Source organism: Octopus bimaculoides, chromosome 5 (genome assembly GCF_046866305.1).
Source record: "Octopus bimaculoides isolate indiv1 chromosome 5, ASM4686630v1, whole genome shotgun sequence".
In the NCBI taxonomy this organism is placed as follows: Eukaryota; Metazoa; Mollusca; class Cephalopoda; order Octopoda; family Octopodidae; genus Octopus; species Octopus bimaculoides.
Window position 1 is genome coordinate 99399180 of NC_142932.1, and position 72089 is coordinate 99471268.

A 72089-nucleotide genomic window follows, 5' to 3' on the forward strand; every position below is an offset into this window, starting at 1 on the left:
CTGGGGGCTGTGGTTGAAGCCAATTGCGATTTTACTGAATAAATTTATTCTTTAGTATTACAAGATATTTTTATGTAATTTTGGTAAATATATCTGTTAAGATGAGATGTCAGTGTTAATTTTGTTTTTGCGTAGTTTAGACGACAGTTTATTCACTGCACCCTGTATAAAACATACATGTATACATAAAATGTACAATAGTTTAGTAGGGAGTTTTACACAGCAGTTTCGCGGTCAGGCTTTTAACCTTCAGTATCTCTATCGATTAAAGCTTATCTCACCAATCTTATTATTCACCGATGTAGTTAATCATCCTAAGATCAATTGGTCAGATTATTTTGTTCATTTCACTAGACATTATTGCTAACATACCTCCAAAGTTACTTTGGACAGACATGCGTGCGCGCGCCCGTAAGGTTAGAGAAACGTGCGCGCGCGCATAACACACACATGCCCCCCCCACACACACACAAATATGCGTGCGCATCCTTTCCTATTGGTATTTCTGTGAAGTTCATTAATAATAGATTAAATGTATTTATATCTACTTATAGTCTTCCCAACTGACCAACCAACCAACCAACCAACCAACCAACCAACCAGCCAGCCAGCCAACTAGCCACCCAACCGATCAGCTAACCAGCCGACCAGCCGACCAACCAACATAATAGAGAAAGACCGTCTATGTGGTCTCATTATCTGCTACAAATAACAGCTAAATTTCCATTAAATTGCATCTTCTTGAAGAAGGGCAGATTAAATAATGTAGCCGCACACGCGCGCGCACACGCACACACCACACACACACCACACACACACCACACACACACACATTCTTTTATTCTTTTGTTTGTTTCAGTCATTTGACTGTGTCCATGCTGGGGCACTGCCTTGAAGGGTTTTAGTCAAACAAATCGATCCCAGAACTTACTTCTTTTTTAAAGCCTGGTACTTATTCTATTGGTCTTACTTTGTCGAATCGTTAAGTTACGAGGACGTAAATACATCAACACCAGTTCTCAAGCGGTGGTGTGTGACAAACGCAGACATAAAAACACACACATACACACGCACGCACGTACGCGCGCGCGCGCACACACACACACACATACACACACACACGACGGACTTCTTTCAGTTTCCGTCAACCAAATCCATTCACAAGGCTTTGGTCGGCCCGAGGCTATAGTAGAAGACGTTTGCCTAAGGTGTCACTCAGTAGGACTGAACCGAAAGCATGTGGTTGGGAAGCAAGCTTCTTACTACCCAGCCACGCCTAATGGATTCGAAGAACTTTCGTCAGGGTGACTCCAACTAATAGGTATGCGCTGTGAGTGCTCAAATAGGTATGCCACTAAAATTCCGGCTCACAAGGACCATATCTGTAACACTTACATCGCATTAATTCAATTTTCTGTTTGTCATATTTAATTAAAATTGATTCTGCTTATATTCTGACTCAAATTAACCGAACATTTTATTCATAAACTGAACATTTATCCATGAACTGAACTTTTATTCATGAACTCAGCATTTATTCATAACCTAAATTTTTGTTTGCATGCTTCTCAATTTTATTCATATTTTGCACTCCCACTTTCTTTCAGTCGCATTGTCGCACGTTGCATTTTGCATGTATATATATTTTTTCTCCTTCACTTTGAAAAGGTATTGTTGCATATACACATGCATGCACCTTTCCTCAGCGCCTGGCCTTGCGCACGCATCTGCACACATGGTTCATACACACATGCATGCTAATTCTGTCACATTCATGCACCGCACATGCCTTTCTCGCTCTTTTTTCATGCTCAATGCGTCCTTGTAGACACAACTCATCTCTGTAAGAACCTAGGTCGATCACGCATACATTGAGAAAGTTGTTTGTTCCTTACAATGCGCCAGTATGCCACACTTTTGTTCCTGCACGATCGAGGTATATAATTACTCATGTACCGGCTGCCATATTCAATACTGCCTTAATCATTGGCATATTCAGTACTGTACACTGTATTTGTAATCAATGCACTAGCATTAGCCTCAGCCTTGCAAGTTCTGTTGCACATATGCACTTGCACCTCTATTATACACATCTACTATTTTGTTTTGTAACACGTCTGCGTAAGCTCAATTCTTCTCCCGACTTGATGCACGTCGGATGTTCACATGCTCTACGCTCATGTTTAGACATGATTTCCCCTGTTAGACCCCTGTTTGGTCACGTAATTAACAGAGAAAAATTATCTGTCTCGCGCATCAGTCCAGCATGCTTCCACTGTCGTCCTTGCTAACTCAGCAATTAACCACAGCAGCACCAGACGCATTTCACTTTGTAAAAACCTTCAAGGCATTTCACACACTACAATCCTGCAGGAAGATCTTTCATATCACGGATTGAGAATACACTCACTCGTTCATCTGAGCTTATTTTTCAGTGAATATTGATACGAGCACCTGCACTCCTGTATATGCCCTCACGCATAAATATCAGATATATAAAGATGAGAATGTGTGTCTGTGTCTGTTATATGGACTGTTAGATATGTAATTCGTCTGACGTTCCGTGTGTCATGTGGTTCGTCTGAGTTCATTGTTTCATTGTTGTTGTCTTGTGGGACTGTCGTAGTAAAATGTCATTGATATATATATGGCGGACATGACTTTTGTTTATTCATAACGAACATTGGGTGAGTGCGTTCTTTGTATGTAATTGAACAATAAATGTAATAATTAAATTGTATAACTCGTTGTGTTATCTCTGCGAGTCACCCGAGGGAAACATAACAGAGTTTATTGGCGTCGCCGGTAGGATACATGCTTACTTTACCGTAAAATTATTCATCGTAATAACAATGGCTGAAAAACAGACAGTAGAACTTATTAAATTGTTTAGGGAACAAATGGACAAGCAAATGCAACAACATCAGAGAGATATGGACGCTCTGTTAAAACTGTTTGGTGCTCGACAAGTTGAAGGCGATTCTAGTGGCTATTTTTCAGCTGCTTCAACAACAGTGTCGATTCCACCATTTACTGCATTTGATTCAGCGACAGAACTATGGCCTGATTACTGGTCAAGATTCCGTACGTTTGTGGCTGCTAATGCTGTACCTGAAAAACGCATGGCACAAGTGTTCCTGACCAATCAGACTGCTACTGTTTACAAACAACTTGCTAATCTGGCTACCCAACAAAATCCGCCTAAAGATATCAACAACTTGATAATGGACGAAATCGTTGACTTCATGAAGGAACAGTTCGACCCTAAACTTTTCATTGTGAGAGAGCGTTTCAAGTTTTGGAGTGATATGCAGCGGAAGCCAGGCGAAACTCTCCAGGAGCTGGCAGCACGTATACGCCAGGATGCAGCTACCTGTGATTTTCCAGCGATCACCAACCCACAGGATGAAGCTCTGAGACAGAGATTCATATGTTCGGTTAACAATGAAGCGGTTCTGAAGGCGCTTTTTAAGATAAAATACTCAGAACTACAGAAAAGCCGTGGAGCCGCTTACATCTGGACCATGCAATAAATTTTATGGGTAGAGATTGGCTGGTGATCACAGATGCTTATTCCAAGTACCCATGCATTCATCCTACTTCCTCCACGTCCTCCAAAGCCACTTTAAATCTGCTTGAGGAAGACTTTGCGCACTTCGGATTTCCTCACACACTGGTCACCGATAATGCACCAACTTTTACGTCTGAGGAGTTCCAGAGCTGGTGCAAAGAACGCGGGATCACACACCTGACAGGGGCACCTTACCACCCAGCTACCAACGGAGCAGCGGAACGTTTGGTGCAGACCTTCAAACAAGCTCTGAGGAAGTCTTCTCTTCCGCCAACATGAGCACTTCAAGAATTCTTGATGCAGTACCGGAGAACACCAACATCCTGTGGATTCTCTCCAAGTGAACTTTTGAATAACCGGCAGATACGAACAAGGATTGATTCTCTGCTGCCATCGCCAACACACATTGCTCAAGGCAAACAGTCTAAGGAAGCACATAAGTCTCAGGTGACTCCAAGCTCGGCTGATGTTGCTAAAGTTACCAGGCAGTACAAGGCCGGAGATCCTGTGTATGCACTATACTATGGACCTCGCCGAGACAAAGATCCCCGATGGGTACCAGCAATCATTAAGAAGTCATTGGGTACTCGCTGCTTTAACGTGAAGGTCATACCTCATGGCCCGATGTGGAGACGACACTGGGAACAGCTGCGACCGCGGTACACAACTGAGGAAGACAATGAACCTGGTGATGCAGAAAACACTGTATTTGAATTTGCAACAGATCACCCGATGGAGATCTCGGAAACTGTGCCACTAACACAAAGACAAACCAGACCCGAGACCATGTTACCCGTTCCAGAGTATGGACCAGACAACCCAAGACGGTCCAAGAGAACCCGTAAAACCCAAGAGAGACTTTGCTGTTGATACTTCTTGTGTAGCATCAATTTCAGTGGGGAGGTGTAATTCGTCTGACGTTCCGTGTGTCATGTGGTTCGTCTGAGTTCATTGTTTCATTGTTGTCTTGTGGGACTGTCGTAGTAAAATGTCATTGATATATATATGGCGGACATGACTTTTGTTTATTCATAACGAACATTGGGTGAGTGCGTTCTTTGTATGTAATTGAACAATAAATGTAATAATTAAATTGTATAACTCGTTGTGTTATCTCTGCGAGTCACCCGAGGGAAACATAACAGTGTCAATCCCTAAAACTTGACAACTACACAACCAATTTCATTCCAAATTAACACATACTTTACTTAGGGTCCTATGTAGTGTCTTAGGCCCCCAAAATGTTTAACTTCTTGCATAGTTCGAGCGCACAGCAATATCATATCTCCTCCACTATTTCAGTATTACGTGTCAAAAGTGAAACAATAACATCACTCCATTGTAGTGTCAGATACTTTCACTTTAACACTGAAACTATTCCACTATTTCACTATTACGTGTCAAAAGTGAAACAATAACATGTCGCTACTGTAATTTCAAATACTTTCACTTTAACACTTTCAATTTCATACTGAAACTATTAAAGTGAACCTATACTCTCACATATGTACAGGCATACTATAAGACCCTGAAATTTTGGAATATGCGCATAAAGATCAATAGTATGGGATACATGTCTCATGATTAGAATTTTTTTAGGGTGTGTAAAGAGGGAAAGAACCCTCATGTGCAATTTTGATGAAATTCGGATCATATGTATTCCAGTTCCTCACAGAAAATATAACAGAAAAGTCTCATTCTTCAATTGCATGTAACACGGGCAACGGCGGGTATCTCTGCTACTATTTAATAATTGGTGTATGCTCTTTAATAATTTTCTGCTTATTTCAGATAGAAAATATTCTTAAAGCATAGGGGCCCTTAATTATGAACATGACAAAAAAAGGTCTTCGCTTACTTTTCTTGCACGAGTTCAAGCTTGGGAACAATGCCTCCTAAACTTCTGCCAATACCAACAGAGTATGGGGAGAGGGGTCCATGAGTGATCACACAGCACGAAGGTGGTTTCAGAAATTCTGTAGTGGTGATGAGAGCCTTAACGATGAAGAAGGTAGAGGACGGTCATGCAGTCTTGATAATGAACAATTGAAAGCAATAGTTGAAGAAAACCCGCGTCAAAATGTTAGAGAAATGTCTCGGCACTTAGTGTTGGTATTGTGATGGTCTCATGCAATCTGCAGAAGATTGGTAAGGTGAAAAAGCTCGATAAATGGGTACCGCATGAACTCAATGAAAATCGAAATGTTCGGCGTTTTGAAATGTACTCGATGCTCTTTCTACGAAACACCAATGATCTTTTCTTGACCGAATAGTCACTTGTGACGAAAAGTGGTTCCTTTATGATAACCGTAAACGCTCAGGTCAACGGCTTGATCGTGATGAGTACCCCAAACATTTCCCAAATCCAAAGTTACATCAGCAAAAGATTATGGTGACTGTCTGGTGGTCTGCAATTGGTGTTGTCCATTACAGCTTTCTGGAAGCCAATCAGAGCATTACAGCAGTGGTTTACAGCAATCAACTCGCTGAAATGCATGCTCACTTGCAAAAAATGAAACCTTCATTGGTGAATCGGCGTGGCCCATTCTGCCCCACGATAATGCAAAGCTACATGTTGCAAGAATGACGCTGCAAAAACTCACAGACTTGGGATGCGAGATTTTACCACAACCTCTATATTTTCCTGATCTTCCACCCACTGACTGCCATTTTTTAAACACTATGAGATAAAACTTTCAGGTTCAAACCAGAGGTGGAATCAGCTTCCAAAGATTTCTTAGCATCAAAGTCAATAAGTTTTTATCAGCGAGGCATAAATAATCTCGTTGATCGATGTTCACAGCTCATACTCTGACTAATCAAAACATTTTTATTGTTATTTTTTTCCAGAATAAAATTGTTTCTGAAATCGGCCATTATTTTCAGAACAATCTGAATGGTGGCAGCTGATGAAGGATATGTTCTCTATGTGGCCTGCTTGTTTGTTGTACTTTGTTTATCATTTTGTCCATGTTCTTTTGCAACGTCATGTACCCAGATATGTATCTATATGTACATGTAGATGAAGGTATGTACATACATGTACACACATATATATATATGCATATACTCATATATTGTTTGTATATATATATATATATATATATATATATGTATGTATGTGTGTGTGTGTGTGTGTGTGTGTGTGTGTGTGTGTGTGTGTGTGTGTGTGTGTGTGTGTGTGTGTAGCCTTCGCATGTGTGGGACTTTCGGTTAGGCGACGGCAATACTCGAACACAAGTTTGCAATCATCGTACACACACACACACACACACACACACACACACACACACACACAGCACTCTGTGTGGATGTAAATGTTCCGATATGTTTTTGTGATGTACTCGTATAAATTTATATTAGTTCACAAAATGGTACGTATTTAGCACATGTCAAAAAAAAAAAAAAACCTTAACATTGCATTGCTCTGTAACAATTAAGCGTTTTGCTGTATTTCTCCCTTCCTATCGAAATATAGTTTATATGTATGTGTGAGTAATATGGATGTGTGTTTATGGAAGGGAAGAAAAAGAGAAAGAGAAAGAAACCGACAAGGAAAGAGAAAGAGAGAGTTAGTGAGTGCGTGCGAGAGAGAATATCATCAGTGTCCTGAGGACAAATATCGAATATAGACACGTGATTCGAGTTAACAGAAATCTTAATAATGTATGTACATGGGTGTGTATGCGTGCGCGGCGCGCGTTTGTATATGTGGGTGTTTGTGTATGTGTGGAGGGGTGTGTGTATGTGTGCGTGCGCGCGGGTATATGCGTGCGTGCAGCGTTGTTGATGTTTCACGTTCACTAACTAGGCAAGATAAAAGGCATTCTAGTCGTGACCGTCTCGTCTTTCGTCTGATATAAGATATCATCCTTGCCTCTCTTTTTAATGATATAATTTGAGAGAAATCTGTCTGTTATTTCTGGCAGTGAGCGGGTGACTACGAAGACCCTATTTCATACAATTGTTGTTGTTTAGTCCCCGGTCAGTTCTGATCGAGCAGATCTATGTTCAAAGGCATTCTAGCCGTGGCCATCACGTCTTTTTAGGTGTATGTAAGATTATGGGGTCTGAAGTTCTTTGCTTATTTGAAATAGAAGGGTATGGCTTACAAACTTTTTTCACAACAAATAAAACTGTTTTGGGGAACACTGCACATAAAGCATACAAATGTATTCTTAACAAAAGATATCTATAGGTAGTGAGTAAGTCTAGGTAGAGCTTGGACAGTAGAAGTCTGCAAACAAGAAGCCCATCTCATGCAGGTGTTTCGAATTTGTACTCCTTACACTCTAAAGTGGCCGGATCGCATCAAAGTCATAATTCTTGGATACTCCTCTACTTCCACATTTTGTGCTATTATTTGTATTGTAACCTGCACCTTCCTTGCTGTTTAAGGTACTCCAGATCCTAAGTACCATGTGTGATGTAAACATTTTGGTCTAAGGCAGCAGTTGAACGTAACGTAAATTATACCGTCCATATCTAGTTGGGGCGCTTTGCGGCTGCTTCTGGCATTGCCTTTAAAGCTCTAGTTATCTTTTCCCCCAAAATTGAGAACCGTTTCATGAAGTCGTAGGTAGATTCACCCACAAACCTCTCGCTTTCACCTCTATGATAAGAACTTTGGTTTGGCAGTCAGATACTCTCAATTTGATGGCGTCACTGCCATAATTTCCAGTGTTGTAGATATGGGCTTTCTCTATTTTGCTTTCATATGGCACGTTGACTTGAACCAGAATTATTTGTTAAATGACAGTGAGTGGAGTACAATATCCAGTCTTATATCACTCTTGTTCATGATTTCCGAATAAGATTTTCGGGAAGGCTATGTGAGCACTTCCAGTCATCTGTTCCATCCACTAGACTCTGCTTCTATCGTTCAATTCTACGGACAATCTTTTGTCCTCTGCCATATGGAACATTGGTCGATCTTCTGGTGGTACCACCTTTCCCCTTGCAGTACAAATAGCATGTAAGATTTTTTACGCATTTGATTGTCCTCCATGCAAACTTCTTTAGGCAGGCTCACTTTGCATGAGCTCTGGACATGATCTAGTTTGTCTGCCTTGGTGGAGTAGGCATGTAGGGTTTTCTAATTTCGTCCACCTCACCAAGTTTGTGTTTTGTATGTATTCCAATGTTTCCCTAAACTCGAGGCTCTTCTTTGCTGCATCCACCGCTTTCTGAACGTTTCATTTTCTGCCAGTCCTCGGCTTGGGTTTGATTGATCTCATAACCTTATCCCCTGCATTTTCAAGCATACACAAAATCTTTGCTTTTCCAGTCTTGTATTCTTCCGCGATTGATTTTAGGGGTAGCTTCAATATGAATAAGGCCAGGTGGGACATTAAGCTATTTCCTTATGTATTTATTAATCTTAGCTCATCATTCCCACTAGTGCTGTTATCACATATCAGGAAAGACTAGACGAGCTTTGGTATTAGCATGAGATGTAGGCACCAAACTTTGTATTTACCAGAAGTCACACTGGTCTATTTCCTGCAAGCTCTCTCCTGTCATTTGTTTAGCTTCATTTCCCTTTTTATGTCATTCAAGTAACCGTCAGTCACACGAATATCCAAGGCTCTTGACTAGCTTTTTACTACTGCTGAAATTGGCTGGTTGGCTACAGTAAACGAGATCTAAGCAGCTACTCAAAATCCTCTTCTGTAGTAGGAGGCTCCGTGACTTCTTAGGTTTGAATCGCATTCTGAATGAGGTGACAACCTCATCTAACTGCCTCAGTATCCTATGTGCTTTTTCCTCCCTTGTGGAAGGTACTATCGTGTCAGCCATAAAGGTTATTAGAGGTGGTTTTCAGTTTCCATTTCCAAGGTCTAAACAATAATACTCATCACTGTCTTCAAGACGACCTTCATTACCAACAATATTGGAGATATGGCACAGCGCGTGACTGTGTTAACATCCAGATTGATAAACCCATCACTCGTCACCAGGGAGAAGAGGAGCTTATTTTCTCTCCCCAAACTTTTCAGTCTGAATTCTCCACCTCAATTTTTCTAACATTTATATATATAAAAAACATTCGAGCGTGGTCGTTGCTAGTACTGCTTGACTGGCTCCTGTGCAGGTAGCAAGTAAAAAACACTTATTGAGCGGGGTCGTTGCTAGAACTGCCTGACTGGCCCTCATGCCAGTGTCACGTAAGCACCCACTACACTCTCAGAGTGGTTGACGTTAGGAAGGGCATCCAGCTGTAGAAACTCTGCCAAATCAGATTGGAGCCTCGTGCAGCCTCTGGCTCACCAGTCCTCAATCAAGCCGTCCATCCCATGCCAGCATGGAAAGTGAACATTAAACGATGATGATGATGATGATATGTGTGTGTATATATTTGTATATGTGTGTATATATGTATATGTATATATATATATATATATATATATATATATATATATATATATATATATATATATATATATATATATATATATATATATATATGTATATATATATATATATATATATATATATATATATATATATATATATATATATATATATATATATATATATATATATATAATCATCATCGTTTAACGTCCGCTTTCCATGTTGGCATGGGTTGGACGATTTGACTGAGGACTGGTGAAACTAGATGGCTACACCAGGCTCCAATCTGATTTGGCAGAGTTTATACAGCTGGATGCCCTTCCTAACGTCAACCACTCCGAGAGTGTAGTGGGTGCTTTTACGTGCCACCGGCACAAAGGCCAGTCAGGCAGTACTGGCAATGGCCACGCTCAAAATGGTGTATTTTATGTGCCACCCGCACAAGAGCCAGTCCAGGGGCACTGGCAACGATCTCGCTCGAAAGTCCTTACACATGCCACGAACACAAGTGCCAGAAAGGCAACGCTGGGCACAGGTGCCATCCCGATTTCGCTTTCGCTTGCCCCAATAAGTCTTCGCAAGCTGAGTTTCGTGTCCAATGAAGGAGACGACGTTGGCACGGGTGCCAGTCGTCAAATTTAGTTCGGTTTCGATTTCACTTGCCTCAACAGGTCTTCGCAAGCGGAGTTTAGTGTTCAATGAAGGAAAGGTACGCATAAGTGGGCTGGCTACACCCCTGGCAGAGGCCTTGGATTTAGGTCTCACTTGGCTTGTCGGGTCTTCTCACGCACAGCATATTTTCAAAGGTATCGGTCAGAAGTCATCGCCTCGGTGAGGTCCAATGTTCGAAGGTCTTGCCTCACGACCTCATCCCAGGTCTTCTTGGGCCTACCTCTTCCACGGGTTCCCTCAACTGTTAAGGTGTGGCACTTTTTCACGCAGCTATCCTCGTCCATTCTCGCCACATGTCCATACCAGCGTAATCATCTCTCTTGCACACCACAACTGATGCTTCTTATGTTTAACTTTTCTCTCAAGATACTTACACTCTGTCGGGTATGCACACTGACATTACTCATCCATCGGAGCATACTGGCTTCATTCCTTGCGAGCTTACGCATGTCCTCAGCAGTCACGGCCCATGTTTCACTGCCATGTAGCATGGTTGTTCGTACACATGCATCATACAGTCTGCCTTTTACTCTGAGTGAGAGTCCCTTTGTCGCCAGCAGAGGTAAGAGCTCTCTGAACTTTGTCCAGGCTATTCTTATTCTAGCAGCTACACTTTCAGCGTACCCGCCCCCACTACTAACTTGGTCACCTAGATAGCGGAAGCTATCAACTACCTCTAGTTTTTCTCCCTGGAATGAGACAGAAGTTGTTTCCTGTTTGTTTACAGTGTTTATTGCACCTGAACATCTGCCACATACAAAAACTAACTTCCTAGTTAACCTGCCTTTGATATTGCTGCACCTCTTATGTGTCCATAGCTTGCACTGGGTACATCTTATAGAGTTACTACCTACACCTTTTCTACATATTGAGCAGGGCCATTTACCTGAAGGGGTTTGTGTTTTATCTACCTTCCTACTTATTAGGACTTTGGTTTTAGCTAGGTTGACTCTAAGGCCCTTCAATTCTAGTCCCTGCTTCCACACCTGAAATTTCTCCTCTAGTACTGCTAGTGACTCAGCAATTAGTGCAAGGTCATCAGCATAGAGGAGCTTCCAGGGGCATCCTGTCTTGAATTCCTCTGTGATCACCTGGAGGACTATGATAAATAGGAGGGGGCTGAGGACAGAACCTTGGTGGACCCCTACCTCCACCCGGAATTCATTACTGTACTCATTTCCAACCCTCACCTATATATATATATATATATTTATTTATATATGTGTGTGTGTAAGTATGTGTGTATATGTGTATGTATCTGTATATATATATATATATATATATATATTATATATGTATGTATATGCATGCATATATATGTCTATATATGCATGTATATATATATATATATATATATATATATATATATATATATATATATATATATATATATATATATATGTATATATGTGTGTATATATATATGTATGTATATATGTGTGAATATATATATATATGTATGTATATATGTATATATATATGTATGTAGGCAGCCCACTTATGTGTACATTTCCTTCATTGGACACTAAACTCTGCTTGTGAAGACCTGTTGAGGCAAGTGAAATCAAAATCAAATTTGATGACATCACTGCATGACTGGCATCCATGCTAGTGAATCACTAAGAGCACCATCTGAGTGTGATCGTGGCCAGGGCAGCTGACTGGCTCCCATGCCAGTGGCATGTAAAAAGCACCATTTGAGCTTGATCGTTACCAGCGTTGCCCTAATCACACTTGTGCCAGTGGCATGTGAAAAAATATTCGAGCAAGGTCGTTGCCAGTGCTGCTGGACTGGCTCCTGTGCAGGTCGCATGTAAAAAACACCATTTGAGTGTGGCCATTGCCAGTACTGCTTGACTGGCCCTCATGCCGGTGGCACATAAAAGTACCCACTACACTCTCGGAGTGGTTGGCTTTAGGAAGGGCATCAAGCTGTAGAAACTCTGCCAGATCAGGTTGGAGCCTGGTGCAGCCATCTGGCTCGCCAGTCCTCAGTCAAACCATCCAACCCATGCCAGCATGGAAAGCGGACGTTAAATGATGATGATGATGATGATGATATATATATATATATATATATATATATATATATATATACTAGCTGAATTACCCAGTAATACCTGGAAAAGTGGGGATTATTTCCAGCTCCCGTTCCCATTACACTGTTTCATGTCCTATCCCGTTCCCTGTTCAGTTCCTATTTTAGTTCCGCTCCCATTCCTATCCCCAATCCTATGTCAATATATAAATTTTGGAATCAGTTAGATGTAATTAAGCCATTAAATATTTTATTAACCTTTATAGTAATAGTTTATTGCTAAGAATAGGCATTACAAACTATTAATACAATTAGTGGGTGAATAAGGAATGTCCCTGTATTATTTTAACAAACGAATATGCATCTGAGTAAAATAAATGAGTTGACTGGTAATACCGGGAAAGTGGGGGTTATTCCCAGTTCCCATTTACCATTACACTGCTCCATGTCCTATCCCGTTTCCTGTTCAGTTCCTGTCTTTATGTCCAACCCGTCATTTATGGTAATAGCTTAATGCTAAAAATAGGCATTACAAACTATTAATTCGATTAGTGGATGAATAAGGGATCTCTCTATATTATTTTAACAAACCAATATGCATCTGAGTAAAATAAATTAAATAAATAGATTTACAAATACATTGACAAATATGCGTCGTAGCATGGCCCTATCTCGCGTTGCACGATAAAAATGATTAAGATGTTATGGTGATTTGAATTTAATTCATCAAATTAATCTCACGGTGAACCAACTTTCAGGTCATTAGTCATTACATTGTTCTATGTCCTATCCACGAATCCTGCAGTTGAACGTGTCCTTAATGTGACCTCAGTGTGACGTATGGGTGTTGCATGCAGAATTGTTTTCCTTTTGGAAAGCTGAGTAGTTCTCACAAAAGTCACACACTGTTTACATGAAGGAGTGCATGGCTGAACCTTACAGAAGCCTTACTTAATTCATATCAGTAGATGTGTTATTGATTTGTAAATATGTGCTACAACACCCACTTAATAGACCCATTATAGATTTTTATTGAAATCTAATTAGCCTATAATTCAACTGGATGTTAGTTTAACATGTATGCAAAAGATTCGTCAAGATTGGTTCACTAGTGTAGGCAGCAAGATGGTAACAGACAGACAGACAGAAATTGCCATTTGTGTATAAGATATATGTGTATGTATATATATATATATATATATATATATATATATATATATATATATATATATATGTGTGTGTGTGTGTGTGTGTGTGTGTGTATATATATAAAGCACTTGCACTAGTTAATCACCATATACAAAGCCCAATGTTACTGCTAAATACATTACCTTTAATATAACTTATTTGCACTTGTATAAAATATATTATGTGTAGACTAATCTGTGGTTGAATCTGGAATTGTCTTTGACATTTAATTTCAATGTGAAAAATCAAACTGCAGTTCTGATAGGGAATTGATACTTTACTACATTAACCATTATGCTTTTTGCAAAATATTCTATATAATGTAATACTGTATAATATTTTTAATAATAATCTTTATAATAACATTCTAAATATAAGCTGTATTGGATTCAGAATTTGAAAAATCTTTACCTATATGTATTGGGGTCAGAAGAAGAAAGTACTTTCAGATCTAGTTGTAGTTTTGTTAAGCAGCTTTATTAGTAGTGGATTTTAAGATTATAATCTATAATGTTAATCACCAGACTTAGATAAGATTTTAGGTTGAAATGCATTTTAGATTACATTTTAGGATGAGTTTGTTTTTATTGTCCTTTGAATAGCTTGTGCAACCTCCAGCAGAAATTTCATCAGATTTTGAATGAAATCCGTTTGGTTGAAAGATTCTCCTGGATAAGAATGTACTTTCTAATGAGTTTATTTATAGAATGTTGGTTTCATTTTCATATTGTTTGAAGAGGTCTTCCATTGCATAAGAACAATGCATTAGCCATGTCTCAGATGTAGATTCGTAGTTCAAGCTTATTAGATGTCACGAAGTGCAACTGAATTGGCTCCACCACCCAACTACCTCCACCTTAACTTATGCAATTATAATAATTGGACCATACTCTAGATATAGTTGATAATCCTTTATCTGATATATTTGACACTGGAAATGCCTTGGATTTCGGATTTTTTTCAAATCTCGGAATATTTGGATATTTGCACCTTTAAAATACACCTTGGGCATAAGAAGACCCTCCTGTTCCTACTCAAGTGTCTTCTACTATAGCCTCAGGCCGACCAAAGCCTTGTGAGTGGATTTGGTAGATGGAAACTGAAAGAAGCCCATCGTATACATGTATATATATATATATATATATATATATATGTGTGTGTGTATGTGTGCATGTATGTGTTTGTGTGTCTGTGTTTGTCCCCCCAACATCACTTGACAACCGATGCTGATGTGTTTATGTCCCTGTAACTTAGCAGTTTGGCAAAAGAGACCGATAGAATAAGTACTAGGCTTCCAAAGAATAAGTCCTGGGGTCGATTTGCTCAACTAAAGGCGGTGCTCCAGCATGGCCGCAGTCAAATGACTGAAACAAATAAAAGAGTAAAAGAGTATATAGGTTATTTTTAAAATTAAAGTTTAGATAGGAGACTTTAAAATGTAGTATCCAAACCTTGTTTGGGGTTTGTCCCTACTAGTGTGCTTTGGGAGCACTTCACCACTTACGGCTACCAGGCATCACCCATGGTACTGCACTTTTGTTGCAGGATCTGCATAAGGAATTCCTCAGTGTACGTTTAGTATATTTTAAATAGTTGATAGGGAAGACAGAGGGTATGATAAGCTTCATTTAACACGACAATCGTTTCGGCTTACATTTGCACTGCTTCCCAGTGGGTGGGGAACAATATAATGGAACCGAATGCACCCTAGAGTGCAGAAGAAATTTCATCAGGTTACACAATATGTTACAGTGTTATAATATGTACATTTCACTACTGTGTATGGCAGGATGGTGTTGGTATGATGCATACAGTAGCGAAATGTACATACTATAACACTGTAGCATATTATGCAACTTGATGAGTTTCTTCTGCACTGTGGGTTACATTCAATTCCATTATATCATTCCCCACCCACTAGGGAGCAATGCAGGTGTAAGCCAAAATGATCATCATACCAAATAAAGCTTACAGTACACACTGTCCTCCCTATCAATTATTTAAAATATATTATAAACATTATATATATATATATATATATATATATATATATATATATATATATATATACACGTGAGTGTGTGTGTGTGTGTATACACAGATAGCTAGCTAGCTAGATAAATAGATAGGTAGGTAGATAGATAGATAGATAGATAGATAGATAGATAGATCGATAGATAGATAAATAGATAGATAGATAAACAGAAGCACGATGTTATTGAAATTGCAATAAAATAATTGGAAGCCATCTGGTGTGACATCTCCCAAATGAATAACTTATACAAAAAACGACCATCCTTAAAGTGATATTTTGGCAAAAGGTCCTTATAATAATTTATGTGAATTATAGTAGTTTTAGAGACTCACTCAAAACCTTGGCTCAATTTTCATGTTGCAGAAAATCCATTTGGGGATCTCTTCTTCAGTTGTACATAATAGTAGGGTAAAAAATTCCTTAACGTGTAATAAACTATTGCATAAAATGTTGTTGAGGCTATTTGCTTCACCCAGGACTTTCTTCAGTTTTAAAAACGAGGTATTTTCATGAGCGATAGTACGTTTTGGCTAACTAGTCAAATCTAACCAAGCAATAAGGGCTGGTGTGATCTCACTTGGAGATTTTTCATCTCTACCTACATGTTACATATGTTCCCTTTTCTCATCTCCAAGCTTCCCATAGCCCTTAATATGTACTGGATGCGCATAGGGCAATTGAAGGAATACGAGATATGTGAATGAGAAAGGGGAAAAGGAAAGAAGCAGGGGAAAGAAAACGTAGGATGAGGAAAAGAAAAGAAAATGGGAAGTGGGAAAATAAAGAGCAGAAGATGGTATAACAAATTCATAGGAACATAGCTTTGAGTGGGCATATGATGTATAAGTTAACAAGACAGTCTATTAAAAATATAACCCGTTGTCGTGTATAGCAGAAGGAATTCTATAATTCTTCAATAAGCGAGGAATCTTATGTCTGCAAAAGGACAGAAATTCTGTATTACAATTTATAATGTTCCCGGAAGAAGGCAAGATTAAGTTTTTCATCAGCGCAGTTGCAAAATCCTAAAAATTGGTCATACATTTGTATATCTAAAAATTCTCCAGTTGGTGAAATTTATGTTTACATTTCAAGTTTCAAATGTATTTTGACAAAGTTGTATCTACATGTCTATCAGGGTTCCGGAAGCTACATGTGTATTAACCATATACCAACAGCTAGCCATGAAGTCAATATAATGTTTAATTTATGGTATATTTACAGCTGTTAACTCAACACCAGAGGGAAGGAAATTGTTAGAAAAAGAAAAAAAAAATTAAAGACATGAGGCAGACTTTCTTCAATTACATGGTAAATTAATTCAACAAATATGTTTGTACATACATTATGTATGTATGTATGTATGTATGTATGTATGTATGTATGTATGTATGTATGTATGTATGTATGTGTGTATGTATGTATGCATGTATTGAGTCATCCCATAAATAATGCGTTTTTTATATTCTTTTATTTTTCAAAATTAAGATAAACAAAGTTCTTTTTTAATCTAAAACATACTCTCCTTCATTTTCTACAATGCTCTTCTATCTATCTGGTAGACTTGCAAGTCCCCTCTTCCAAAATTCACTTGCCCGTGACGAAAAATACTCCTCCATTACTGTTCTGATCTCGTCTACAGAATTCAAATTTTTCCATCCAAATGATTTTGAAGACTGAGGAATAAATGATAATCAGATGGGGCAATGTCCAGCAAATATGGTGGGTAGGGTATCATTTCCCATTCAAACTGCTCCAGCCTTTGGAATGTCATCCTTGCTGTATGTGGCTGAGCATTATCCTGATGGAAGAACACCATTCGTCTTTAAACCAAATATGGTCGCTTTTCTTCTAGCACTTGACTTGAAAGACTGGTTGAATGACCAAATCCAAGCTTCTCTGCTAGTTCCTCAACAATTACAATGGGATTTTGATCCACTAGAGTTTGCAGGATGTCTCATCAAGCTCAACAAGACGAGGCTCATCCTCTAGGCTGTAGTTTCCAGCTTGGAATTTCTGGAACCACTGTTGACACTGGCTTACACTTATTGTCCGATCCCCATAGACTGCATTGATATTCCTCACACTTTCCATTGCGTTGTTGCCTTTATTGAACTCATAAAGCAAAATATGTTGAATATGCTCCTGTGTCAATTCCATTATAGCTTTGAAAGAATAACTGTTAAAATCGAATTGCACTCTTCAAAATTTGCACTAAGAATAAAGACAGGGTAAAATTACTACCTGCTTTTATAGCAAGTTGATGCAGATAGTTTATCCTTCTCCCTCCGACTTTTAGTTCACGCAGTTGAAAAAACTGCATTTTTTGTGGGATGACCCAATAAGTACATACATGTATGTATGTATGTATGTATGTATGTATGTATGTATGTATGTATGTGTGTGTGTGTGTTCATATATAGATATGTCTGGATATATGTAGTTATGGTGTGTGTACTTGATTATGGTAAGTGTATTTGAATATATGTGTGTATGCATGTGTATCTTGTGAGATTAATATCTGTGACTTTTGCAGGTCCTCCCAGACTGATGACATTGGTGCAGTTGATTCTCAGTTTGATTTTCTCTACGTTGATAGCTTTAAGGAAAGTATACATAGTGGAGGGATTCAAGATGCCTGCAGCTTTGAATGAACTATTAATGGGCAAAGTGCTTCCTGTAGAATTTTAGTGAAAACCATTATGGTAGCAATAGAAAGGACTGAAATAGAGAAAGCACTGTATCTATAGACCAATGGTTGTAGCATGTTGGTTAGTTTTTGTGAATAACTTAGGTGGCTTTTTTTGTATGTAGTCTTCAATGTCTTTGTGCGTAACATCATCATCATCATCAAAGATAATGAATTGTATTCCAATGTGAATCATATTTTAGCTTTAAGAAGAGCCAGCTATCTAGGTATTTTCATGCCCAACAGGGAAAATCTAGTGTTTAGGTGCAGTTTTGGTAATATTAGATATGTTTGGTTACCATAAATACATATCAGGGAGTGTAAGTTTTAGGGTTCTAGTTGTGTATTGAGATGCTTAGGTTACAAGTGAATGACAGCAGTGTGTAGAAGATTAAAGGTAATTAATGGCTATATCAGCTACACACAAATGTTAAAAACAATAGGGAAAAAGTCACTAATGAATAGAGAAGAGTATGGCAGACATAAAAGAAAAAGGGAGACAGAAACATACCAGAGTTAGAAGTGATCATTGATATACCCAAACATTGATATACTCAAACATGGAGACCTAGGCCAAAATTTAAATCTGATTTGTCCCACCCATGTCATGATGATGATGATGATGATGATACTCAAAATTTTAGGGCAGGTGAAATGTCTTTCTCAAATGCATTAATATTACAGGTGAATTGGAAATAGTTTCAACAGTTACTTGAAACTATATCATATCTTTAACTGTCTGAGAATTCTATGCCACTTACCACTATTTTAGGAGAAAAATATCAGAAAACTATTTAGTTAGGATAAGACATTTATTGTTAAAATATTTCAAACATACTAAGAGATATGGTTCATAAAAATTAATGAACGGTTAACAGTGTGTGGGTACAAATATGCCATAGAAATGACATGACATTTATTTACAAAGCTTTTGGCAATAACTGGACAGTTTAAGATATTTATCGAGGCTGGTTGGAAATGACTAGTGAACAGAGGAAGATTTTGATTCTGGTCTCTCGCTGGGTTTTGGAGTTGCAGATTTTGCTTCAGTTGCCTGGACGTCAGCAGCAGATTTGCGAGAACTACATCTAGATTCAGTATCAGTTGGTTTTTCATCAGTTACGTTTTCTCCTTTTTCTTCTTTAATTTGTTCAGGCTGATTTGCTTGTGGGGTTTCACTGCGAGGTGAGCAATCTTTTGCAACAGCTGGTTTTGGTTTTGGTACATCATTTTTTTTTGTTTTTTTCATTACATTTCTTAAGGACTACAACAGAAAATAGTTTGCTATATTAATAGATTGCTTCACAAAGTAATAAAACACACACACACACACACACACACACACACACACACACACACATCCACATCACAAATCCACTACAAGGTAATTCCTAGCAAACACCTAACCCAATAATTCCTGTATGCATTCAATTCCACAACCATCTGATACTGATAATAAAGTAAAACCTTGAGCTAGATCTAAATTAGATCAATGACCCTTATAATCCTTTAAACATGAAACTAAATAAAGCACAATAGAAACAATTAAAACTAGACCTAACCCTCCTCCACAACATACATGTGCACACACATACAACATACACACACACCCATGCATACATAGGAGACAAATCTCTGATAGAATATGTGACAGATTAACTAAAGAATGAAGAATACAATAAAAAAAAAACATGAAATTTGGACTAAGAATGGCAAAAGGATTAAAAATACTAAGAGACATGCATGAGTGTCTCTGTATATACATAGCGATTGTTCCTTCTTTACAGATGATTGCCATCTCCATGTGCTTCCTTGTTGTCAATGGCATTTCCGACATAGCATCTATAACCTCTCAGATGACTATTCAATCCCATTGTAGCTCTGCATAGTTTGAAGGGAAGTTGACAAGTGGAAGTTGTAATTTACTGTGCACTTCCAGCTGGTTAGGTTTGCACTCATTGCCACTCTTCTGTTGCTATAAGACTTTCAGTAGATGGAATGACAAATAAAGTCACCATAAATAGACATCTGTATGTCACTGGATTATAGTGATGAATGCTTGTACAACACAAATGCCAATGTTTGATGACTGCACTGCAATTGGTGCTACATAAAAAGTGCTCACTACGCTCTGTGAAGAGGTTGACTTTAGGAAGGGCATCTAGTCATAGAAACCATATCAATGCAGACCATCAAACATGACACAGTCATCTGACTAGCCACCTTTTGTCAAACTATCCATCCCATGCTAGTATGAAAATAAACGGGCAGTAAATGATGATGATGATGATCATGATGATATATATATACAAAATCGAACCAAATTCGACGACTGGCACCCATGCCAACCTCTCCTTCATTGGACGCTAAACTCTGCTTGCGAAGACCTGTTGGGGCAAGTGAAATCGAAATCGTAATTGAACCATATTTGATGACTGGCACCTGTGCCAGTGGAGCACTAACAGCACTGTCCGAGCGTGATCATTGCCAGAGCAGCTGTCTGGCTTCCGTGCTTGTGGCAAGTAAATAGCACCATTTGAGCGTGATCGTTACCAGCATCGCCTTACTGGCACTTGTGCTGGTGGCACGTAAGAAAATCATTCGAGCAAGGCCATTGCCAGTGTCGCTGGACTGGCTCCTGTGCAGGTGGCACGTAAAAAGCACCATTTTGAGCGTGGCCATTGCCAGTACCGCGTGACTGGCCCTCGAGCTGGTGGCACGTAAAAGCACCCACTACACTCTTGGAGTGGTTGGCGTTAGGAAGGGCATCAAGCTGTAGAAACTCTGCCAGATCAGATTGGAGCCTGGTGCAGCCATCCGGTTCACCAGTCCTCAGTCAAATTGTCCAACCCATGCTAGCATGGAAAGCGGACATTAACAATGATGATGATGATGATGATATATATATATATATATAGATATATATATATATTACTCTTTACTCTTTTTACTCTTTTACTTGTTTCAGTTATTTGACTGTGGCCATGCTGGAGCACTGCCTTTAGTTGAGCAAATCAACCCCAGGACTTATTCTTTGTAAGCCTAGTACTTATTCTATCGGTCTCTTTTGCCGAACCGCTAAGTTACAGGGATGTAAACTCACCAGCATCGGTTGTCAAGTGATGTTGGGGGGACAAACACAGACACACAAACACACACACACACATACACACACACATATATACATATATACGACGGGCTTCTTTCAGTTTCCATCTACCAAATCCACTCACAAGGCTTTGGTCGGCCTGAGGCTATAGTAGAAGACACTTGCCCAAGGTGCCACGCAGTGGGACTGAACTCTGAACCATGTGGTTGGTATGCAAGCTACTTACCACACAGCCACTCTTATTATAATTAGAGAGTGATGATATGAGTGATATAATGGCTTTATAGCGGTTTTGGCTGCTATTTTTAACATGTAAGGGTATTGAGGGTGATAGCAAATAAGCAAGGTGTTAAAGATGGAGAACAATACAGTGGGAGAAAGTGAAAAATGGAGATGATTAGTGTAGATAGTTGTGTGTGTGTGTGTGTGTGTATACACACACACTAATGCACACACACACACACACAAAACAGGTCTCTTTCTGTTTCTATCTAAATCCACTTGCAAGGCTTTGGCCAGCCTGGAGCAATAGTAGAAGACACTTGCCAAGGTACTTTGCAGTGAAACTGAACCTAAAACCACATGGTTGGGAAGCAAGCTTCTTAACCACACAGCCATTTTATATGAAGATACAAAAGTCTTGCATTTTGAAAACTCTCTTACACTAGTTTCAATGTTAAAGTCTTGCATTTGTCTATCAAAGTTTTCCTTCAGGTTGCTTAAACCTTTTGCTGATGCTTGTCTCCGAGCAGTTGTATTCAGTCCAGAGCTCCCTGCAAAGTAAGCAGTTATGTATGAGTTCAAAAAATAAAAATTGAAACAGCTTTTTAATGTTGTTGAAAAAAAAGAAGAAAAGAAAAATAAAACAAAACAAAACAAAACAATTTCAAATGTAATGCTCTTTTTTAATTGCTACAGTGCAGAAATAATTATTGAATGTATAATGACAAAAAATATTTGAGGTTTATTTCTAAGGAAGCTATTGTTTTAATTATGATCTTGCAATTTCATATATAAAATATACAAGTAATCATAAGTTCCATGTTAGCTGGTATATAAGATGCGCAATTTGCAAAAAAGTCTCAATAAAATAACCCTAGGTCCTATATGCAAAGTTGGACCTTCCATTAGCTTTAACCATTTAACATTTAAACTGGCCATATTGAACTGGTACTCCATCAATTATGACGAGGGTTCCAGATAATCCAATCAGCAGAACAACCTGTTTGTGAAATTAATGTGCAAATGGCTGAGTACTCCTCAGACACATGTACCTCTAGCCTAACGTAGTTCTCAGGGGGACTTAGCATGAAACAGAATGTGACAAGACTGGCCCCTTGAAATACAGGTACAACTCATTTTTGCCAGCTGAGTGGACTAGAGCAATGTGAAATCAAGTGCCTTGCTCAAGAACACAACATGCTACCAGGAATTGAACTCACAACCTTATGACTGTGAATCAAATGTCCTAACCACTAAACCCTGCACTTTCACAAACTGGCCTTATTAGGCCCTGATATTCTACCTGCTTCATGTTTACACTAACCTCTCACACTCTTCCGTGTCATTCTGAAAATAAACAATCACAACAGTGAAATCTTGAAACTATGAGATAATCTGTGATTAATTCAAAACATTGTGGATAAATAGGGATTTACTTTTGACAGTAATCTGAATGCTAAAAGGTTAATGCACTAAAAACTTTTTTTCTTGAACATGCTCTGCTGAATCAGGAGTGGGTGGGGCATCTAATATACTTGTGTATCTTTTATGGGTTCAAATTCAGTTGACAGTTGTAAGCAAAATAATAAAAATACCTGGTATTTTTAAAGGGAAATCCCAGGTATCAACGAAATTACCCCATGGAGAATTTTTTGAACGCTTTACACCTTCAAGTAGATGACCGTCATTGTTTGCAATGACAACTGTGAATCCATCTTGTTGTTTTGGATACTGAAATAAACAGTTCTTTTGTAAGATGAAGAAGAAATGAAAAAGAAATGAAAAGAGAGAGAGGGGGGAGGGGGGGAGAGAAAAAGAGAGAGAGAGACAGACAGACAGAGAGTGGGGATGGAGGTGGAGAGTGAGAATAGACTGTAAAGATTGATCAAAAATATAAATTTGAAATAAAGATTTCCCTAAACATAAAGGCTAGAGAAATAATCAGTGATTAAATTTGCTGAATCCTGTGTTTGAGAATATACAGCGAATATATGCAATTTTTATATTGGAGACAACTGTTCCAAAACAAGTCAGGAAAATGAAGAGAAAAGTAGAATTTCAAAATGTAACAAAATATACTTATTTTTAATAGTAGAACTAAAAGTAAATAAAACTATAAATAATTTTTCACTATAGGCACAAGGGTATGAATGGAAGGGTATGGCGATAGTTGATTACACTGAGAGGATGAAAGTTAAAGTCAATCAGTGAAATTTGAACTCAGAAAGTAAAGACAGACGAAATGCTTCTAAGCATTTTGTCTGGCACATTAATGATTCTGCCAACTTACTGCCTTGATAAAGCTATTAATAACAGCATGTAAATATTGGGTTAAAGAAAACAACAAAAAACCCCAATATTTTACATGCTATTATTATTATTTATTAAGGCGGTGAGCTGGCAGAATCGTTAGCACGCTGGAGGAAATGCTTAATGGTATTTTGTCCATTGCCACATTCTGAGTTCAAATTCTGCCGAGGTCACCGTTGCCTTTCATCCTTTTAGGGTCGATAAATTAAATATCAGTCAAGTACTGGGATCGATGTGATCGATTATCCTCCTCGCCACAAATTCCAAGCCTTGTGCCTATAGTAGAAAGGATTATTTATAACTTTGTTTTCATAGTGGTTGACTCTATCTTTAATCTTTTCAGGGGGCGATAAAATAAATACTATTTGAGCACTGGGGCCAATATAATCAACTAGCCCCCTCCCTTAAAATTTCAGCTTTGTACCTATAAGAGAAAGGATTATTTATAACTTTATGGTGCTGGTGCCATGTCAAAAGCACTGGTGCTGGTGCCATGTTAAAGGCACTCATGCTGGATCCATGTTAAAAGCATTGGTGCTTGTGCCACATAAAAAGCACCCAGTACACACTGTAGAATGGTTGGCATAAGAAAGAGCATCCAGCCATAGAAACCATGCCAGAATAGGCAACGGAGTCTGGAGCGGTCCCTTTCCTGACCAGCTCCAGTCAAACTGTCCAACCCATGCCAGCATGGAAAATGGATGTTAAATGATGATGATGATGATGATGATGATGATGATGGTGATGATGATGATGACGACGACGATGATGATGATTGTCTATTTTGAGTTCCACCATTAAAAATGATTTATTTCATGCCTCTTGAAGATTCTGAATTCTTATGGTGTACACAATATTTATTTTTATTTTTATTCCTTTAGACACCCATATAGCATACAGCTGCAACAGTGTGAGAAACATAAAATTAAGTTACTTAGCAAAATAACAATCATATTTAATTGTAAAGAAAATAAAGAAATGCTGAAAATTGAATAAAGAAATGCTGAAATAAAATTTTTTACCTGGCTTAATTTATTTGGAATCTCCCAGCGATTTGATCGGCAGAAGCCATCTTCATACTGTAATAGATGAATATTAAAAAGAAGTTGACCAGGTAAAAGAACTGTTTTCTGGAGAAGTGAATCTAAAAGTTACAGAAAGTCTTCCAGAGAAATACATTTAACTAATTTAGTATATTACTGGTATTATAGTATATTACTGGTATTTATACAGTGACATAGAGTGTGTGCAACCCAGGGCAGCCCTTGAATTTGCACTCCCCCACCCTATATTTCAATACAGCCTACACATGCTAATACAGCAGACCTAAAAAATGCTGTCCCTGTGAAAGTGTCACCTGGGATAGACTGCCTCATCCCACACCCTTTCCTAGGCATGCTACTAGATTTATGCTATGGATAACTCAGTTGATACAGTTCATGCCTCTCACTTTTTCTTTTGGTTGTAGTGGAGGCAGGGCTCAGAAAAGAAAGGGCAGCATAGATGACCCTTTTCACAAGTTCTAAGACTAGCAGAGAAAAAGAACAAAGTTAACCCAAGAATAGAGACTTGGTTCAAATGTTCAAACAGAGTGGTTCTTGCTAGACAATGAAGGACCAGGTAGTGGTGTAAAGTGGATGGCAGATCAAATTTACCTAATTCACAGTCAAATTCGATTTTACTTATGATACACAAGACACTGAATCTGAACAGCATATTATGAATCATGTAGCCTGTCCTCTGTCCTTTATTGGCACTACACTGCAATTGGAAGACATGAATGGACCCTCCAGTTGTCCTGTTTAACACCTTCTATCTGGTGACTTGGGTTCCTCTTGCAGAGTCCAGGTCCACTCTGTAGCAAGCAGTTGGGATGGGCCTCTGGTTTGGGAAACTTTCTTTCCTCTTTCCCAGTAGTATTAGAAACCTTGAAAAAGGCCTTCTCTCCTGGTTAAGAGACTACACACACACACACACACACACACACTGCTGTTATTGTTGTCATCATTGTTGTCATCATCATCATTTTATGCCTGCTTTCCATGCTGGCATGGGTTGGATAGGTCATCATTTGTCATTCCTTATTGGGCACTACTGCCCTTAAAGACTTTATGTGTCATTTGGCTTTGTTTTTTTATATCCTTCCTATGACCAACCACTTTTACAGAGGATACTGAAAGTATTTTCTCATGGCACTAACAGAGTACATTGTAGCCTAAGGCATGTAGATTGAGGAATGGAATAAGGAGATATAGCAATGTCAGCAGAAAGGCCAGAAATGTATGGTTGAGAGGTGGGATAGCAGTGTAAATATAGATTGCATTCAATAGCCTCAGGTATGTTTATTTACTCTGGTGAACTAGGAAGAAAGTAGGGAAGAGACAAAGAGTAAGACATAGAAGAGTTAGAATTCTATATATTCAGCCATATGAGCTAGATCATCAGCATATAGGAGTTGCCATGGACAGCTGGTCTTGAACTCGTCTGTGACCATGATGAATAGTAAGGGTCTGAGGATTGAATATTTAGTGTGACTAAATGGTAATGAGTACAGTGAAGTACAGCGATGTTAAATTCCTAATTGTACTCATCACTGACTTTCATATTACTGAGTCCATCTTTCTACATACAGCTCTCATAAGCCATTAATCTACAGTTTGTTTCTTAAGTGACCACCAGGTTATTAAGCATGGTACCCAGTCAAAGGCTTTCATGTCAGTGAGTGCTACACAGAGTTACTATTCTTTACTAAATACTTCTGCTGCATTCCTCTTACTAGAAAAATGACATCTAGTCTAATTCTATCATTGAGCTGTTGTGCTTATGACTCTTTTGTTGACTTTCATAATTTGGCCAACAATTTCATATCACTGTAATTTCCTCTCTCTAATACATCTCCTTTGTTTTTGTAGCAGTTTACAGAGATACTATGTCACTAGTTATTGCATATGATACCTTCTTGTGTTGCACACACACACACACACACACACACGTTGGAAAAAAATCACAGAAGAAAAGTTGTAACATTGCCAATGGAATTCAAATATTGCCTGCTGTAAATCATATGCAGGCATCTCCTGCATTACAATTTCCTCAGGTTATGCAATTTTGTGCTTCTGACAATTGTAAAATATGACTACTGATTTCAGGTTATGGCCTGTAATTTGGAGAATTTAAAAACTACACCTTCTTCTTAACCAAAAGGCTGCTGCTCAGCTAAGATTAAAATATAGATAATAATATGATATACTAGAATTAAGATACATACATACACATACATACACACATACAAACACATACACACACACATGCTCACATATATATATTATATGTACCCAATAGAGTCAAAAAGGTTTTTTTAATTTTCACTGATGCTATTTGGCAACTTGTATCTCCATGTTGTATCATTAATTTGATACAACTTGTTGTCCAATCATTGCTGAATTGTTTATTGCTTATTTGCAAATATAACATAAAGGGTAAAGACCCCTTTGGTCATGAATGACTATGAGTTTGCACCTAGAAAGCTCCCCTCCGAGACACAAGGCCAAGCAAGGTTGTTTAAGGAAGACCAGCAGTCACCTATGGATACTAGCTGCCCTTCTCTATGCCACTGATGTTATCCAAGGGAAAGGCAAAGGCCAATACAGCTTGGCACCAATAATGTCACAACTCATTTCTACAGATGAGAGAACTGGACCAATGTGAAATAAAGTGTCTTGCTCAAAAACACAACACACAGCCTGGTCTGGGAGTTGAATTCACTACCTCATGATTGTGAGCCCAATGCTCTAACCACTGAGCCATGTGCCTTCACATATATAACATTTTATAATAATTCTGTTTGTCATTGTGTTACTTAGCTCATCAGTAATGCTTTCATGTGACTAGAGAAAGAGAGGGAGAGAGAAGTGTCCATGATGTGAGGTAGAGGGAATGTAATTGTAATGTTTTCACGTGATTGGTTGAAGGGAAGGAGAGGAGAAAGAAAAAGGAGGGGGAAAAAGAGGATAAGATGAAGTGTGAGACAGAAAGAGGGAGAAAGAAAAGAGGGAGAGAGAAGCGTCCATGACGTGAGGTAGAAGGAATGTAATATTTATTACGAGTTTAAAAAAGTTAGTTGATGGTAGAGGAGGAGAGTTGAAATATAACTTTAGCGGAGTGATGTTCTGATGGTGAGGTTAAAGAAAGGCAGTGAGAGAAAGAGAAAGTGAGAGTGAGTGACAGAGAGACAGAGAGAGAGAGAGAGAGAGATGATGGTGGTATTAGTGGTGGTGAAGGTGGTGGTGGTGGTGAATGGATAGTGAAAAGTGTATTTTTTTTAATTGAACTAAGTTTCTTATATCATCTATCACTTAACATACGTGCATAAGTGCAATTCTGTGAAAGAGTCAATCTTATTTATGTGGCAGATATATGCAATTTTAACTAAAGGTTGTATCATATGTACAGGATATCTTTTTGTTTAGGGAAAAATGGAAAAATAAGAGCGAATATTTATTTTATGAGTATTGTGAATTAAGTCTATAAAATTGTGTATAAAGTATATCACCCTCATCATCATTATCATTTAACGACTGTTGTTTATGCTAGCATGGGTTGGATGGTTTCACTGAGCTGGCATGCTGGAAGGCTGCACCAGATTCCAGTCTGATTTGGCATGGTTTTCTATGGCTGGATGCCCTTCCTAATGCCGACCACTCTGAGAGTGTAATGGATGCTTTTACATACCAGAACTGGTGTCCTTTGTATGACACTGGGGTGCTTTTATGTGCCACCAGCATGGGTGCCAATTTGCATGACACTGGTATCTGCCACAACTGTGATTTTGCTCAATTTGATGGGTCTTCTTCTCAAGCATGACATAATGCCAAAAGTATCAGTCATTGCCTCCATGAGGCCCTATGCCTCCATGAGGCCCAATGCTTGAAAGGAACTCAGCCACTTTGCCTCTGTGTGGGACAATGCTTGAAAGGTGTTCTTTACGTGCCACCAGCATGAGTGCACTTGGCTTGATGGGTCCTCTCAAGCACAGCACATTGCCAAAGATCTCAGTCACCAGTCATTGCCTCTGTGAGGCTCAAAGATCATGCTTCACCACCTCATCCCATGTCTTCCTGGGTCTACCTCACCATATTCCAATTTCTTTCACTTTTCAATGAAAAGCAGATGAGCAACTATCTTTCCATACAGACACAACACAGGTTATGCTTTCAGATTTTTTTGATAAAGTTTTCAGAAATAACCCAATAGGTTTGCTATTAATTTCATGAAATATTCATGGGCCCCACTATTATAAACATTAATTGTTTATAATTCTTTATTTTATATAGCATATAAGCATTAATAGTTTATTCTTTATTTTACAGCTTTGATAATGAATGGTGAAAAAAATTAGAGCTATTTTATGCTACCTGTGTTAAAATGAACTGACAGCAAGGGAAGTGGCAAAAAATATTAATGATGTGGAAGGCTCAGGAACCGTCAACGAATATGTGGCTGGCACAAGACTGATTCAGACATTTCAAAGAAGATCACATCAGGCTTGAAGACAAACCAAGGTCATGGAGACTTTGTTATGGAAGATGAGGCCTTGCTTGAAATACATGACCAACAGCTAAGAACAAGCACAAATAGATTGTTGGTAAAACTTGGTCTTTCACAAAACACCATCAACTGACACCACCATAAGTTCGGCCTTGTGAACAGACATTGATGAGAGGCTCCTCATGAATTAACCAATGCCCAGACTCAATGATACATGAACATTTGCAAACAACTGCTGGTAAATCCTCAAGATGCTCATTTTTGGCACAGATTCAAAACTGGGGATGAAAAATGGATCTAGTAAGAGAAATCAGTGGATCCATTCTGGTCAGGGTTCAGAACCTGTTGTCAAACATGGGCAGTTTGAACAGAAGGTCATGTTTTGTGTTTGGGGAAATTTGGAGGGTGTGTTGTACTTTGAGCTTATCCCAGATGGTCATGCTGTGAATACTAACCTTTATGCTCAACAAATATAGTGAGTATATAATGCTTTGAAAACTTGCTACCTGACATTGATCAATTGAAGATGCACACTCCTACAGCATGACAATGCCCCAACATGCACTACCAATGTGACCAAGCACAAACTTGAGGAATTTGAAGGGCTGAAAGTGCTTCCTCACCCTGCTTGCTGTCCAAAACTTGCACCTTTAGATTACCACCTTTACTGAGGTATAGCTCATTTCCTTTATAAATGGAAGTTCAACAATGTGGATGATGTTGAAAATGGGTCCATGGAGTTTTTTGCCTCGAAAGTAGCCAAATTGTATAAGTATAGAAATGAGCTTCTGACACAATGATGGCAATATTCAATAGAATATGATGGTATATATTTTGATGAATAAGCACTTTTTGTATGTAATTTGTTTGAACTATTAATTAAAGCCAGAAATATGAAAAACCTTTTGACTCAACCTGGTATAAATGTGTGTCTGTGTGTGTGTGTGTATGTGCGTGCGTGCATGTGTGTGTGTGTGTCTGTGTGTGTGTGCATGCATGTGTGTGTGTGCGCGTGCATGTGTGTGTGCGTGTATGCAAGTTATGTCACTATAAACACTTATAGAGTATGAGACAGAATTTTTCACTGTGAATATTTGTTTGCTTGTGTATATTTTTGTGAGTTATGGTCTATCAATTTTCTACCTATATAAATGTCTGTTTCTACACACACACATGAACTCTTTTACACACACACACTCTTACACACACATACACACATGCGTATGTGTGTGTACACACACACACACACACACACTGTAAAGTAATAGGTACATACAGTTAGTGCACAGGCTGCTTTGCTGCCTAAATTTCAACTTGAAATGCAATTAAAAAAATGCATGCTAATGATTCTGCCAGCTTGCTGTCTTAATAATAATAATAATGATAATAATAATAATAATGATAACAATAATAATAATAATAATAATAATAATAATAATAATAATAATAATAATAATAATAATAATGACAACAACAACAATAACAATAATAATAATAATAATAATAATAATAATAATAATAATAATAATAATAATAATAATAATACTGACAACTCTATGGAATATAACAAATGTGACAGAGAAGAATCTGACAGCATTATTTTAACCCCAGATAGATGTCTTAGTAATAATACTAATAATCAAACATAATGGAAGTCCAACAGGAAAGGATGCGACTGTAAAATGCATAATAATTGACCATTACAAGGCAACTGCTGTAGATTTAATAATGTTTATGAATACACTGTCCTTAACAAACAATAAAACTCTGTCAGGATATACATTGGTGCCACTGTCAGTTTTAAACATGGATAACTCATCTGAGTTCTTTTAAATCTACTAAACACAATAAGTCTACCCGATTAGCTAACCACATACACAATCTTAAGAGAAACAGTGTACCATATAATATTACTAGGTCTATCATCAATACTGAAATGTCATACTAGGGAAGCCATGCATCTTGTTGGTTATGTTTAAAAGAATCTATACAAATCCTATTACACTATTCACCACAATTACTTGAATTGACAAAATGATGTGTTTATCACTTATGCCCAAAGATTTTTCAAAACATTCTGATTTTATCATAAGTCTAAATGTCACACTTTGAATCTCTCCACACAGTTCTCATCTACATAAACTATAGGTGCATTATATATTTAATTTAATTTAATCCATAGAGCACCCTGTCATGCCTCTTCTTATACTATGATAGTTACACTCTCTGAGTGGTTGGCGTTAGGAAGGGCATCCAGCTGTAGAAACTCTGCCAAATTTAGATTGGAGCCTGGTGTTGCCATCCGGTTTCACCAGTCCTCAGTCAAATCATCCAACCCATGCTAGCATGGAAAGCGGACGTTAAACGATGATGATGATGATGATGATACCATCCTACATCCTTCTCTGAAATGCTTATTTACTTTTCCTATTCTAAATTTACCACTTAATGAAACTTTACATGGTATCACATTCCATAATTCTTTATTTTACTCTACATTCTGCTGGTAATTCCAGTACAACGATTTAACTAAATATTATATTCTAGTAATCACTTATTGTATTCCCAGTTAATGTAAAAGATTTAAAGCTCTTACTTTTTACTTCTATACTTCTCCTATACCTACATTTAACCATATTCATACTTTTCATTAAACTTGTTAAATCCTTATTCTTATAATAAACTAGCAGGGATACCTGGCATTGTCCGTGTCACATGGAATAGTAAAATTAGACTTTTCTTTTATATTTTCTAATGAGCTGGAATATCTAGGATTCAAATTTCATCAAAATTGGTGATTAAGAATTTTAATGAGGGTTCTTTCCCTCTTTACATACCCTAACAAAAATTCTAATTATGACATATTTACCCCATACTAATCACCTTTATACCCAGATTCCAAAATCCTAATCTTATAAAACCTATTCAAAGGATTTTGCTCCTGAAAAATGGAGCACATGGAGCACATGGAGCTCTAAAATGTGTGAGTTAAGGCCCCTATTAGGGTGGTGGGGTCTTAAAGTCAACCAGAGAAGTTGAATTGTTGGGAATCTTTTTTAACTTGTGTCATATATCCATTGTTCATATTTGAAATCGGAAATATATGAATGTTCACTGGGTTTGTAAAAGAGAGCAAAGATAGAGGAAACCAAAAGACGAATAACCACAATAAGCAGTCAGCTAGCCTACCCTAGTCGTTACCACTCTCCAATGTAGGATTCCTCACCATACAGGTGATCGGCACAGCCATACGATGCATTATGAATCTATAGCAATTTGAAGGGCGTGACCCAATTTAAATAAACATTAACAACTGTGTGACGTGAGGGCTAAAGGGAAATGAAAGTGTCACCTCTGGAGTTTGCCAATGATCACTATACCTATAGGTAACTGAACAGAATAAATTTGCAATCTATAAATCCCTTTGAATGACCAATCACTTATCTGGAAAGGCCTTGAAATGAATGTCACCATCTAGGGACTATATCTGACCCAGTGATAATAAAAAGACTCAAAGGAGGTCTGCAACCAAATAACCTTACTCAAAATAATACTCTGCAACTGAATCAGTTGAGGCAAAGATGCATCTCCTTTACTTGATAATTTATGCACCACATTGCAGAAATCACAATGTAAGTATATCTCAAAGCAAACTCTTACACTACTGTACCATTGAATTACAAATAATGCTCATCTTGTATCCTTGAGTGACTCTACAGCTTCCAAGACTACAATTGTATTTGCCTTGGCTTAGGAAAAAAGACTAAATTGTAGGAGTTAAGCCCCCATTAAGGGGTCTTACTAACTCGCAAGAAATTGTAATTTTAGGAATATTACATCATTTGTGTTTGATATGTATGGTTAAAATTTCATCAACAGCAAAAATATATAAATTTTCATGGGGGTTATGGCCTCATTTATGCCCCCCATCATTTTCAAACATATACTGCATTACATCTGTCCTTTTGCATAGAATATAATTTCAAATTTCATAAAGATCTATTTAGTACTTTTGACCTAGTTTTGGATTATAAAAAATGACTAAAATTTGGAAGTTAAGGCCCCCATCAGGGGGTCTTAGAATTCTCATGAGAAGCAGAAACTTTGGGAATGCTATATGGTGAACTTGTTTGTGGAAAGTGTCCCAAGCAGAAATTAAGACTACAATTTAAGGATTGTGCACATCCCTCATTGAAGGCATGTGAAATATGAGCGGTTAATTGGGAAAGCAATGTTAGTTATCACTAACTAATGGAGGTAATGAGAAAGGATGGAGTAGGTATTTTCAAAGAAACATGCATTTTGCATGCTGAACTTAGTGAGCTGCTCAAATAAACACCAGCAGTGTAGGGAATAGGGGAAGCTTGATCTGCAATATCTACAGACATTTATGTTTATTATGGAACTGGGATTATTAGTCACTAGTGGAGTCACAAAAGTGAAGTATAATTTTGTCTGAGTGGACAATGTTCTTAATGATCATGTGATGGTCTTCCTTGGTCCATAGCAGATAGCCATCATATACATATATATTGATCTAGGATCAAAGATAATTCAGTCAACATTTAAAATGTACAAGAGCATCACTTTCTCATGTGACTGGTTTTCATTTCAGATGGAGTTGTTTGTACTATTGTTGTTGTAGCTGTTGGCCATTAAGAAGTCACTGACTAGTAATACCAGAGATTGAACTAGTGTAGTTTTTGTGTTGATGTTGATGATAATGGTGGTGGTGCTACATGGAACTATTTCACTTATTAGCCATTCTTCATCCATTGATATTGCTCTCTACACTTACACATTACATTGACCATCCCTCTCCATGTATCTCCCTGTTTCCTATGTACTGCGCTTGCCTTTCTCTCCCTGTCTTCTGCACATACACACATCCAAAATTAAGGAATGGAGTAGATAAAATCCAGGATATATGTTTCATAGCTAGCAGAACCTCAGAAGGTGTGATTATCCAAACAAGAGGTAATCCACTAGCCACTTGTCAGGCGAAAGATACCTTAATCAAAAGAAATTCACATTGTCATCAAGGGATCCCATGTTGACTTGCATGATTTCCAATTAAATCTCCTGTGAGTCAACATGGGATCCCTTGATGACAATGTAAACTTTTGATTAAGATATTGTTGGCCTGATGAATAGCTAGTGCATTACCCCTCATTCGGATAATTACTACTTTCAAGGTTCTGCTAGCTATGAAACATATGTAACCTGGATTTTATCAACTCCATTTCCTAATTTTTTATTTCTTTTTGCATACACAGCAACCCCTGCTGCTAACTATAATCTATAAAACAATCTTTTCAGCTTATTGAACTTTGATATGGGGGAAAATTTACAACCTTCTACATCAATAAACCACTATTATTCCTGAAAATTGTTTTTTATACCCTCTATGGACTGCTTGAAGGCTTGAAGCTTACTCTCTTCCTACACCTTGATCCTTGAATCTTACCTATATATATATACGGTAGTTGAAAAGACATTAGCGTCTATTTCTAATTCAGTACGTGGCAAGACACTTAGCTGACCCCTGATTATAATTATATTTTTTATATATATATGGTTCAAAACTGTACAATGTGTGTGTGTGGGGGGGAATGTATATATATATAAGGCATACTTACATAAAACTGTATAATGCATGTATAAACATATATGCACATTTATAGTGCATGTGTGTGTGTGTATTGTCAATCATTGTAAAAATAAAGCACGGTGAGGTAGAAGCAGAGAAAATGGATAAATACAATCGTTACCTGATTAGCAGAGAATTGTCTCGACATTTCATCTAACTTTTCTTGTTACGTTTAAAGAAACAAAATGGTAAGAATGTTTCCCTTGGAAACGGTAACTAAGTCATAAATACACGCATAAAATAGTTTATGTAATTTCCGAAGAAAAATGAAAAAAAAAATAATGAAAAAAAAAAAATAATGAAAAAGAAAACAATAACCAATATTCATTTTTAATAACACATTGTACGAAATTTGAAAAAAACAGGAATTTCAGAGGGATGGTTTTTAAGTATGTAAGAGCCCAGGAAACTGAATGCGTGTAAGTATCCAGCTTTAAAAAATTCCGGCCGGAAATACGTGCGTACACAATTCTCATTGAAGTATCAATAATTTGATATAATATTTGATATAAAATTAATAAATCAAAGATCTATGTATTAAGTGAGTCACTGTGTTTATTTATATTTTTTGTTTTTGTAAAGTTCGTCAGCTTTAAGATAGTTACCGAACAAAATGTGTAGTTATGTATTAGCTTTGGGTTTTTTTCCCTTTTACACCGTTTCGTTGCTTGATTAAGAAAATATTTCTGTCGGCTTCCAATTATGACTTTATTTCACTTCGGGAACTGTGTCGCATTGGCATACGTACCTTACGTAATAGTGTACAGATGTTCTGGAATGTAAGTATAGTAGAAAATATATATTAAAAACTTTATGAAAGTGAAAACGAACATCAACATCGTTGCATGTTTCACCGACTGTGTAAATAACAAGCATGGTCCATCGTGTTTAATTCTAATTTAACTTTCTAAACGTAATAATTTGACTCTCAAATCGTTATAATATACTTTGTTAACTGTATATAACTATATAAGGCCACTATAATTTATATATATATATATATATATGCCTATATGACAATGTTTCCCTTTTATTGTGCTTTCTTTTTTACCGAAATAACGGCATTCATTCCTTAGCGAGGAGAAATTTACCAAACGAAAAACTAGTAAATTTTAGATTATTTACTAATAATAACTATGCTTTAAATTCATATCTGTAAGAAACAATTATTTAAAATTTACTCTCTTAAAATTTCGAATTTTTTATCATTGAAATGTGCCCACCTACTTTAACGTAGAGATTAGCTCCATGTCAGCCCCAACTGAGCAGATTTATGTTCAGTGGTATTCGAGCCGCATAGATTCTTCCTTTTTAGAATTGTGTTGGGGCGAAGATAAATAATACGTACACCCGGTGGTTAGGGTTAGTTTTAGGGGTTTAGTTGCGCCGAAAACCGGTGGTATACGTATTCATTACCTCCGCCTTGTGTTGGATTATGTTCTCCAATGTATCCTGTTCTTAAGACGTTAGAGCATTATCCTAGGGAATTTGGTTACTATTTATAACCAGTCTCATTTTTAGTATCATTCTATGCTTTACAGTAGTAATTGTTTTTTTTTTTTTTTTTAATTGTGACACCTCCAACATTGTTTATTTTAATACTTCCCTAGTTAATCTTTCAGAAACTTTAGAAGTGTAATTATATCAGCATTCCAAGGCTTTTAGTGATGTAACCTTGCAAGACAGTCCGTGACATAACTTGTGTTCTGTATCACCCTCTGTTGAGAATATAGTGTACTGGGGAAAAAGATGATGGTAATGGCACATAATTAAGTAGATTAATAAGGGTACAGCAATCAACCAACTAACTATAGGTACCTAGTTGTTAACAACCCAGTCCACCTGGTTTTATGTAGGTCTCATAGTGTAGTGCAATAAACATTGTAATATTGGTATGTGAAGGGAAGAAAGTTGTTTAGCATCAGATAAGCTTGAAATGTGCAGCGTTATGATCAAATGTATGTCATTCGTTCAGATACTGTACCTAGGATGACATCATTCAATGTGTACTTTTTAAAAATGATATTGCATGATTTGAGAGAGATTTGGTTGCGAGACAGCAATATCAAACTTGTTTGGCTTTGTGGGCTAGACTGAAGCATAAGCTAGATCTTACAGGGTAGATAGATTCAGTTATTCCTAAAAAAATCCTCTTCATAACGTAAGTCAAAGTAAATGATTAAAGGGATTCATATGTAACAAGTTTATTAACAATAAAGAAAGGAAGGAACATGAAGTGTGAGCAGAGATGCAGAGTTAAATGGTCAAAATTCATCGACATGGTTTATGAAATATATATATACTAGCAAATGCACCCGTCCTTTGTATGGTTTAAATTGCTTTGGTGGTATTTTTCACTAAACAATTGAACTACTGAGAAGGTTTATGAGTAGCACAGCAATCTGTTTCTGATTAACCTAAGAACAGAAAATCAAATTGAAGGCTGGCTATTGTGGAGGTCGTTGCACTTTAATGATCATAGAACATATAAATTTGCAAGCAATGCAAAGTAGAGCTACAGAAGTGTTTTGGGAGTAGATTGCAGATAATGACTATAAAATATAGTTGTTTTACATGAAAGTGAAATTTCTTGTGGTTGTTTAAAAAAGGCTAGAACGACAATGCTAAAATGTATTTGAAGCAATGGATGGGTAAATAAGCATCCTGTGAAACAACGCATTGGTAGGTAAACAAAGGTATAAACAAATAGAAGAGCGGGAAAGGAACATCACCTTTCAAGTAACTCAGAATAGGTAAAGGTAAGCTTGCTAAAGTTTAATGCAGTTTAAATATGGAGATTAAGATTGTTTGGTATTGGATATTCATCACGTACAGTGTTCCTGGTCAATTTAATCACCATTGCAAGTGGACAGTCAAAATAAATAAATAGACAAAATCCTTTCACTTTTATGATATTCTCTAATGAAAATACTCGAACAATACACACCAATACACATATAAAATAAATGTAGAAAGTAATAATACATAATTACAACATATAAATAAATAATAAATAAAAAAAAAATGTGAAAATAACTAAGAAATATTCTAAATCTAATATACGACCATATAGATTTAAAAAGTATGGGAAGCAGTCAAAATAAATAAATAGACAAAATCCTTTCACTTTTATAATATTCTCTAACCAAAACACTCAATACACACCAATACACATAAAAAAAATATAGAAAGTAAAAATACACAATCACAATATATAAATAAATAATAAACCAAAAAAATGTGAAAGACACCAGAAAATATTCTCTAATGCTAATATATGACCATATAGATTACAAATATGTGGAAGACTCTACACACAAAAAAACTATGTACATACAATGAATTAGAGAAAAACATCGTTTTTCCTGGTATGTCCATTTATGCAGGAGCTCTGGGCAGAATGTTATCACGCATGATCATTCTTGGGACATAAGTAATGTGTGTATAAAGTTTGGTGAAAATCGGTTGAGAATTGTGGAAATGTATGTGTTAGTCAATATACACACACATACTGTGATTTATATGTACTAGATATATACAGTTGTATTAACCTTTTAGCATTTTAATGGACCATATCCAGCCCAAATATTCAACCTGCTTTATGTTCAAACTAGCCAGATCTGGCTTGTCACACCTACACTACAATGTCATTCTAAAAATACTCAATCACATCATTGAAATCTCAAAGCTACAAGATAATGCATGACTAATTCAAAGTAATGTGAATAAATAAGTATTATGTTTGACAGAATAATGTGAATGTTTAAAGGTTAAGTAAGAACTCTGAGATTGTGAAAGAATCATTGGTTTGTCTAATCACAATTCTAATTGGTTTGTCTAATCACAATTCTAATCATAATTCTAATTGGCATCTAACTTTGAATGCATGCTAGCAATATAAACATATTTTACAGAATATTTTTAAATCAAAAATTGATAATGTTTTCCTTTGATAAAACTGGACTTGAGGTCAGATTAAATGTTGCTGCAGGCTGAATGTTTGAGGCTCCTTCATTGGTTTGATTGATTAAAAACAAGTATCAGCATGTAATTGTAGGCAGTGTTTAGTGAGTGTAAAGCTAGTGGAAGTAGGGAAGGTTAGTGCATTGAGTTGGAGCAACATGTGGTGGTATACTATTAATCTGGTGTTTAGAGGGGCAAAGTCAGATGCAGTAGAGTGGAAGAGAAAGGGTTAGACTGGTCATAGTGTTGAGTGAAAACTTGTCAATTGGATAATGTTATTATTGTCTTTCTCTAAAGTGGCCCAAATGCGTATGTGCATGCTAGGTATATTCTTCTAGATGCGTAAAAAGTACTTTAACCTTTTGGCATTTAAACCAGTCATATATGGTCCAAATATTCTACCTGTTTTATCTTTGAATTGGCCAGATCCAGCTTCTCACATCTACTCTACAATGTCATTCTAAAAATATGCAATCACATACTTGAAATCTCAAAGCTTATAGCTTTGAGATTTCAATTATGTGATTGCATATTTTTAGATAATGCATGCTTAATTCAAAATAATGGGAATGAATAAATAATACATTAGTCAAAGTAATGTGAATGCTATAAGGTGAATGGTATAGGACAGCATTTGTGTTTTGTACTGAATTAGATGTTCAGATCTGAAACACTTTCTGAAAATGAGTATCTGATTTTTGTTAAGCAGTCTTGATATTTGCTATGTGTTTTTTAATACATTTTAGGGCTGAATACAGTGCCTTCTGGAAATGTGTCCAGGCTGGGACTGCATACCTTTTCACTCAACTATGTAAGATGTTGGTGTTAGCAACCTTCTTTCCAGCTACAGAATTTAGTTCTGATTCTTTGGATATTGTAGGGGTAAGTTGGCAGAGTAAAAATTTTATTAACTTATTAGATTCTTTTCCTTTTTTTCTTTATATAAAGAATGTCATTGAGTTTTTTTACATTTGCGTTAGGTATAGAAATTACTTTATAGTTTTTGCAGCATTGTTAAATTCTTTTTTTTATATAATATTACTTCCATTTAAAACTTTGTTTCTGTATATTATCATGGAATTTTTAAGATATTAGGATGAACCACTTCAAAAGCCTTTACAAAACTAATTATTCAAAATCTTCACATTTCCTATCAACATTTCCTATTTGATTCAAGTCTTTATGTTATCAATTCACTTGTTAAAGTCTCCACATCTTCCATTTCATCACATAAAACACTTTCTACCTGACTCAAGTCATCTCCGTAACTCTAAGTTTCCTTTTCTGTTTCCAGATCATAAGCCTAATACATATGTCACAATATTCCAATGTATCAGCATTTTTTAAAATTACAGTTTTTGGAATTCTACTTTTTTCTTACAGGAAACACTGAAATGCTTTGTTGATCTTGCTGACCTTGTAGGTCTTTATCTTCTAATGAACTCCATTCCAGCTAAAGGTCAACTTAAGTTTCTTATTGCTGGTATGGGTTGGGCTACAGCTGAACTTATTATGACTAGGTAAGTTGTCTTGCTTGAAACTTTATTTCTCTATACTTTTAAACTTCATTGAAACTGATTTTTGTTCATATGAGATTTACAAAATTCTGTTAAATAGCACCAAATTTTGCTGACCTTGTGTATATATACATATATATATATATATATATATATATATATATATATATATATATATATATATATATATATATATATATATATATATTTAGGATAAATGCCCCTTTAGTCATGTATGACCATGGGATTGTACCTAGAAAGTTCCCCTCTGAGGTACAAGTGTGGGCAAGGTTGTTTATAGAAGATCAAAAGTCGCCCATGCATACCAGTCTCCTCTCTCCACGCCACCAGTGTTATCCAAGGGAAAGGCAAAAGCCAATACACCTTGGCACCAGTGATGTTGCAACTCATTTCTACAGCCGAGTGAACTGGAGCAATGTGAAATAGTGTCTTGCTCACTAACGCAACACACAAGCCAGTCCAGGGATTGAATTCACTACCTCATAATTGTAAGCCCAATGCTCTGGGCTGATCAAGGCCTTGTGAGTAGACTTGAAATAAGACTGTTGTACATGTATGTGTGTGTGTGTTTACATTTTGTATATTACTTGAACAAAAGCGTGGTAGGCAGTGTTGTAGTCAGTTTTCTTGTCAACAAATCATCCAGGCACTTTGGTGCCTTTGAAGCTGTGTGGAATAAGTGTTCCCTTACTTGAAAAACAAGGGTGAGCTTCAGAATGGACGTCCAACTGTAAAACAATGCCTCAAATAATATCCATCCAACCTATTCCAGCATGAGAAAACAAACCTAAAACAAATTAAACTATATTAGTTTTCTTTCTAAAGACAAATAGTATATCTGTTATTGAAAAATGTCTTTTCGTAATATTTACTGGTAGTTTTTACTGGAAATTAGGAGTAAATTGTTCAAAAAGGAAACTAGTATTATTTAAGTATTTGCTGGTTGCCAACTCTTCCACTTTGTTGCTTTGCATTTATATGTTCTCAGTCTCTTCATTCACTGCTGTTTTAGGTTGTTATGAATCAGCTTGAAAGAAATTTGTATTATATAAAACCATTTAAGTTAACTCCATTCTTCAGGAAAATGACTTTTTCATAGCAAAATTAATTTGGAACATTAATTAAATCTCCAGAAATCTTATTACACTTATGTAATGTGCTCTAGATTAAATAGTATATTTAATCTTATTCTGAAATAACTTTTTCTTGCAGGTTTATTCCACTTTGGGTTGGAGCAAGAGGTATTGAGTTTGACTGGAAGTTTATCCAAATGAGTTTTGACTCAAATGTCAGTTTGGTGAGTGACATTCAATTCTTAGCAATTAAAAGTATTGATAGTTGACCAATTTATTGCATTGTAGGATTGGAGTTGGAACAATGTGATTGCAATAAATTATTACCATAGCTCATAAATTATTACTATGAAAAAATTTTGGATGAGATTACTAATTTTATGTATTTTGTTAAATTTTAGATCCAACACATCTCAACAGCTCTTTTGGTATGGCTATGGACACGTAGTGATCTCCGCAAGTCTCTCTTCCCAGTTGTTTTAATTCTTCTGTTGCTCAGTTCTTTCAGACCACTCATTGTAGAGTAAGTAACTAATTGTCATCAATATTATGAAGAAGAATTGATTCTACAAAGCATTATGATGAACTTTTATCTATTACAACCAGTTCATATTAATCCTTTGTAGATATTCTCATTATAAGGGAGAACAAAATAGTTTTTAAGATTTTAATTATTTTCATGTCTGTTATTCATTTTGATAAGTGTATGAAAATCACAGTTTATGAGGTGGGTTTAAAAAACATTTGTAAATTTAGATGTTCAGTTATTGGAGAAGGAATGAGGTGAGTTTGATTTGTTGGATGTGATGTGTAAACTTGCAAGGCAAGTTGAATGGAAATGAAGTGAGAAAGAAATTAGAAATTAAAGGTATTAGAAATTAAAGGTATTAGAAATACATACAGGAGAGATGACTATGTTGTTATGAATGAGTAATAGCAAAGAATGTTGCATGCTGAGGGGAAAGAAGTGTCACAAGTTGAAGGAAGATTTAGAAAAATTAATTAGGTTAGACCTGTGGAGATTGGGCTTGTGTGTAACATCCACAGAGAGATGTTACATAGACTTTTCTGAACCATGTCAGCATTGAAAAATGCACATTTAGCATATATATATATATATACCATATCATACTCATTCTGCATTTTGCATTTACATGTTTTCATTCAACATAACTGATAGAGCTTACTTTGTAACTTGCTGTTACAAAGCTTGAGTGTTAATGAATCCAAGAGATCTTATAATAAGGTAGTTTGTGTGATCTCATATCAAGTCATCTTGCTATAATTATATTAAAATGTTATATTATACATGTAATAATTCTGTATTGTAATAATTTAGCTTTCTTTTGTGCTCTAAATTTAACCCTTTAGTATTTAAACTGGCCATATCCAACCAAAATATTCAATCTGTTTCATGTTCAAACACTAGCCCTATAATATCATTCTAAGAATTAAATCTCAAAATTAGAAGATAATACATGATTAATTCAAAAGTATTACTCTTTACTCTTTTACTTGTTTCAGTCATTTGACTGCGGCCATGCTGGAGCACCGCCTTTAGTCGAGCAAATTAACCCTGGGACTTATTCTTTGTAAGCCCAGTACTTATTCTATCGGTCTCTTTTGCCGAACCACTAAGTGACGGGGACATAAACACTCCAGCATCGGTTCTCAAGCAATGCTAGGGACACACACACAGACACACACATATATATATATACATATATACTGCGGGCTTCTTTCAGTTTCCGTCTACCAAATCCACAAACAAGGCTTTGGTTGGCCCGAGGCTATAGTAGAAGACACCTGCCCAAGGTGCCACGCAGTGGGACTGAACCCGGAACCATGTGGTTGGTAAGCAAGCTACTTACCACACAGCCACTCCTGCGCCTATGTGGATAAATAAGCATTACATTTGACAGAGTGATCTGATTGCTTAAGGGTTAATGGTTACTTTAATTTCTTCACTGTTTTGTTTAGCAAAACGTATTCTATTGTAATACATTTTGCTCCTATAGCGCTATGCCATGTGTGTGTGTGGATATGTGTTATGCATGAGATTACTTTAAAGGCTGTGTGGATGCGAGTATTTATGTAATTCTGTATTTGTTTAACCTTGGTTTTAATTCTCTTTCCACAGGATTCTTATCCATGCTGGCCACTTGGGATCCTGGACCTTATTATTCTGCAAAGGACTGTTCACTCTAAGTATCGGCACAATTGCAATGCAGATGTTCTTGGGGATGTCACGTTAAAACATTTTGCTTCGATTGTTTCTCCCAGATTCAATTGTTTAATATTTCTCATATGATTATCTATGCAGACTTGAAATACTTCAGGGGTGAATGCCATATTTATATTAAGAGAAAGCCACAAGGCAGCATCACTGGCTTATTTCTAAGCTGTTGAACTATTTTCTTCATCAATGAAATATTTCATTTTGTATGGAAAAAAAGAGTTTTATTGAGGAACCAAGAAGGGCAGTAAATGCAATAATAATTTATTATTGTCTTTTATTAAGTTTTTGCAGTATTTAACGAATTACAGATTTTGTTACAACACAGCTGCAACAAATGCCTTTTGTTTTTATTTATTTATTTATTTATTTATTTATTCTGCATCAATGTTCAAACATTTCACTTGTCTATTAACTTAGATACTTGTAGTTTTTTTATCCCTTTTATTTTAGTCATTGGATTGCGGCCATGCTGTGGCACTGCCTTGAAGAGTTTTAGTTGTATAGATTGACTCCAGTACTTATTTTTAGTCTCTACTTATTCTATTGTTTTGCTAAACTTCGAAGTTACAAGGACATAAACAAACCAGCACTGATCATCAAGTGATGGCAGAGGACAAACATGGAGACACAGTTACACACACACACATACACATGTGCACGCGACTGGCTTCCATGTAGTTTTCATTTCCATCTACTAAATTCACTCACAAGGTACCTTTCCAAAGTACCACACAGATCCTATTTCATCCAAACCTATTCGATCCATCTGTCATTCTTCCTCCCTATTATCTTCACTATCTCATTTCACTCCGTACATTCTTTTTCTCATACAACTTCAGCCTCTTTAAGATTGTCCTCTAATCACTAAACTGCATGTAAATGATTGCATGAGTACCTGCCACATTTCGATATTAGTTCAATTGACACCCCCTCCATCATACACACACTCGGACGTCTTCCCTCCATCAAATTTGTGGTTTTGTGTTGATGTGAAAAACCATGTTCTGAGTTCAAATCCTGCTTGCATTTCAACCTCTCATGATCAGTAAATAAGTACCAGTCATATACTGAGGTCAATTAAGTTAACTGTATCATCCCCTACCTTATTCATCTCTCTCTTCATGTCACACATCCCTCTCACATACCTGTATATTGCTCACACTACTATCCTTGTCTTTATTGCTGTTTCAGTCAGGTTGCCTAGAATATACATATCCCAGAATACCAAGTACACCTGTCACTCCTTTCCCATTACATATCCCTCTTATTGCTATCATTCATGCATTTCACTCTCCTGGCAAGACAGCTGAGATGTGGGATTATAGCTCCTTTTTGTCATGTCGAGTACTTGGCTACCTCTGTAGTGCTGGTGTCACAAAAATCACACCAAGTACACTCTGTAAAGTTTAACATTATGAAGATCCTCAGGTCATGATGAGGACATGACACCTCTCTAGTTCTAATGGTATTAAAAAGCACCTTGTACTCTGTGTAGTGGTTGGTGTTAGGAAGGGCATCCAGCTATAGAAACCAAGCCAAAACAAAATGTGAGTGAGATGAGGTCCCTCTCTGACTTGTCTAGATGAGCAATACTCCTTGAATATGTGCTAGTTCTTACTGTGGCCACCCATCCAGCCCATGCCAGCATGGAAAAGCGGACATAAAATGATGATTGCACCAGTCTTGTGTCTGTAACCTATAGCAGATGCTGGCTAGCATCAAAGATAGTCACTCATAGTCATCATCATCTCTACCGTCATCCTTATTTTATGTGTTTATCCATATTGCGATGGGTTAGATGGGTCTTGCCTCAGTAGAGGTTCAATGTTGTAATTTGAAATGAAATGACAGAATGGCTTTTGCATTACTCACTTAGAGGACATAAAGGAATACAATAAACACATCAGTTTTAAAAATCAGTGTAAACAGGGATACAGACACAAAGTAAAATAATACATCTGCCCATGCAAAACCACTCATCAATCCTCACACACACACACACACACACACACACACACACACATACACACTGTATATTTCCATACAATTTCTGTTTAGTAAATTCCATTTACAAAGCACAAGTGTAGCTGTGTGGTTAAGAAGTTTGCTTCCCATCCACAGGGTTTTAGATTCTGTCCTAGCAAGGGGCTCCTTGGGTAAGTGTCTTCTATTATAGCCCTGGACCACTCAAAACCTTGTGAGTAGTTTTGGTAGATGGAAACTGAAAGAAACCTAGATGACCTCAAAGACAAATGACAATGATCTCATCTTCATGGCTGGGGATTTCAATGGGCATGTTGGATGGCAGCTCAGTATCAACAATAGGTTCCATTGAATCGGTTCCCAACATGAATAGGGAACAAGGCTACTGGAGTTCTGTGATGGGAATAACCTTTTGATCTGCAACACCAACTTCAGGAAGCCAGCCAGCCAGCCACCTGATAACCTATCAATCAGGTGACTCTGCTAGCCAGATAGATTTCATTCTCACCAGACAGCAGGATGCATGGTTGCTCCTAAATGCAAAGACTCTTTCTGGTAAAGAATGTAACCCCCCACCTCCAACATAGACTAGTTGTTAGTGACTTTAGACTCCAGGCCAGACTGATGCCAAGAAGCAGACCAATGTGGAAAAGAAGAATCTGGAAGCTTAAGGACCCTTTGTATGGTCAGAGATTTAGGGACATCCTTATTGAGAAATTTGATGAGAAGGAGCAGCTACAAACTTGTGACATAGAGGGCAACTGGGAATTCCTGCGAGATAGCTTGCTGACTACCACAGACCAAATCTGTGGCTGGTGCAAAGTCCCTTCCAGACCTAGGGTAATGTGGTGGTGGAACAACACCATAAACAGGTCCATTAGAGAAAAGAAACAGGCCTGGAAGAGTGGGGGCAGCAGGAAACTATCAGATAGCCAAAAAGGAAGCTAGGAGACAGGTATATCTAGCCAAGGGAGTAGCAGAAAAGATGAAGTTGCCTATGTTCAGTGCTGTGAGGACCAACAAACTGAAGTATTTCAGATTGCAAGACGGTGTGTGAGAGAAAATTGTGATGCCATAGGAAAGAAATGTGTCTGCATGGATGATGGTGCACTTGCTTTTTATGAGTCTGCAAAGAAAGAGGCTTGGAGATGCCATTATGAAAGACTGCTGAACATGGAGAATGAATGGAAGGAGAGTCTGCCAAATGTTGATGCAACTGAGGGACCAGCTATCCGAATTGACAGTGCCCTGGTAGATAAAGCAATTAAGGATATGAAGACAGGGAAAGCCCCTGGCCCATCAGGAATCACTGCTGAGATGCTTAAAATATCTGGTGGTGTGGTTTATGGTCTAGTCACCCGTATTGTAAATCAGGTGGTTCATGAAGGAGTCATACTCAATGACAGGTGTAGCAGCACCATAGTCAAATTCTACAAAGGTAAAGGTGATGCCTTAGATAGAAATAATTACAGAGGTATCAAATTGTTGGATCAGGTGATGAAAGTTACGGAGAGAGTCATAGCCAAACTAATCAGGGGCAGGGTTAGTCTAGATGAGATGCAGTTTGGGTTTGTGCCAGGCAGCAGCACCACTGATGCTATATTTCTGGTAAGGCAACTGCAGGAAAAATATCTAGCCAAAGATAAACCTCTGCACTTGGCTTTTGTTGACTTGGAGAAAGCTTTTGACAGTCCCCTATCCACGATCTGGTGGTCAATGCGGAAACTAGTGATAGACGAGTGGTTGGTGAGAGCTGTACAAGCCTTGTACAGGGACGCTACCAGTAAGGTGAGGGTGGGCAACGAATTCAAGGTGCTATAGGGGTTCACCAAGGGTCGGTGTTCAGCCCCCTCTTATTCATCGTAGTGCACCAGGCAATAACAGGAATTCAAGACAGGCTGCTTCTGGGAGCTCCTCTAAGCAGATGACCTTGCTTTTATAGCTGAATCACTACCTGAGCTAGAGAAGTTCCAGGTATGGAAACAAGGTCTAGAATCAAAGGGCCTTAGAGTCAACCTAGCAAAATTCAAAGTCATAGTAAGTAGGAAGGCTCACAAATCACAAATCTCAGGTAGATGGCCTTGCTCAATCTGTAGAAAAGGTGTAGGTAGAAACTCCATAAGATGCACCCAGTATAAACTTTGGACACACAAAAGGTGCAGCAACATCAAAGGAAGGTAAACAGAGAAACTAACTTTTGTATGTGGAAGGTGCACAGGAATAATAAATGCTGAACATGTGTGGAAAATAGACTCCATCAACTACCACTGGAAACAAGCTAGAGGTAGTAGTTAGCTTCCGGTATGTAGGCGACCAGATTAGTTGTGGAGGTGGTTGTTCCGAGAGCGTATCTGTGAGAATAAGATTAGGTTGGGAAAAGTTCAGAGAGGTCCTATCCCTGCTGGTAACAAAGGGCCTTTCTGAGAGTGAAAGGCAGATTGTTTGGTGCCTGTGTGTGAGCAGTTATGCTGCATAGCAGTGAAACATGGGCTATAACAGCCAAGGACGTGTAGGCTTGAGAGAAATGAAAGCAGTATGCTTCGCTGGATGTGCAATGACAGTGTTCGACAGAGTGTAAGCATCTTAAGAGAAAAGTTAGGCATAAGAGGAATCAGATGTGGTGTCCAAGAGAGATGACTGCGCTGGTATGGTCATGTGATGCGTATGGTCGAGGACAGCTGTGTAAAGAAATGCTGATCACGAACTGTGGAGGGAACCTGTGGTAGAGGTAGCCCCAGGAAGACATGGGACGGAGTGGTGAAGCGTGATCTTCGAACATTGAACCTCACAGAGGCAATGACTAGTGACCGAGACCTTTGACCATGCGCTCTGCTTAAGAAGACCCGTCAAGCCAATTGCACCCGTGCTGGTGGCACGTAAAAGATCAACCTTTGAACGTTGGGTCTCACGGAGGCGAAGTGGCTGAGTTCCTTTCGAGTGTTCGGCCTCACAGAGGCAATGACCAAGACCTTTGGCATTATGTCGTGCTTGAGAAGAAGACCCATCAATACAGTTCTATATTTAAGAGATGAGGAATTATGTACATTATTTACAATTGACGGATATTTGTCCTCATCTTGTTTGTTGTTAACACAACGTTTCGGCTGATATATCCTCCGGCCTTCATCAGGTATCTTGGGGAAATTTCGAACCTGGGTTCTCATTCTTAAAGTATTTTTCGATGTTGTTGTTATTCAGGTCACTGTCTGGAATCGAACTCGGAATCTTGGTGTTAGTAGCCCGCGCTCTTAACCACTACGCCATATGCCCGTTATTGCTGTTATATCAGCCAAAACGGTGTATTAACAACAAACAAGATGAGGTCAAATATCCGTCAATTGTAAATAAGACCCATCAAGCCAAGGAATGTAGCAGTCGTGACAGATACCGGTGGCACGTAAAAGCACCCATTACACTCTCAGAGGGATTGGCATTAGGAAGGTCATCCAGCCGTAGAAAACTATGTCAAATCAGACTGAGCTTGACGCAGCCTTCCAGCATGCCAGCCCAGTCAAACCGTCCAACCCATGCCAGCATGAATAACAGACGTTAAATGATGATGATAATGATATATATATATATATATATATATATATATATATATATGTAATGTACTGTTAGCGTTTCCTTGTCTTGACATCGTATGATAGTTGTAAAGAAGTGTCACCATCATACAAGCTGTGGCCGTTTGTTTCCAGTTTTTCATGGAAATCTGTCTAGCCATGAAGAAATGTTACTTTACTAAGAAACAGGTAACCCTAACCCTAAACAGGTAAGGGTTGGTAACAAGAAGGGCATTCAGCTGTAGAAAATCTGAGTCAACAAATTCCAGCCGACCCATGACTATGAAAAAAAGTGCAAGTTAAAACGATGTATTGGCCCCCAGAGGTTATAGGAGAATAATTTTTCAAGGTTTTCCAAGCTTGATTGAACCAAGAACCAGATGGTTACAAAGCAATCTTTTTAATGATACAGTTATATTTTTGTAACAAAGCTGAAGATAGTGATGGCATAATCTTTTTTTTTTTTGCTTCATATACATTTATTATCTCTGAAAGCTATTAATGATGAAAGTTGTTAATATAATGAAACATCCAGCGAAGAGATCTGTGATTCATATTTAATCCAATACTATTTAAAGCAGTTGTAGCACTGAAATTAATAAGTGTTCAACTTGGAGAGGGATCAGGGGCTCATTGAAATCTGTTAGGCAAAGTACACTACATAAAGTTATCGTAACCCAAATGCTTAAGCAACTTATATATGCGTAGTCATACCAGTTTTTATAAGAATGTAAAGAAGTTGCAAGTCATGTATAAGGATAGTATAAAAATTATATAATGGCGGTGCCACAGCTCATGAGCTGAAACTAGATAAAATGATATATACTGGGTCATTTCCCGTCGCTATAGTGCCGTTAAAAATATTTATTAATTATGCATGTACCTTTGAAAATGTTTTTTTAAAGTCTGTATTGTAGTGTCTGTATCTTGAAAGACACACACATAACCGCCCCCCACTTAACTAATTTGAAGTCTGTATTGTGTTGTGTTGAATTCCTGTTTTTAATCAAACTTGTTAGTTACTATAGTGACAACACTACTATCTATCTATCAGTCACGCACACACACACACACACACTCTCTCTCTCTCTCTCTCTCAACAACTTTTCTACTCCATTTGTAAAAATAAGTGACAGACACAGAGATCGGCTTCTCTTTTATAAGATGATATATATACTTACACACACATATAAATGCATAACCCAACTAATACAGGTAAGCTCCAGAATCCAAGGAAACTGGTAATGGTAACAATTAACAAGGTTCATTAAGTTCATTTGCAATGTAGCATAGTGAATCTATGTCTCCTTCATTTTTCACTTTAGTAATTAACAAAGGCAAAGGATTCTGTTTTTAAGGAAGGAGTCATGCTCGATATTGTCACTACCATAATATATATCTTATCTCATCAGTCTCAAAAGATTAAAATTCATAAGGTCCGCTCAATATTTGAACTAAAAGCAAGTGTGGAAGAGAAGTACTGTACAAAAATGATGAGCTATTTAGATTAGTACTGGTTTTGATTTTCAGGTTGAAACCATTGTGTCCCACTTATGTCTCTAATACGTGCTTGAAAGACGTATGTCACGTAGCTTCATTTCCATTTCTATAACTTTCATGTTCTTACACTTGTACATGATAAACTGATGTACAAAAAGAAAAGAAAAATGTATGAAGTTTTGGTTAGATAAAGTATGATCATAGCGTCTTGACAGTCTACTGAATAAATTATTTTTACTTGTGTGAGATGAATCAAAGAGCTAATCACACACTGTTAAGAATGCATTTCAATAGTTTAAAACAACGAACAGTCATTTCTAATTACTCGACAGCTGCAACTTTTAGTAGTTTCAAACAATTCACTAAACGAAACAAACTTAATTTTTTTCTCTGGGATGCACGAACCACGTTTCGACTGTTCAACAAAGGAAGATAATATTTAGTAATCACCGAAACACAAGGCGATTCGGTCCATCTAGTTCCCTTTCATCGGCACCTTTTCCGAGTGTCAGCAAATGGAGTTCACAGAATTTAAGACATTGCAATAATCTATGAAGGAGTATCCATCTACGTATCATACTTAGTATATACACACTGTTGATAGGTTAGATCTGCAGTATTTTTCTTGAGATAATTGGACTGGCTATGTTAAAAACAATAAATATCAAAGAGACGAACACTCGTCCCAGCAGCGGCCAGAAAGATGGCCAGATGCATTTCGGCCTTTTTCGACTTTTTCAATGACACTGAGTCGCATCCAGCAAAATACTCGGACGAGAATTTGTAATCCCTGACATGGTAAAAGTGAATAACTTAAGGCTCAATCGGTAAACAGAAAGAAATTTTAGGACTTACCACTCCAGCTACCTGCCGTTTTATTAAAACTCAAAGAATCATCAGTTTCCTACATTACCGGTCAATTAATAAGATTCCTTAGCCTGAAAGGGTCGTAGGAGCACAACAAGAGACACAGCTGTACCCCACAAATTTTACGGGTATCAAACAACTTTAAGTTTTCCACAAACGTCCTTCCTGTCCATTTCTTCATGTTTTTCAACCATCCACTCCAGAGTCTTCCTAAGCTCAGTTATATGTAGATCGTACGAATATGGCCATATTCGCTAAGCCTGCCCAATTCTGTTGAACATAATAGTTCCTCTCTGCTAAATGGAATAGATGGGGTGAAGATTGCTACAGCTATTGTTATTCCACAATGCCATATAACATGGCAGAGTAATTTATACAGAGATACTTAAGCTTCGTCATGTTGTTCCAAATGAAAACTTCTAGATCTTCAGACACACCGACAAAAACCAACCACGACACTAGCCAACACCATTTGAGTACTGAAAAAGCGGAACATTGACTACAGCATCAAGTAGAAGGTATTTGAAAGAGCGAAGTCATACGTCAACGGATCAGGAAATACGGGCTTTGCACAACAAGAAACAAACATCTTATAAAGACTTAAAGACCCCCGAGAATTGCCTGACCATCATTAATATATTCAAAATGTCCCTACAAGGGTATTTTATCGCAGTGGAATATTCTACAATCATCAGGCTAACTTCCAAAACATTCTAGATTTTATCATTTTACCTCCTTCACATGCTTCTCCATTTTTACATAATGGATGATGATTTTGCATATCCAATCAACTTTGTAAGGTAAACATATAAAAATGAATGCGCGTATATATGTATATAAGTGTATGCGTGTGAATGTCTGCTTCTATCTCATTTTCACTAAACCTTTCTATAAGAACATCGACCATTACGAGGGACTCAACAGGTCTTTCTAAATACCTGACTTATGAACACTTTTTCTTAGATTATTTAACATATTCTTTAATTTTTTTCTTCTAAATCCCCTTTATTGACACAACAGATAATCCAAGAGACTTCATCTGATTATCTGAAAACGCGAGTTATCGTCTTTCAAACATTTTCACATTCTTTGGAATTATCTAACATAATCTCGTGCTTCTACCGTGCTTTTTCGTACACTGTCAACCTGAAGAATATGGGTGATGCAATAACAATTGTACTGGGCACAATTAGTATGCATTTTCAAAAATGTATGCATGTATGTGTGTGAGAGAGGGGGAGAGAGAGGGTGGGAAGGAGAGACGCATAATGAGGAACAAAGAGAGTAGAATCTGCCCCAGTACTTGAGTGGAATAGAGAAACAAGATGGGCTTCATTACGTTGACTTTTTCTTAATATACGGGAGAAATACGAAATAATCAGCAATGTTTTACGACCTAATAAGCTATATGATTCACCACGTTTGCGATCTATAATTTAGTAATGTGCCATCTTCATGACACCAATATGGTTCATTAGTTTCGATATCAACCATGTCACTAGATACTTCTCTACACAAGTACAATATCACAACACTACGTGATTCATAACATCACACAAATAACACTATGTATGTTTCGTTGTACAAAGTACAATACAGCTCGTCATTCGTGATTGATTGTCATAAGCCATACTATAATTTTCTAGTGATTCAGTCCATAGGAACTGTAAATTTAATAATAATTCACTCTTAAACCACTCAACTGTTGTGCTTAATAAGTACAGTTCTTCAATGGCCGTGACCGAGAATGTTTTATGATAATTCTAACCTTGGATTTACGTTTGGTTTGTCACCTCTAAATTGATTTTTATCTTACGAAAGCAAAAGTCAATATTCTGAGGCCACATTCAACAGGGAAGTGAAAATGATAGGCGTTTCTTTTTCGGATGTTAGATGAAAATGTTGAAAATACTACAATTAGTTACAGATGATTAGTATATGAAATCATAGACACTCGACACTGATATTTCTGTTAAACTGAATGAGTTTATAATAATTTGGCCTTGTCTGTGAAATACCCAACTGCTCACACACTACTACAATGAGTATGTAGTTCATTTGATAGAACAACTTGAATACTCAACGCCGAAATCAATGCATAATTTAATTCATTTTTTTAAATTCATACATTCATAAATTTATACATATATAAAAGCTTAACCAGGAGGTTTAAGAGGTGAATATATATATTCATTTAACCACTTGATTTTAATAGGGATACGGCCGTTTCGCAACCTTCTTTATATGGAATTAATTTCAGTGTGCAAGAAGCATACGGAAATGAACACTACAGTCGGCTTACGGACTGATAGCCTGGTCCGTAAAAGGAGTTTACTTTGATAGCCGCGCGATTCTCTGAATCCATATCATATACATACATACATACATACATACGCAAGTACGCACTTACAGAGGTAGAAATATGCAAACACACACACACACACACACATATATATATGTATGTTCATTAGTTCGTATTTGCCATTACAACTAAGGAAAAGCTGTAGTTTCAACTTCAGATAGCTTTTCTTTCATGGCCATATGGACACATTCATGGCCATAAACATTATTGAAAAGAAAATCATAGGCGTTTCTAAATCCGAGGTTAAACAGATGAAAATTTTCCGATTGGTCACAGAAGATTAATAAATCTTATGCATACCTGCTAAATATATCTGTGTAATATTGAATAAATTATTCATTGTTTGGAGTAAAATCTATTTGCCAACGTAGATTTAAAACTAATTGTTTTCCTCTTTATTTGTTCTTTATATTTTTTCTTTTAATGCAAGAATAACTTCACTTGCTGACTTTTCCTGTTTGAAACCATCGATTTTCGCGCGCGCGCACACACACACACACACACACACACACACACACACACAAAGAGTATCAATTTGTTATCATTAATTACAGAATCACGCAAAGACTCAGTTCTTTTTTTTTTTTTTATCAGACCCAACATGTTGACCCAACTCAACATGTGGACTGCTTCGGGCATAAGGGAAGTAGTCCCTAATTCTGTTTATGATATGAAAATTCTGAGAATGAATCGTTGGCGATTTTTTTCCTCCGCCTTCCTTTTCTCTTGGACTTTCTTCTGTCTCCTGTTTCTGACGAAGAGCTTTGCTCGAAACGTAAAACCACCTTTAAGCGTCTGATAGTACTTTGCATGTACCACGTCCTCGCGTTGTTGTTTTTTTCTTGTGTTTGTTCTTCGTTTTTTAAAATTTACTATATATATATATATATATATATATATATATATATATATATATATATATAAAAGAAGTTTGAAAACGCCAATATATAAAAAATGAATTTTAATTTACAATTTTGTCAGAGATATTTTTTACATGCTTCACTAATTACTTTGCTTTTGTGGACTTTAGGGATACCGTAGAATAAACTTGATTTGCACTTGAAGCTGGTGATGTAATCGTACTCCTTGTCTGTGAGCCCTTCTCGGTATGAGTTGAGTAATGTACTGAGGTTATTCATTATTTTTGGTTGATTATAATGTTGGGCTCTTTCGTAGTATGTCTCATCTTCTAATAGGGATAGTACTAAATTTTTATAATCATTTGTGTTCATTAGAACTACCGTATTGCCTTTATCTGCCTCCTTGATCGTTATGGTTTTATCTTCTCTTAGTTTGACGAGGTCGTTCCATTCTCTTTTGTTGAAGTTTGGTCTGTATTTTTGCCTGTTTGTGAGTTGAAAAGGGAAATTGGTTATGTGATCACAAAAGCGGTCTAAGGCTTTATTCTTTCCCTTGGTGGGATGTAGTCGCTGTTGTTTCTAGCTATAGATTCGTCATCCATGTCTTTGCCATGAAATTCCTCGGCAAGTCTCAATTTCCTACAAAATTCCGAAATTTCGTCTTTCATTTCATAGTAATTTAGACGTTGTGGGGTTGGGGTAAATTTAAGTCCTTTGGATACTATGCTTATTTCATTGGGTGTAAGGTTTTTATTTGAGGAACACATGGGAGGAACGCAATAACATCAACATTACAAATAAGAAACCAAGTCTTACCACAATGGAGAAAACTACTGCGAAACAGAAAATACGCATTTTAGAAAATGATACAAAATCAGAATAAAGCAGAGACTTACCAAAAGTGGCTAAACTCGACACCCCTAATCATACCCCGCAAATTACAAATAAAACCCATCCTGGAAGAACCAGAAGCACAAAGAAGACTTAGAGAAAAAATGTCATTAGAAAAAATGAAGATGGAAATTGAACTACTAAAATTGAGAGCTAAGACAAATGAAGAAAAAGTAAAAACCATAGATGAAGAAATCAATGAAGACGTCAACAAACTAACAGATGGCATCGATACTGAAACATTACTTAAACTATGGAAAGAAGAATGTGAAAAAGAGGAACTAAAGTCCCTCCAGCGATGGGAAAAGAGCGCCAACTGGTTCTTGGATTATGAAACCAACTTCAAAACTGAACACATGTCCAACAACCCCTTCATAAAATTAAGAAAAACAAACCCACATATCAACACAATGGAACAACCACCAAGAAATCGAAATATACTCCCTACCAGAGAAAGACATTTAAAACGCACTCCACACTACCTTAACCAACCCCAAAACACCCACAGGGACCCACCACACCATTTCAAGAACCACAGGCATGCAACACACAATTCTACGAAAGAGCCCAACATTATAATCAACCAAAAAATTAAATTCTGCTTGTAGATTCTATTATATTTTCAAAATGAATGTATTTTAATAGACACTACCTTTATAATCAATCAATGTGTATATTCACCTTTTTAGGGGCAACCTGAATATATATCTATACATATAAATTTGACATGGGTGATTCTTTCTTGTCTTGGAATTGTGCGAAAAATTGCACAGATGTGTAGAATGGTCCGGTGGTGTTGCTGGGCTTTCTATTTTTTTTTCATGGTTACCGAGATAATCTACTATAATAATACTCTTGTGTTTATGAACGAGAAAGGAAGGGGTGATAGATGAATAAGGAAGGAAGGGGGGATGTCATACTTGGTAGTGGGATGATGAAAATTGTACACTGAAGAAAATAAATCAAACAGCGTTTCAACTCTGTGTGAATATGTGTGTGTATGTAAAAGGGGGGGTATGTGTGTGTGTGTGTATGTGTGCGTGCGTGTGCGTGTGTGTGTGTTTGTGTGCATGTGTGCGCGCAATGGAAGTGAGATAGTTCATCTTTGCTCGCTTAGTATTTGAGATTATTTTTTAATTTGGTTGAATCTTGGTTGGTTTTTTTTTTTGTTGGTCAATTATTTTTAGCGTTCTGACAGAAAAAAGTAATTCTAAAATTGATTTTAACGTAAGCGTGCCCAAACAAGTCGAATGCTTATGCAGAGCAAGTTTTACAGCCACATCATCCAAACCGACCGGGTGAAACCGGGCTTAGCTGCTAGTATATATATATATATATATATATATATAATATATATATATATATATATATATATATATATATATATATATATATATATATATATATATATATATATATATATAGGGAGAATTCACAAAAAAAAAATACGAAAGTCGAAGACAGGTGGTGTAGAAAACAAACAGATGTATTAATATAACACTCGGGAATTGAAAAAAAGTCTTTAACGTTTCGAGCCTACGCTCTTCCACAGAAACGAACACAGAGAGAAACAAGGAGAGAAAAAAATGTGTGTAGTGGTTAGCGATCTATCAGGGCGAATATATATATATATATATATATATATATATATATATATATATATATATATATGTGAGTAAAAATAAATACAAAAAAGGGTTTTCTATGATCGTGTATAGAGGAATATATTATTTTATTTAAAAGAGTTCCAACTCTGTCTGTTTTTTATGTTTTATTTATATTCTTGTAAAATTAATGTGGGATATAGAATATGGAATATATAATATATAATATAAAAATGGATGGTACAATGAAATGAAGTATTGAATGTCTTATTGAATATATGGAATATGTCTTATTGAGTGTATGAAATATTGAGTGTTCAATATAAAGGATTAAATATATAAAGGCGAATACGTATTTTCAATACCTTGTGGTATTCATCATGGCCGGTATCTGACAGACTGTATATGCTCGCACGTGTTTGTGTCTGTGTAAAGTTTGATAGACAGATAGATAGATAGAGATAGATAGATAGAGAGAGAGAGAGAGAGAGAGAGAGAGAGATGGGAAGGAGAGAGAGAGAGAAAGGTGGGTTCCACTAGGTTGACTCTCTCTCAATACACGTAATCAGTGGTGTTCTTATGAGTTATATAATACGCCATATCTGCAAACTACAATTTGCTAATGCAACAACCTAACATCATCAATACGACTCGTTAGTTTTGATACACCTCATTTAACTACACAATTCTTTACACAACTGCAATACCAGAATCCCACATATTCATAAAATCACATAGTTAACAGTACAAATGATTTGTTGACTTCGTCCTTCGTGACTGATTGTCGTAAGCGGTTCAGTTCATGTAAGCATTAGACTTACCTATTAACAGATGACTTAATAATAATTCACTCTAAAACTGTTGTGTTCAACAAGTACACATTTCTTCAATGACCATGACCGAGAGTGTTTTATGATAATTCTAACCTTGGATTTCCGTTTGGATTGTCGAATCTAAATTAATTCTAAAAGCAAACAAGTCAATAATCTGATGGCCACATTCAACAGGGAAGTGAAAATCATAGGCGTTTCTGCTTCAGACGTTAAACAGAGATGAAAAATGTTGAAAATACGATTAGTCACAGATGATTAGTAAATGAAATCATAGACACCCGACACTAATATTTCTGTCAAATTAAATGAATTCTTAATCGTATAGTTTTCGTTACAGAAATTCTTAACAGCTTACACGCTACTACAATGAGTACGTAATTCAGTTGATGGAACAACTTGAATACTCAACGTTAAAATCGATGGGAGGTCTAATTAGACTCGTATGTATATATGTACAGGGTGTCCCAAAAGTCACTGATGGGTTTCAGTTTTAATAACTTCTTTAACTTTACAAATAAATGCACGAAATTTTGAAACAATATAACGGACATAATGGAAATTAATATGCACAAGTCAAATTTTGAAACACAACTACATCACACATGAAAAAGGACAACGCTTAAATGCCAGCCATTTTCGGCTTCACACGCCCATGCTCTTTCCAAAACTTGCATCCTCAAGAGCTTTAGAACCCCACTTCTCTGATTTCTCTATTGATGTTCTCCTTCAGTTGCACCAGGATTTTTGGTTTGTTGACGTAAACACTCTCTTTCAGGTATCCATGATTGAGATCTTTTTTCGCCCAGCCATTCAAAGTAGACCTCACACATGGTTTCAGCAAGATGGGGCAACTGTTCATACCGCAAGAGAAACAATGCAGTTGCTATGGCAATGCTTTGGAGGAAGAATTACCTCCCGCTGCGGCAATGTCAACTGGCCTTCACATTCCCCAGACTTGACTAGCCCGGATTTTTTCTGGTGGGTATACCTGAAAGAGAGGGTTTACGTCAACAAACTGGAGACCCTGGTGCAACTGCAGGAGAACATCAATAGAGAAATCGGAGAAGTGGAGTCTGAAACTTTTGAGGGTGAAAGTTTTGCAAAGAGCACGGGCGTGCGAATCCGAAAATGGCTGCCACTTAAGCGATGTCATTTTTCATATGTGATGTAGTGATGCTGCAAAATTTTACATGTGCATATTAATTTCCATTATGTCCTTTATATTGTATCAAGATTTCAAGCATTTATTTGTAAAATTAAGGAAGTTATTAAAAATTAAACCCATCAGTGACTTTTGGGACACGTTGTATAAATGTATGTGTGAATAAAAAGATCATTATCTTATATGTTGTTATCTTTTTATTAGAAAGAGATTTCTAAATGCATATGTGAGTACTATACTTTAATCCAGACATGCATACATACATACATACATACATACGTACATACAAACACGTGCATCCGAGCCTATGCGCGTGCATGCATGCAGAGATGTACACACACACACACACACACACACACACACACACACACACACACACACACACACACACTCTCTCTCTCTCTCTCTCTCTCTCTCTCTCTCTCTCTCTCATTTTAGTTCGTTCTATCCATCACGACTTTGAGAATCAGGACTCTCGTCTTTAGATGACCATATGAACACATTCATGGTCATAAACATTATTGAAAAGAAAATCATAGGCGTTCCTAATTCCGAGGTTAAACAGATGAAAATGCTCCGATTAGTCACAGAACATTAACAAGTCAAATCATACATGTCTGATACAAATATTTATGTCATATTGATTAAATTTTTACTTATTTATTTATTTATTTATTTATTTTGATATAAGAATGATTTCAGTTGTTGATTTTTTTCTGTTTGAAACTATCGACTTTCTTGCGTTTGCTTTCGTGTTTGCAATGTATTATCTACACTTTTTTCTATAGGTTTATCCTAAAGGTTTAACCCCCATCTCGTATATAATGGACTTTTGCAGAATCCATTCAGCCTGCATGTAGAGCTGTTCTAATATGAGCAAAAGGCATCCGTGGATGCAGTAGACTTATGTGCTACATTTGTTTCATGGTAGATGGTACAGCTAAATCTAACTTTAAGGATGTGCCTATTGTACAATATCTTATGTCTATGAGTTGTGACGAAGTACTTATTCATTAACCTCAAGAAGCTTTATCTATATCAGACATTTGAAGAAGAGGAGGTGCAAACCAAATGATATTCTTTAGGAAGTGTTGGTATTGAGGGATATATTGTCAACCTTGAATCCGCTTCTTTCTTTCTTTCTTTCTTTCTTTCTTTCTTTCTTCTCATTTCATTTCTCACCTTTTGAGGTTGGCACTCTATCATTAAACGCTAAATAACAGTACTTCATCTTTAATAATGGTTTCAAATTTTGGCGCAAGGCCAGCAATTTTAAGAGTCGGGGTAAGTCGGTTACATCGCCCCCACCCCGTGCTAATTGGTACTTATTTTATCAACCTCAAAGGGATAAAAAGCAAAGTCAACATCGGCAGAATTTGAACTTAGTACGTAAAGACGGACAAAATGCCCCTAAGCATTTTGCTCAGTGTGCTAACGATTCTGCCAGTTTGTCGCCTTACTTCATCTCTAATATTAATATCTCTGATTTAAGGCGGAGCTGGAGCTGGCAGAATCGTAAGCATGCTGGGTAAAATGTTTAGCGGCATTTCGCCCATCTTTACGTTCTGAGTCCAAATTCCACCAAGGTCGTCTTTGTCTTTCATCCTTTTGGGGTCGATAAAATAAGTATCAATTAGCACTGGGGTCGATATAACCGACTTACTCCTCCCTGAAATTGCTGGGCTTATGCCAAAATTTGAAATTAATACCAATTACATTATTTGCAGTGAAAACATTGCATTTTTAACCAGCGTCTTGTGTTCTTGCATGCTCTCTCTCCTTTAGGCAAGAATTGGTTGATGAGAAACAATTCTGCAGTATTTTCCACAAGAGAACTGAAATTACCGCGGTCAACAGAAGTATAATATGCTCATTACTTTTCAGAGCGCAAGACAGTATATCCCCCACCAAAAAAAAAACAAAAAACAAGAAATTAAAAAAAAAAAAATATGTAAGTGTAAGAGGCAATCGACTCTCTATAATATCGGTAACTACTGATCTCAGAGAAGTGAAAGGCACAATCGACAGTCGTCTCTGGTGAAATTTAAACTCAAACGCAAGAAACGAATCTAAATATAGAAAATTATTTAATCCGGGGCTTCTATGTGGTCGCTCGATCTGTTAGAAAAATCAGACAAATATTCCTTTATTTACTCGAGCCAATCTCCAACTGCTCGTAAAATTTCCCTCCTGGCACCCTACCATCTTCGGAGAGAAAGAAAGCTTTGAACAGTGTGGTTCTAGATAAGTGATTCTCAATCGGGTTTCATATAACCTTTGGGTTTCCAAATAAGATTTTGTTAAAATTTATCGGCAACAAATTGGTTATACTTTTACAATACACAAAATATTTTAACAAATTTTTAATACAATTCCTGATAATATTTAATCATAAAAATACAATAGGATTTTTTACAGCATCGGATCGTTATAAGGCTCCATCCAAGTAGAATAGGAATCAAAGGGGTTCACAGGTAAAGAAAAACGGTTGAGAAACACTATTCTGGATAAACAAAAAGACGAAATGATGACAGTTGGAATGTTTTTGATCAAGACTGGCATTAAACAATAAAAACTATTTCTGTCTGCCATCAGGGCCACTCTTCAGGCCATTAGGCAGATAAGTTATCTTATAGTTTAAATAAATCTAATGAAATATAGAAGTTGCATATTGTTAAACGAGTTTCTTTACAGGAGAAATCGTTTTTTACATCGGTGATATTTAATTTGATTGAAAAAAAACAAAAAACATAGGGCATTCTGTGAATAATTCTATAGGGTAATCAAGTAGAATCTCCGATAAACATCTCAGGTTGTTCATCAAAAGATATTTGTAAAATTTGAATTTAATGTTGAATTCTCTTTCTGACATCGTGGAAACTGCTCTGGCTAGATCCAATGCGAAGTCGATTAAAACATTTTCACTAGATCCATGCGGTCTCTGAGAATTTTAACAAAAACTTTACTGATCCCATATTCATGTGGCATTAATGGAATATTTACCAGTCTTAGCTGTGTGCAAGTAGACGACGTTAGCGGTTTGACCTCTCATTACAAAAAAGCTATCCATCGGAAGTCGATTGGCTTCGTTAACTCCACAGGAGAGTGAAACGAAGTTGTGGCGTTCAGATCTTTTCTATTATTTATATCTTATCTATTATTAATGTTGTAAGCAATGCGGCAAGCTGGCAAAATCGTTAGCATGCCGGATAAGATGCTTCGCGACATTTCTTCTGGCTTAACGTTCTGATTTCAAATTCCACCGAAGTCGACTTTGCCTTTCATCATTTCCAGGTGTATAAAACAAATATCAGTTGAATACTGGGGCCGATGAAGTCGACTAGCCCCCTCCCTCAAATTTCAGGCTTGGGGCCTATAGTAGATAGGATTATTAGCGTCACAAGTGAAATAACTATAATGTATTGTTATCAAAAACAGTTTATAAACGCTGTTTACAGGAATTTTAGCCTATATTCAGTTGTTACTAGATGAAGTAGTTCTTAGTTTATAGTACGATGACTAGCGAGTTGCTTTGCAAGAGAAACTATTTTCTTTGTGGGGTAAACTATATGACCGGGTACTTATACAGTAATTAAATATAATATATCCAGTACCAGTGGGGTAAATTAAGATTTTCCAGAAGACTTATCTTTAAATCTACTTTTAAATCTAATAACTATGTTATTGTGTTTCATACAAGATTATCCTACCTGACAAAAGCAATAAACTCATCGATATTATAACTGACGATTTATCTTAATCCAAGGATTACAGCATTATATAATGTGTAATATATTAAGATTTACAGAGGAAAATTCTTACTATTCTTATGCTTTTGTATTTCTTACAGAACATTTGCAGTTCAAAATCTTATTTAGACAATAAGCTAAATTCCGGTATACATTAATGGTACTTGTTTTATCGTCTCTGAAGAAAGGAAAGAGTTAAAAGAGTTAAAGAGTGGAATTCGAATACAAGAAAATGAAGCTAAATACAGGAACGCTTTTATTCTAAAGATTCTCCTAACTTTTCACCCAAACAACTCTTAAAAGTTATAAATAACTAAGAAACGCCATCTGCATGAAAAACAGTAGTTAAGTTAATGTTAAAATCTTTGATGTAATGAGCTTTAAGAAGATAATCAGAAATAATTTTGCGGCGAGGAAAAACTATCAAAGTTTTAACGCTTTCAGTGTGCGCAAAAGACGACTATCGACATATATTGGTATTATCATGATCTAATTAGAGAAATTTCTCTCAAGAATTTTATATTCTACACCAACTAATCTACTATCTTGTACATTTACTTATTGATTCTTCCATCGCTATTTTGGTCAGGCACGGCGTTAGCTACAGCAAAAGTGCAGAATTTTGACCAGTAATCAAGCCACTGTATCAGCAACAAATTCTCTGTTCTCTTGGATCATCTAGAGTTGTCCTGTCCATACTCTGGTACAAGCGGTTTGGTCTTGGGTAGAAGTAGTCTGGTTTGTCTCTGTGTTTGTGACACATCTTCCAGGATCCCTATTGGATAATCAGTTGGATGCTCAGAAATATTGTCCGTCTCACCTCCAGGTTCGCAGTTCTCCGCTGAAGCGTAGCGCTGATGTAACTGTTCCCAGTATCGTCTCCATACTGGGCGATGAGGAAAGACCTTGACGTTGAAACAGCGAGTACCCAATGATTTCGTGACGACTGCTTGTACCCATCGAGGCTGCTTGTCACGGCAAGGTCCATAGCAGAGTGCATATACAGGATCACCAACCTTGTATTGCCTGGTTACCTTAGCGACACCTCCCGAGTCTGGAGTCATCTCAGCCTTTGATAACATCTTGGATTGCTTGCCCTGAGCTATGTATGCTGACGAGGGCAGCAGAAAGTTAATTCTAATCCGTATCTGCCGGGACATCAAGAGTTCGCTTGGAGAGAATCCACAGGATGTCGACGTTCTCCGGTGCTGCACCAAGAACTCTTGAAGAGCTCGCTTCGTGGGCAGAGAAGACTTTCTCAGTGCTTGCTTGAATGACTGCACCAAACGTTAGTAGCTGGATGGTACGGTGCTCTTGTGAGGTGTGTGATCTCACGTTCTTTGCACTAGCTCTGAAATTCTTCAGAAAGGAAAGTTGATGCATTATCTGTGACCAGCGTGTGAGGGTATCCAGCAGTGGCTTTCATGGATGTGGATGACTTTGGGTGAATACATGGATACCGTTAGAAAGCAACCGTGTTCAGCCAGTTCATACCCATGAAGTTGATGGCATGATCCACGTGTAAGCGGCTCCATGTCTTCTCTGGTAGCATCCATGAGTGAACTGCAAGCTTGGATGGCTTGTTTTGATGTTCGCCGCACGAGTCACATCGTCGAATAGCCATCTCAATAGCTGCATCAATACCGGGTCAGTAGACAGCGGTTCTTGCCAACTGCTTCATGCGTTCCATACCGAAGTGTTCGATATGCAGTGAATCTAGAATATTAGACTCGAGGCTCAGTGGAATCACAACTCTTGATCCATGGATGAAGCATCCATGGTAGATACTGAGTGCATCCGACAACTTCCAGAACTTTTCGACTTCATCGTTGATCTCAGTGTGCTTCGGTAGCCACCCTTCGGGGACATAGCGCATCATTGTAGTTATCACTGGATCTTTTCCCAGACTCTTGACGGAGGATGTTGCCGTCCACAGGTTTGACTTGAAGACTGAGAACTTTGATGGTACACACTATGTCCATGTCTTTACCACTTTCTTCCCTGTCGAAGTCGTTGTCGTCTTCAGATGACAAGCAACTTATAGCATCTGCATTGCCATCATCCGCTGCTTTCCAGTATTCGATTGTGTAGTCAAACTGGTTCAGCCACAGGGCCCATCGAGCTAGTCGGTTGGCTGCGAAAAGTGGTGTCGCTTTTTTCGGGCCGAACAGTGCCGTCAGTGGTTTATGATCAGTCACCAGATGGACTGACGTCTGTACAGATACTGGTAGAATTTCCGCAAGCCAAAAATAATGGCTAGGGCTTTCTTGTGGATTTTGCTGTAGTTTCTTTCTGTAGACGTGAGAGTCTTGGACACATTGGCAGTTGGGCTCTCGCTTCCATCCGGATAGCGATGAAACGGGATTGCTCCAATTCCAAAGTTTGACGCGTCACAAGCCAGTCCTAGTGGCTTGTCTGGATCGAAATGTACAAGGACTTGATCTGAGGATAATACATTTTTCAACTGTTCAAACGCTGCGTGTTCCCCACTTGGTTAAGCGGTGAAGTGGCTCGGTCATAGTGGCCAGGTTTGAGATGAACTTCCCGTAGAACTGAACCGAACCCAAGAAAGACTTTAAGCTTAAGACGTCCGTAGGAGGTGGCATCTTCATAACTTCATGACTTCATGACTACCTCGACCTTGGATCCCTGGGTTGTGCGAACAGGCATTTTCTCGACGGCATCTGAGTCCATTGTCGTTCAGACGAGAGAGCAAAAGCCTCAGGTCGCTCAAGTGGTCATTGGCATTTTGCCCGCATCTTGGCAGACGGCAACTCCAGGCAGCTCACTGGTTAGGACTTCCATGATCTGAAAATAACCAGGCACTGACTTGATTCCAGATGGGAGTTGTTGCTGCAGGAGTACTCCACAGTGAGTGCTGAAGGCTAGCCTTCATTGACTCTCTGGTGCCAGCTTGATCTGGTTGTAGGCATCAGCAAGGTCAATCTTCGTGTAACCCTATCCACCTCCCAGCTTCTGCATCAGTTCCGCTGGGAGCGGCATTGGATGACGGTGTTCCTCTAGTTGATCGTTGAGGCTAGCTGAGTGGTTACCACAAATCCGCAACTTGGGCTTCGGGGTGTCCAGACTATGTGCCTTGCGAATCTGTACCACTGGCGTTCCGTATTCGTTGAACTGGACTTGCTACCAGACTCCTTTGGCATGCCTTCTTCGTAAGCTTTGACCAGGTCATCACGAAGAGCGAAAGGAACCAGTCGTGCCTTGTGAAAAACCGGCTTTGCATCAGACTTGAACTTCGCTTCCAGTTTGAAATACTTAAAACATTCCAATTCTTCTTTGAAAAATCTGGGAACTCGTTACAGAGATTGTGGCAATGTCGTTGCAGGGAAGTATAAGTCTCGTTAGAGGTCTTAGGATACAATCCTCTTGCAACCTCACTCTTGTCTTGAACTTCTATGCATCTCAGTCCAAGAGCATTGTCCTCAGAGATTCCAAGTGTCTGGATAGAGTTTCGTCCCAGCAAATTCAGGTCAGGGATCTTGATGACTATGTAAGGAATTGAGTTTTGTTTACCAGTCATTGGATCCTTGGTTTGGCCCATAAAAGTTCCCAGCACGGGCAGGTCGTGCTTGCTGGCAGACTCGTAGCGAAGTCTGACATCATCCAGCTTCAGTTTTCCTAGTTGTTTCCAGACCAGTAAAGAAACGAAATTTCCTGTAGTTGCAGTGTCCAGTTTCATCGTGAATTGACGGTTCTGGATTGTGATTGGTACAACTAACCTGGAAGTATCGCCGGAAACTTCACCGAGGATTGTTTTGACAAGCTCTACTTTCATGATTCTCTCCACGGAAAGTTGGGAACGCTGTTCCCGTTGCTCTCGTTGCTTCTTACACACAGCTTCCAAATGTCCTTTCTTGACACGAAAGTCGCATTTGAATTCTTTGTAGGAGCAGTCTGTCACTTAATGGGCCTTTACACATTGGTAACATTTCAACACAGGGTCTGTGGAATTAGACTGCTGATGGTATTTTCGTTGGTCCTTGTTCTGTTTTTGTTTGGCTTTGTTGACAAACTTGGTCTTGGAACCGTAAACAGTTTCCTTGGCAACCTTTGCCGCGTCCTCGGTCTCAATCGCGACTTGGACAGCACGGTAAAAGTCCAGCTCTATGTCCTTAATCTTGAAAAGAGCCTTCAAGACAGTTTCATTGTTGACAGAACATATGAATCTCTGTCTAAGAGCTTCAACTTGAGGGTCTGTGATTGACGGAATGTCAAAGGTAACACCATCTTGACGTATACGCCCTGCCAGCTCATGGCGAGTTTCGCCTGGCTTCCGTTGCATATCACTCCAGAAATTGAAACGTTCTCTCACAATGAAACGTTTTGGGTCGAATTGTTCTTTCATAAAGTTGACAATTTCCTCCATCGTCAGCTCGTTAATACCCTTGGGCGGATTCTGTTGAGTAGCCATATTAGCCAGTTGTTTATAGATGGTAGCGGTTTGACTCGTCAAGAAAACTTGAGCCTTGTGCTGGTCAGGCACGGCGTTAGCCATAGCAAAAGTTCAGAATTTTGACCAGTAATCAAGCCACAGTTCTGATGTTGAATCAAAAGCAGCAAATGGTGGGATAGCAGTTGAAGAAGTTGGAAGACGGGAACTTGAATAGGAATCCTTTTCAGAAATTTGAACTTGAATCAGCCTTCTCAAAGCTTCCACAGCTTCTCTGTGCTGCTGTGCTTGTACCTCCATTTGTTCCCTCTGAAGTTGAAATTGTGTGAGCAACTTCGTCAGCACGCCGGTTTGTTCCGCCATGGTTGTCAAGGTAAAAATAAACTTGCAGTAAAACTCTAACTATATTAGATAAAATAACATATCATATTCCGTAAAACTCTTGACAAAACAATAATTTAACTGATACTAGAAATACAGAAGACAGAAGCTTATGGGCAAAACTGGTTGTTTACCTTTCAAATAATTGTATTATCAACGTCAAGATAAAAAGTCCACTCGGCAAGGACAGTCTTTCTTATCCTATCGGCGACGCCAATTTGTTGTGCTTCTCTCGTTCACTTGCAAAGAACACAGTGATACTCCAGACAGGTTTATTATCTGTCGCTCAAACAGTGTATAACATGAAAAGACAATGGCAAAAGGAGAAACGCCCTCTACCACCTCTGCTTGTATAGCGGTAAGCCTTTAGAACATTCTAGAGAGATCTACAACTTTCCATTCGATTCTATTGGACAGATTCGCATGCCAGCAATTTCTATTGGACAGATTCAGATGCTAGCGATCTCCACAACTATTTACCTCTGGCCTTTAATATTCTTAGGACACTTAAATGTTTCTTCGTAAATGTAACGACTAAGAGTAGTCATACATAATTTTCTTTGTATCTAATCACTAATTTACCTCCAAATACCTTGCAGCATTCAAAACAAGGGACAGTCGAACAAACTGCTGGTGTTGGAAGGGTTTGGAAAGCGGTAAAGGCAGCAGATATATTTTTACTGAGGATAGTGAAGCTCTCCACTGGTATGGGTCTGGGCGGGGGAAAGGTTAAGCTAGAATTATTACCCATAATAGAAGAGAATAAAACTTAGAAAGAGAATTTTTTCTTAGAGAAAGAAGAGGAATTTATAAATGAAAGTAGAGTTTTAACTCGAACCAGTATTTCGTTAGTCACATCAGTTATTTCTCGTAGACACACACATTGAAATTGAACAGTCAAGTGATGGGGCTACAGAAAATATGAGGTAAAAGGGAGTCAATTTCTTGGCTAAATAAAGGGTGGGAATTGATGAAAAAAGGGTTAATGTAACCTAGTTTTATGTTTGAATTATCACTGCTATTGCAATTAAAATGTATGTAAAATGTACGGGTAATTGGATTCATTCACTTCGTCTTTTCCAAAATTTCACTCGGTTTATGTTTCCTTAGTTATCTTCTTTGGTTGTTCTTTTCGGCGTATGAAAGGCAGATTTGGTGTTCGTAATTGATAACGTGAAAGAAATCAGAAACGCATACGACCTACCATCCAGTGACGTCGAACACCACCCTATATGTTTTTACACACCTTGTCTAGGAGGAACATTTTCTCCCGAGATGATTTCTGCAACGAAAGGGCCTCACACGTCCGAGTGTACTCGAACGTGTTATATGACTTTACACGAATATACTTCATTCAAAGGTGCTTCGTGCGACTTTATTGAGGGAGTTGGATCTATTTCAAAACGGGGGCACCAGTATTTTCTTAACGAAACACTAACGAAACACTTTGAAACTTGGGACACTGGTAGAATGTGTCATATAAAACACCTTTTACTCTTAGTCTTCTTAACAAAAAAACGTACATCGCAAGTTATTCCATGTTAAAGTTGTCGTATTTCTGTAATTTCAACCAATCACTGACGTCTATTCAGCTGAATAGAGTTACTGCTGGGCGGTCATAAAAATGTTCTTCCCTGTGACATATTTCATCCGGTTTAATCGTAATTTATACGCATATATTGTTTATATAATAAATTACGCTGTGCGTATCTATGTGTGTAACAATTTTAGAGTTCAGATTCTAGAGTTAGGGTTAGTTTTAGGGTTAGGATTAGGGTTAGGGTTAGGGTTAACAGTCTAGTTAGGGTTAGGGTTAGGGGATTAATACGATATACACCGTTACAGCGCTAACTGTTTTCAACTGAATAGACGTCAGTGATTAGTAGAAATTATCGAAATAAGACAATTTTTTACATGAAATAAATTCGAATACAAAATTTTTTTTCTGTTCTATAACACAAAATAGATAAGTATACGAAGTTTGAAAGTCTTTCGGTACCAAAAACACTACATAAAACATAAATGAAAACTGGTGCCCCCGTTTTGAAATATCTACTAACTAATTGGATGATCTCACTTGATCGAAGTTTTTCAACTCGTTTTATTACACATATGACATCTTATCGTATATGTGTTAAATATCTCAAGAGTTTATCTTACCACCATTCTTCCAGTTAATCTCTTCTATCTCTTATAATGTGTGTGCATGTTTAAACACTTGTCAAATTTATAACGAATCATCACTCAAGTACACCCATCTTACTCTCACATGAAATAATGTATACGGTAGCGATTATTCCAAATTTCCAGTTATTGTCAGTAAAAAAAATCCCTTTTGATATATTTAAACTGAAGCTGATAGTATTGAGATTAAATGTCACATCTTATCCGATCAAATAATACACCGGGAATTTTTCCTTTTTACCAAATCGATTCTGCGTAAACCCTGTTCCACTATTTTTGTAATTTGTCCTTGTATTTTCCCATCATTTTGTTGCAAATAAAGCGATTATCATTATTATTATTCATTGTGTTGTTGTTGTTGTTGATGATGATGTTGATAATGATGGTTGTGATGATGGTATTCCCTGTTTCCTTAGTTATAGGCCGCTTAAAACAACTGCCATGTTGACATTTCTTACTTAGAAAGATGTAAAGATGTATTTCATAAAACCCATTTGAGACAAATAAATCAGAATAAATGCCTAATTCACGGGGATTTTGTTTTTGCCAAAAACAAAGAAAATAAAATAAGACTAAAGGACACACGGTATTTAGAAAATATTTAATGCGCAAAAGTGAAAATAACTGAGAAACAGGAAAAATTAAAAGATCAGCGATTAGCGAACGATCAAAATACATACACGCATACATACATACATACATACATACGTACGTACTCCCTCTCTCTGTCTCTGTCTATCTCTGTCTTCTCTCTCTCTCTCTCCCCCCCCCCTCTCTCTCTCTCTCTCACACACACACACACAGTATATATGTGTGATTGTGCGTGTATATACAATGAGCGTGTAAAATGGCATGGGATCGTGTATAATTTTTTTTTAATATATAATACATACGGGTACTCGATACATTGCATAAAGGAAGGTTGTGTGTGTGTGTGTTGCGGGGGGGGGGGGGGTAGATATGCAGAAACACCAATGCACATGCTATGACATCTACCATTATATCATCTTAGACGCTTATAAACACGAAACGTTACACATTTGTACACACATATGTCTGTGTGGAAAATATTATATTGGATTTGCCATCATTTGCATAGCGTATCATCTTTCGTTTTCTGCTGTTTAGTTGAATTGTTTATGCTTTTTTTATATTTTCGCAGTAGATGTAATTTTTTTACTATTTAATACAAAGCATAGGATGAAAATTGTAATCCGGTTAAAGTTTAGTATGTTGTATTTTTCCAGAAGGATATTTCCTCCCACCACCTGTTGAAGCTTCAATGTAAAGCATAATGTGTAGGTTCAAATCTAATCAAATTTACACATTCTCTTCTATATTGTTTCTTCTCTCCAACCCCAATCTCTGTAGTTGCACGCTTTGATATCTTTATATCCCATCGGTACACATAGAATTTAAGTCAGTTTTTCAAAGTTATGTATTGGGAAAATAAAATGAAATAGAAGTGCTGTTAGAATTAACTTGGTTAATTCTTCATTCCATACCAAAAGTAAATAATGTTATTAAACAGTAAGAAA

At 37.3% G+C, this 72089-nt stretch overlaps 2 protein-coding genes across 2 annotated transcripts; one reads left to right on the forward strand and one right to left on the reverse strand.

The window, feature by feature from the left end:
* Positions 1-19343: 19343 nt before the first annotated feature.
* Positions 19344-35809, reverse strand: LOC106867892 (uncharacterized). The gene is made up of 5 exons (XM_014912959.3): positions 35510-35809; positions 25214-25270; positions 23477-23612; positions 22323-22432; positions 19344-19814 (listed from the first exon to the last, which is right to left on the reverse strand). The coding sequence occupies exons 1-5, from the start codon at positions 35534-35536 to the stop codon at positions 19533-19535; spliced, it is 612 nt and encodes a 203-aa protein (XP_014768445.1). The 5' UTR covers positions 35537-35809; the 3' UTR covers positions 19344-19532.
* A 200-nt stretch (positions 35810-36009) lies between these two features.
* On the forward strand, positions 36010-44536 carry LOC106867887 (BOS complex subunit TMEM147). Its single transcript, XM_014912948.3, has 6 exons — positions 36010-36167; positions 40098-40233; positions 40735-40871; positions 42102-42186; positions 42364-42485; positions 44103-44536. The coding sequence occupies exons 1-6, from the start codon at positions 36091-36093 to the stop codon at positions 44215-44217; spliced, it is 672 nt and encodes a 223-aa protein (XP_014768434.1). The 5' UTR covers positions 36010-36090; the 3' UTR covers positions 44218-44536.
* The last annotated feature ends 27553 nt before the right edge of the window (positions 44537-72089 follow it).

Coding starts and splice junctions, on each gene's coding strand:
- LOC106867887 (XM_014912948.3), top strand. CDS start 36,091: ATGACTTTATTTCACTTCGGGAACTGTGTCGCATTGGCATACGTACCT. Junction 36,168..40,097: donor GTGTACAGATGTTCTGGAAT/GTAAGTATAGTA, acceptor AATACATTTTAG/GGCTGAATACAGTGCCTTCT. Junction 42,187..42,363: donor TTGACTCAAATGTCAGTTTG/GTGAGTGACATT, acceptor GTTAAATTTTAG/ATCCAACACATCTCAACAGC.
- LOC106867892 (XM_014912959.3), bottom strand. CDS start 35,536: ATGTCGAGACAATTCTCTGCTAATCAG. Junction 23,613..25,213: donor TTCCAAATAAATTAAGCCAG/GTAAAAAATTTT, acceptor TGTTTATTTCAG/TATCCAAAACAACAAGATGG. Junction 22,433..23,476: donor TTTCCCTTTAAAAATACCAG/GTATTTTTATTA, acceptor CTTACTTTGCAG/GGAGCTCTGGACTGAATACA.